Source organism: Cavia porcellus, unplaced genomic scaffold, assembly GCF_034190915.1.
Source record: "Cavia porcellus strain 051 isolate PalLab524CR breed Dunkin Hartley unplaced genomic scaffold, mCavPor4.1 scaffold_30, whole genome shotgun sequence".
In the NCBI taxonomy this organism is placed as follows: Eukaryota; Metazoa; Chordata; class Mammalia; order Rodentia; family Caviidae; genus Cavia; species Cavia porcellus.
The window spans coordinates 48,247,850-48,319,938 of NW_026947513.1; the positions used below are offsets into that span (position 1 = coordinate 48,247,850).

Below are 72,089 nucleotides of genomic sequence, written 5' to 3' on the forward strand. Positions count from 1 at the left end.
CTTCATTCAGTTGCCTGTACTGCTTGGTGAGCCTCCTCTGCTGCTGTCCCTGGAACCATGGTCACTTTTATCTCTCTCTAGAATATATTTTAGCACTCTCTGTAGGGTTGGTTTGGTAGTCATGAATTCCTTCAGTTGTTTTTTATCATGGAAGTATTGTATTTTTCCGTCAATTTTGAAAGATAGTTCTTCAGGATACATCAGTCTGGGTTGGAAGTTGTTTTCTTTCAGGATTTGAAACACTTCAAACTCTTCTTGACTTTGTGGTTTGTGCTGATAAGTCTGCTGTGATTCTGATTGGTTTTCCTTTATAAGTGATCTGTTTCTTTTCTCTAACAGCTTTTAATGTTTTGTTCTTGTGCTGAATTTCTGGGATCTTGATTATTATATGTAGATTTACTTTTGCTATAGCTAGTTGGAGTTTTACATACTTCATTTATCTGTATGCTACATTTATTTTGAATGTTTGGAACTTTTCTGCTATTCCTGCTGCAAACAGCCTTTTAATTTCATTTGTGTTGACCCCTGCTTTTTCACTGACACCTATCAATCTTAAATTGCTTTTTTGCATCATCTTGCAGTCTTTGAATTGTTATTTCTTGAGCCCTTGTTTAATTTGAGAGAAATTTCCTCTCACGATGGCTAGCTGCAAGTCTGTCTCGAAGGTTTAAAAGTCTATCTTCAGTCTCTTTGGGGCAGTTTTGTCAGCTTTCACTTGACCTCATAATTTCCTGGACATCTCTTTAATGTGTTTCATGCACTGTAATTTCTTTGGATATTGTTCATTCAAGATTTCAATCATTTTCCTATGCTCCTCTTTTTTTTTTTTATCTATGTCTTCTTTAGATATCCTGAGCAATTCTTTCATTATGTTTGTGATTTCTTCTTTTACCTGAGACATTATTTCTAGTTTGACTGCTTTTACAATCTCATGAAGTTGTTTCCTTACTTCAGTTGCTATCCTCTCAGAGATTTTTAGGTGTGTGACGTCTGTTTTCTTCCGGACTTGTTCTGTATGGGTTGGAGGTCTGAGATTGTCTTTTGCTCCTTGACCTTGACATTCTCCTTGGATTTCTCCCAACAAGCTGGTTGTGGGCTCCCCAGGAACTTCTGACTTTGGCATCCTCTCAGCAGTGTAGGAGAATGAGACAGGCACCTGGGTTCCTCTGACCCCAGATCTACAGGGAGGTGGAAGGGCATGGAGAAGGCTTTTTCATACCTGTGCAGCTACACTGGGGCATTGCTGATCACTAGGGGTGCATGAAAGTGTGGCTGCTTCTCTCAGTATGAGTGTTTACACCAGGACTCCCATAATGGTGGCAAGCACATAGGGATGTGTTTGCCTGATTCTCCCAGTGGGTGATGGCTGCCCAAAGGAACCAAGAGCTTCCCTACAGGTGCTTGGGGCTTACCTGGCTGTGTGTCTCTGCTCCTGCTGGCTGCCCGCAGGAAGGAGCCTTTTGGTAGTGATGGCTGGCAGGTGGATGTAGATATGCTGACTGTCTCTGCCCACACTGGCTGCCCACTGGAAGGAGTCTTTTGGTGGCTGCAGTCAACAGGTGGAGGCAGATCTGTCTGGCTCTCTGCCTGCGTTTGCTGCCACCAGGGTTTTCCTTTTTCACAGTCTCAGAATCTAATTACTGTGATATTGCAGAAAGTTAAATTATGAGAGCTAGGAAGACCATTTTAAGAGTCTACTCTGTATTATCTCATGTATTTTAAACTTTAAAAGGATATTTAGTATGAAAGGATTATTGTGATTAGGCCTAATGAATCAAGTCTCCTCTACTATTTCTATTCTGCCCAATTCTATAGTTATTTGACTGGTATACAGTCTCTTACCTATATTTTTCCAAGCTCTCTAACTACCACCTTATGTTTTAATTTGAGGCAAATTGAATTACATTCTGTTAAAACATGTCCAAAATTTGTTAGCTCTATAGTTTTTCTATTATAGTAGCAAGCTTATTGTGGCATAAACATATAATTTGGTACAATTTATGTTAAAATTACCTAAATTAAGACCTGACTGTCAGAATGCAATGTCCTATACATCTTTTTTGTTAAGTACAGGGCTTTCATAGCCTTTTATTTTTGATTTTGAAACAAATTATCACTATACCACTAAGTCTCTCAGGCTAGACTCAAAGTTGTAATCATCCTGCTTTAGTCTCCCAGAGTTCTGGGATTATAGGTTTATGTCACCACATCTGTCTTAATTATCTACCTATCTATTATCTATCTATCTATCATCTATCTAGCATCTATCTGTCTGTCTATTTTTTTTTTTGTGCTAGAGATTAAACCCAGGACTTTGTGCATTGTAGGAAAGCTATATTTTCAGCCCAAAGATCTATGTATTTCGTATATATTCAGAACTGATAGAATATGTGAGAAGACATATAATCTGTGAGGTGTTGAAATCAGTTGACTAATTCTAATAGCAATTGTTAAATTGCAATAATTTGTTATTTAAAGAAGCAAAACTTCTACTTTTTCTAGACTTTTCCGTAAAACAGCACATTAATTTTTTTCCTCAATTTTTTTAGTCTTTACTAATAAGTGAACTAAATCAGACTCATATGTGTATACATCATATTGTTTCCTTAGTGTAAGAAGCTGAAAGAGTAAATAAGATTGAAAATGTGCAATAGATACTGTGAAATGGGAAGAAACCATTCAGAAGGAAAGATAAAGTAGGATGGGGAAAGGAGAAAAGAAGGAAATAGATAAATATACATGCATAATATATATGCTGATATAGTACTAATTACTATTAGTTCATTGAAAAGAAAGGTTTATATTTATACTGTTTGATCAATTTTTCATTCCTATATCTTGTAACATGAGTGACCATTTTGAGGATAACAATGCACTGTACTAACCATTTTTATTCTCTTACAATCTGGTTTTGAAATTTTGTACTATTGCTTTTATTGTTTTTTTCTGCAAAACAAAAAATTATTAATGTATATTTGCAATCATTAATTTCTGCTCTGAGTTTTATAATGTCTTATTGTCTACTAGGTCCAATTTTGGATTAGTCTTGTCCTTCTAAGACCTTGAGATGTAGATTACTTCTCTGGGATCACTATTCTTTTTATGTGTGCATTTACAGTATAAACCTCCTACTTAGACCTGCTTTCATTGTGTTCCATAGTTTTTGTATGCTGTGTTTCTGTTGTCATTTGATTCTAGGAGCTTTAAAAATTTTTCCCTGAGTTCTTCCTTAATCAACTGATTATTCAATAAAATGTTATTTAATCTCTTTGAGTCTGCATAATTTCAGTTGTTTTCTAGTTTAATTCTGCTAGGATCTGATAACATGCAGAGGGTTATTTCAATTTGATTTAAGTATGCTTTGTGGTCCACTTTGGAAAAGTTATGCCTGCTGCTGAGAAAATATGTATGTTATTGTTGGATGAAACACTATGTAGATATCTTCTCAGCTGATGTGTTCAATGGTTTGGTTTAGTTCTGATGTTTCTGTATAGATTTTTTGTCTGGTTGATCTGTGTCATTGTAAGAGTGAGGTTTTATTTATAAAGCCTTTGCCTACACCAATGTCTTAAGAGTTTTACCTATTCCATCTAAATATGTTTTAATATTTAGAACTTTGATCCATTTTGAATTTAGTTCACTACATGATGAAAGATATGGATCCAATTTTAATCTTTGGCGTATGCAGAGCTAGTTTTTCCAGCACAATTTATTAAAGAAGCTATTTTTATTCCAGTTAATGTGTTTGGCTCCATTGTCAAAGATAACTTAATATGTCTGGAGTTGTTTCTGCATCTTCTAGTGAGTTCCATTGATCTACAGGTCTGTCCCCCCCACCCCATACCATGCTGTTTTTATCACAGTAGCTGTATAGCACAATTTCAGTTCAGGAATTATAATGCCCGTGCCTTGCCTTTATTGACCAGAACTGACTTTGCTATTCTAGATTTCTTCTGGTTCCAGATGAATTTTGGGATTATTTTGTTCAATTCTGTGAGATATACCATTGGGATTTTGATTGAAATTGCATTAGATCTGCATAACAGTTTTGAAAGTATGGCCATTTCCACTATCCTGGTTCTTCCTACCCAGGAATAAGGAGTATCTTTCCATTTTCTGATATCTTCTTCAATTTCCTTTTTCAGAGTACCATCATTTTCAATGTAAAGGTCTTTTACATCCTTCATTAGATTCACTCCAAGGTATTTTATTTTTTTGGGTGCTGTTTTGACAGGTGTTGTTTCTCTAATTTCTCTCTCAGGGAGTTTGTTATTCTGGTACAGGAATGCTATTGATTTTTGAGAGCTGACTTTGTTTCCAGCTACACTACTAAATTTGCTTATTAAATCTTTGTTATAATTATTTTAGTGAATAATTTTTTGTACTATTTGAATTGTGTTGTAATTTTTCTTTCATTCCTATAGTTCTGAAATTAGTTTTTTGAGCCATCAGGCAGGATGTTTGATTGAGCTTGTGATGTGTCTTGTCATTGTTATATTATTATCAAGGTTTTTTTTTTTCTTTTAAAGACAATAGAACGGAACAATAAAATGAAAGAAAATAAAACAGAACACAGATTTTGGATTTCAAAAATAAAACAGTATGGAATCCACTACATTTACTATATTGCCTGTCATTATCCTCTAAATAGTTGCTCATACTACCAGATTGAGACTTGCAAAATCAAACAATGCAAGCATTAGGTTGTTTCTTTACTTTAGTTGTTACCATCTCAGCCTGTTTTCCTCTAAATCAGCAGGTTGTTTACCAAAGAGAAGGGAAACTCTCTTCCTCACCAAGCTCCAGCTGGCTCATGGGGGCCAAGGCACCGGGGCTTTCTTCTTGGTTCTCCCCTAGCTGGTGAGGTTTTGATCTGCTATATCCACTTTGCCTTTTTTATTTTGGTCTTTTTGAGACGAAATTTCACTGTGCATTTCAGGCTGACTCTGAGCTCATTTTGTAGCCCTGGCTGGTCTTATATCCCAGCAATTCTGTCACAGCTTCCAGAGTGCTTGGCCCACTTTGTCTTTTATTTCTGACATTCCATCTTCACATTGGTCATGTCAGCTACACATGGTTTCCACTGAATTTTTCATACAGTGTATCTCTGCTTTCTTTTTGTAGTTTTTAATTCTTTTCCAAAGTAGTTATTAATGTCTTGTATTTTCTTGCATAACTCAGTTAGTTTGTTGTTTGTTACTTTAAGTTTGTGGTAGATTTACTGGTAAAAATTTTTTCTCTTTAATTAAATTCTCTTTGAGTCTATTAAATAGCATATGCATTTGTTTATATTTTTAAAAGTATTTCTTTAAACATTTTGCCTTTTAGTTTTTAAGTTCATTGTCTAAAACTTGTATTTCAGTGTCTATGAAAATAGCTTTGGGGGAGTTGAAGATTCAGATGGTATTTTTTTTGCCTTGCTTTTGTTCTTTACTGTGTATGAATATCTGGTTTGTATTGCAGTTTGTTTTTTCCTCTCTGAGTAGTACTGGAAATTGCATCCAGTAGAAGGTGGGGCTCTGAAAAGATCCTCAAATACTACACTGTATAAGCTAAAGAGGTGTGTAAACACCAAACATAAATAAACCTAAGGACACATCAAAGGGAGACAGAATCTAACTAAAGAGAGCTTCATAGTAGTGAGTTTCTCTACCCTAACTGATCTGCATTGCAGAGCAAGAAAAACAAATGCAAAAGATAAGAAAAAGGAAACAAAACAACTTCTCTCCCAAAGACAAAGGAAAAGAGAAATGAGTATCAAAACAAATTCCTTAAAGTGTTTCTTTTCAGGGCCTTTTATGTTGGAATCACTAGCTATACATTGGGGATAGAGAGCCATAACTAGGGCCTGTTTTGGTTTCTTTCTTTGCGGGGGAGCTGTTTGGTTTCAATGGCCACATTTTGTTGTTTGGGATGAGTTCTGCTCTGTTTTTCTCACTTGGCTTGATCAGTCTGTGGTAGAGTGCTTGTTTTAGGATTGTATTCATTCCCATAGTTCTTAATATCTGTGACCTTCTGTGCACCCCAAGTCACTGCTAGCTCTGACTAGCTTTATAGCTTTTGGCTTGTAATATGCCTGCTTTGCTCCAGATTGCTCTCTGTCCAAAAACTCCAGGGTGTGGCAACTTTCCAAACTGAGGTATATCTCTGATTTATGGGCAGCTGGAAGAAACGAACAAATCACTGAGCTCTTTGTTATGAGTAAACAATGAGGGGGCCAAACAATCTGCTGGATTTAATGTCTGCACTTTCAAAATCAACCACCTCAGAAAACCATATGACCAGCTTATATTCTTACCACGAGGTGAAACCACCATACACTTTATAATTTGAGCACACTGTTGCTTAAGTTTCTCAGTGGATCTGAGACTATCCTGACTCTTCTCTGTGACTGTCCCTGTGGGCATAACCCACTCAGTCACTGTGATGGGGTGATCTCAGAGACCCTGAAATGTAGTTGTTCTATGACTTCTGATCTCTGGAGTAATTCAGTCTTAAACAATAAACCCTTTCCCCAGATGATTTCTTACATTACTGCCAACTATGGCACATGCATGAATCTTTTCTCTAAACTGTAGCCTCTCATACAGAAGGATTTCTTTCCAGAGTATACCTCATGTTATATTTGCAGCTTGCAAGAACTATGGGCATTTTGGAGGCTAGTGCAGCTGGTCTGTTGTTTCTCCTTCCTCTGGGCTTATCTTGTGTTTATGAGACAGGACCTCCTTCCCAGGAGCCATGATTAGCCTTTCAAATTCTTCATTTTTTCCTCTGCATTTTCTTTAATTTCTTGATTGTTTCTAGTTTTTCTGTCATTTATTTCTTTTCCTTTATTTTTTTTAGTGCCGGGGATCAAAATCATAACCTAGTGTTTGCCAGGCAGGTGTTTATGCCACTGAGCTAAATCCCTGGCCCCTGTCATTTATTTCTTGGTTCTTGGACATATACTTCTTTTTCTGTCTCCTGAGTTGCTGTTTGTTAAGGTGCCTTCATTCCAGGTCCTGGAGCACATGTATTTTGCTGGTAGCCTTTACCCCACCATTTCTAATCTTTTAACTACTACTAATGATGACAACCATTTAGATTTACATTGCTTTCACTCAAGTTATAGCAGAAATAATCCATTAGGATGGAAGTAAAAACTGATTTTAAAATGTGATGCTTAAAATGTTCCCTAGGGACTATAGTTCCCTAATCTAATACTCATATATAGTTTATCATTGTAACAATCAGGAATCTTTTGCAATAGATGTTTTTGATGTTACCCTTTTTGTCCTCCTTATATTTATTAAATTGATGCTATATGTACAACTGATGGTATATTAAGATTGAAGAATAATGTAAGCCTAGTGTACTATGAGATGGTCCATTTTCAATTTCATGAAAGATGTTTAATTAAAAGAACCAACTGAATTACAGCTATGGCCCCTGTACAGGAAGAGCTCTGCTCCACGGGTACATAAAGCAACCTGTAGAAACATGACTTTTTCATACACACTGATGCCTTTGCCTGTGAAATAGGGGAATGATAATTTCGAGTAAAAAAAAATATAAACCAAATTCATTTCTGTGTTGAACCTGCTAAAGAGGAGAGATTTTCATTTTTTTATGTTCCTGGTATTTTTTAGGGACTTTAGTTATATTAAATCTCTCCACCCTCAAAATGAACTCATGGCTCTCAATTTATAGTTGAGGAAATTGAAGCAAAAAAGTTAACTTGTCCAATGGCTAAAACTAGTAAGTGGTGGGGGGATGATCACCCCCAGGCAGACTGCACGCTTGACCACCTCTCTATCTGAATACAGAAGTGGCTAAGGAAGGGCATTGCACATCGTGGTAGTCTAACAGGAGACTGGCCAGGAAACCAATTCTCTGAACTAAACCAAATGTATCTGAAGTCTTTTTAAATTTTATGAGTAATATACTACTTACTGCAAAGTTTTAGGGTTTGTTCTATTGCAAGAAGTGTTACTGAAAACTGACAGTGTACGCTCTGGGTTTACTTTCCCATGTCGTCCTTTACAAATATCTCTCCACTGATGTGTTAAAAATGAACTTAGTAAAACACATAGGATAAAACCATAAAATATGTATTTTTGGTGTTTTCCCCAGTTGTATCATTGTCGTACTTGAGTGGCCAATTGTTTTATCATGTTTGTCACCGGAGCTTTCCAGAGCTGCCGGCTATCACCCACACTGTATAGTGATGGGACTTGTTTGTTGACCCTGTACCTGTGACATCTCTCAATTGACAGACAAATGCCAGACTCAGCAATTCTCTTTCTCCCAGAGCTAAGCTAGTTCCTGGGAGGCACTTTTCAGTGTGTGGACTTTCTGTAATTCATTTGCCCAGAGTATACTTTTCACTGGACATAGTTCACTCTTTGTTGATTAGGTTTATAGATTGTTTGCTATCTACCTAGACTTTGCAAATTATCTGAGGAAAAGGATTATAGGGTAAATACTGGGCTAGTGGCCTTCATGGGAAGATGAACCAATATTATAGTTTTAAAACGTTTAAATGAATCTAATCTTTATTGTGTTGAAATATTTCTTTAGAAATATTTTGTGTACAAAAGTATTAAGTATGGTCATGGACTATTTTGAAATTTAAGGTGTTCATTATTTTTAATGTACAAAAATTTTAAAGAACTAGAGATGAATGAAAGTGCATACTGCATATGACTCTGGCACTCATGACCCCTTTTTTGTATTACAGATTTTTGGGGACTATCTTTGCTTTTAATTTATAAAATCTCTCCAAGGAATTAATATGTACACATTGTTTTTAGTGTGTTTTATAAAAATAGTAAATGGTTTCTAATACCAGGCCAGCTCCCTGGAAAGATTATTGAACTTTCTCTTTGTCCATATCGGCTATAAATATATCTCATTCTTTACTCACTATTATTTAAACTTTGGGTCTAAATGTATAGGCATGCTCACCATGATAGATATTATGTCATTAATTATGTAATTATGTCATTGGTTAGTGTGACATGATAAATCATGATAAATCATGAGGCTAATCAAGTGATATTATACAGAACTCAAGAGGACTACAAATAAGCAAAACCAAAAGCTTATTGACTTTCTTAACAACACAAATTTATATGTCATTGTGCTGCATATATATATATATATATATATATAAATCAATCAATAACATTCCTACTATACATTTCACTGTATTCTGTTAAATAGTGATGGTGATGCAGAGATAATATAACTAAGAATTTAAGGCTTCTGCTGTCTCAAGGTGCACATAAATTACGTATAAGTTTACAATATACTTTCTAACTCTACTACTAGCCAGCAGAATCACAATGCATGTGTGTGAGTTTTCTTCCCCAAACTTTTACATCCTGCATGCTGCTGGCTAGCTGCTTACTTCACAGAGGTTCCTATCATTGGCATTCTCTGGCTCCTCCCCTACCTTCAGATTTCTAAATATTATAGGGTCAAGAATTCTACTGTTACTATCCAGTTTTTTCCATCTATACTCTTTCTGGTGTAAGATCCAATGATTTTATGAAATAAATTTATGGCTTTAACATACCTATGTAAGTAAAAATTTTTCAAATTTTTACTCACAGACAGAAATATTTCTGAATTCTATATCGCTGACTGTCCTCTTCCCATCTGCCACAACCATCTGCATTTGCTCAGTAATTTCATTCAAAACCTAACAGTCATCACTGAGTGTATTTTTCACCTCGTGCTTCAGTTGTCAGTGACCGCTGACAGTTCTAGTCTCCAAACACAGTCAGAATCTGACACTGCTCACCACTTCCCTTGTTACAGTCCTGAGCTGGACTTCAGCATCTCTCGCCTGGGCTATAACCAGAGCCTGCTAACTTCCTGACCTCTCCCCTGCCCACATGGCCCATCGCATCCTGACAGTCTTTCTAACCTAAATAGACCTGCCATGCTGTTTCTTCAGAAAGAGGCTGTAATGTTGCAGAACTTTGCCTCCTTATGGAGCCTGAAGAACCCAACTTCTGCCTGGCTCTGGATCGCAAACCCTAATGCTCCCACATTCACTCATGTGAGCCACTCTGGTCTTCTCATGGGCTAGTGGAGTCCTTCCCCTTCCACCGGCCCAGTCCCAGTTTCATCATGGCCCTCTCCTGGGCATCACTGGGCTCGAAGTGTCACCTCCTGAGGCAGCCCTTCTCTGCCACAGTCTTTCAGGGACTACACTTGTAGCACTTGATTTTATTAATCTAATCTAACTACAATGAACTTTTTATTTTCTATTTTCCCAATGGATTGTAAGTTCCTTCAGGTCAAGGAATGCACAAGTTTTTACCTGGAATGGAGGCTGACACATAAAAGGTCACCAAAAAATTGATTTTTGGCGGTTTATCTAATTAGTCTTAATATTCTTATCTGTAAAACAAAGGGCACGGGACCAACTGTCTTTAAGGACTTTTCCAGAACACAGGCTCCATTCTCTTAAAACTGAATTGATCTGAATAATGAGAATAGTAAAATGTCCAGGTGGTATTCATTTTATAAGACCTAGATTAAGTCACGTATCCCACAGAGACTTTTGTCACCTGAGGGGACAACGCAGGGCGCAATAGGGCAGTATGTGGCCAGGCACATGCTGCTTTGCTCCGCTGCCTAGGTGCTCTGGGCATGAACATCTGCAACTGAAGTTCTGTTAGAATTCTTCTGAAGTGATACTCTATGCTGGCCACAGCCTGCTTTTGTTCCCAGTAATGATGATTGGTAAAATTCATCAATACGTGCTAGAAGCTATAACTGACCTGCGTGAACTAATTTAATCCCTACAATCACTGTGTGACTTAACATCACTGTATCAGGAAAGGAAATAAAGGCGCAGAGTGCTGGAGAGCTTTGTTCATTGTCCCCAAGCTGGCAGGAAGGGGAGCTGGCATTTGACTTGGGAAATCTATCCTCACATTTGCGCTGTCAACTAGTACAGGACAATATCACAGAGTATCGGGAGCAGACTCTTGAAATACAAGACACTAGATAGCCATTAACTGAACTCAGAGAATAAATGTAAAATATAAAAGTGTGCAGCAGTAGCTCTGTACAGTGGCTGTATATCTTACTAAGAAAATGTCTAAATAAATAATTTTTACTAAAAGAATACTCAGTCCCATGAGTACTTGTGTTTTTCTGGCACAGAATAGGTCGTCAAAAAATATTTATCATTCAGTCCGCTGTGCTTCTGCTTAATCCAGCAGTTTTGTATCTGAATAGCCATCTGTCTTCAAACAAATCCCACAGATGTCTCACCTAAACTACTTAGCTTGAAAAGTAATCATCAGTAAAACTAAAGCGAAAATAAATTAAAATGTAATCTTCTGGGGGCGAAAGCAAGATAGTGTAGGTTAGAAAGATTTGTTTTTAGTATTCTTTTGATATGTCTTTTAGCATTGACAAAGTATTAACTAAAAAAAATATAAAATAAACCTTTGCATGATAATTCTTAAAATAGCTGAGAAATGTGAAATAGTATTTTCCAACTGGGGTCTAGAGTGAAATTGTCTGAAACTTTAAACAGTTATGGATACTTTTATAAATTTAAATTTGTTTTTAACTGATATACTAAAGCATAAAAATTACATACATTAATCGAGTACCTTGTGCTCTTTAATACACATGTATACATTGTGTAATGTTTAAGTCAGGTTAAACATTATCTCCTCAAACATTTACATTTCTGTGTGGCAAAAACTTATATAATCTTTGTTCCCGCCTTAAAAGATGTGAATGTGTTTTTGTTATCTGCAGTCTCTTTGTTGGGCAATAGCACACCACAGTCTAACTCAGTGCTCTCTGGTCACCATTTGCCCACACTTCCTTTCTACCTACCCTCCTTGTCTTCTGGTAACAACCACTTAACTCTCAGTTTTTGTGATTGACTGTTTGGGGTCCACACAGGAGTGAAACCTTGAGGTACTTACCTGTGCCTGCTTTATTTCACTTAACAAAGTGGTCTCCAGTTCTACCCAAGTTGTCTCAAAAGATAGATTTTGTTCTTTCCTTAGTGGCTGAGCGATATTCCCCTGAGTCACAGACACTTTACAGCTTCTTTCCACATGGTCACCTGTGTCTCCTGTTCTTTGGCTATGTTACCCCTCTACACACTGTCTGGGATTTTTACAGAAAGAGTAACCAAGCCCCCCGCCCCGGCCCTCAGAGAACCTATTTGAGAACACAGAATAAAGGACAAGACAGAAAGGATGCGCCTTCACGCCAGCTTCTGAAGAACAGACACACTCTGTTGTGCGTTTGTGTGCGTTGTGTGATTTTCTGTGACCAAATCACAGGGTAGGGGCTTTGCTGGTGGTGTAATTTTAAAGGACTATCAGAGAGAGAGAGAGAGAGAGAGAGAGAGAGAGAGAGAGAACTATTTTTTTTTTTTTTTACTTTGTTGTGCAAGGGAACTTAATCCAGGCCAATCCTCTGACTCAAGACCACCTGAGTTTATAATTTCTCCTTTGTGGTCTTAATGTTTAACCTTTGGCAAGCTTCTTAATCTCAGTCATTTTAATTTAACCTTATTTTAAATAGTGAAATGAGATACAATGAGTTGCTCTGAAATAAGGTTTTCAGAGCAATAAAGATGCTAATGCAAGAGTCAGGGGCTGACGTGTTGCAGGTGTTTTAGAAATGTTCACTAAGTGAACAGGTATCTTCTCTTGTCCTTCTCCTCCATACTCACTCAGTGTCTCAGAGCAGTTAGTGTATTTCTAACCAAATGTAAATGTATTTGAGGTTTTATTGTTTGCAACCTTATCCTAAATAAATATTATATTTCTATTATTATTATTTGCAATTATCATGGATAACAAGCTCATGGACTTTTTCTAGACTTTCATGGATATCAAGAAGTTAATAGCCACGCATGGTGGCACATGCTTGTAATTCCATCACTTAGCAAGCTGAGGCAGGAGGATCAGTGTGAGGTCAAAGCCAGCCTGGGCTACATAGTGAACTCAAGCCCAGCCTGAATCATATAGTGAGATCCTGTCTCAAAAAACAAAACAAAACAAAACAAAACAAATATTGATGGGCACTTTGCTGGATGGAAATTGTTTATGCAGTCATTCATTCAAACACATTTATTGAGAATCTCTACATGTAAAGAATTCATATGCTCGTGTGAATGTAAAATCTGAAGTTGTAGCCATCTTTCTTCCTTCAAGATACAATCAGTTTGGAAAATTTTACTTATTTCATTTAATTCACAGGTTAAATGTCTATTTACTATGCATATAACATTGAACTGATACCGAGTGAAAAATACAATGAATAAGACAAATAGTCTTATCAAATATTGACAGTGTAGTAAAACCATATAAATTCAAGATATATGGGGCTAAGAATGAAAACAAAGAGAGATCATCAGAATAAAGAACACTGCAAAGATGAAGGAGAGGAAAACCAAGATGCGCTGAGAAGCGGAGAGGATTGGGAGTGACAAAGAGCAGGGGAGCATGGCCCAAAGAGCAGACACCTTGGGTCAGAAATGAGCTTGCCACGCTGGGAAGAAGGGAACGAACACATAGTGCCCCATACATCTCGTCACATGATTTATTTTATACTTTGTTGATTTGCAGAGAATGTTACAACTACTTTAGCTGAGACGAATGGGAGGAATTTATGTGTGAAAGAGAAACAACAGATAACACAAATGATTCTTTCATTTTTTCACTCATCTGCTTATCTATACAATAAGTATTATTGAACACATTCTGTGCCAGTCTTGTGTCAGGCAGTAGGAATATTGCAATGATGGAAACAGACAGAGCGCAGACCACTTGAATGCCAGTGCAAGAAACCTGGCATTTATTTAAAATGTAATGGGGAACATTAAAGTAAAGGATAGCAAAGTTTTAGGATTAATCAGAGTACAGACACTAGAAGTATGAACATTAATTAGAAGTTCACTGTAATTATTCAGGTATAATTTTTTGAGAACTTGAGTCCAAGTGGTGTCAGTGTACTGGAAAGTATGGATAAACTTTATGATGGATTAAAACTTCTCAACTGAACTAAACTAGATGCCTGGTCAAAACTCTTTAGGGACAGATTGGATACTGGAGGCTAAGAGAAGGAGAGAAAAAAGTTACTCCAAAGTTATCAAAATGGGTGACATAGAGAATCATAGCATCACAAGTCAAATGAGTAAATCTGAAGACGATGAGGTGACAGGCATGGGGAGGATGGCCCTGGGGAGGTTTGCACATACGATACACTGAGCTGATGTCAAATGAGCCTCTCAAGAAGGAAGGGAGCTCCAAAAATTTTTAACAGTGATTTTAGTAAGAAACAGATTTTACATGTTGTAAATAGAGACACTTAGAGCATGGATTTCACAGAATGGCATTTATCATTCTATACATATTTTCATCAATTTTATTTTACTAACAACTGCTGCTTACGGCATATTAAATTTACTGAATTACTCTGTTTGAAAACTGTTCTTAAGATAGTCAGAAATCAGGATCTTATTGTAATAGTGTTTGAGAGATTTTGGCATTCAGGATCTTGTTATAGAAGAAAAGGCAAGGTTAATAGAGATTTTGGAGTTGTGCCACATGGCATCAGAAAATAAGTTTCAATTCACAGGGAAGAGAAGAGCAGCTTCCAACATATGAATCAGTTAGAGCTACCCAAGTGTATAGTAACAAAGAACATTAAAAATGGAATGAAATCCAATCACTTACCCTATTACTGCATTTTTAAAATTTATAATGAAGGGTGTCATTGTTTTGCTCTTGTCCGCTTTGTTCTGCTCTGTTTTTAAAAAATTCTCCTTAAAAAATAAATAAATGAATAAAATGAAGGGTGTCTGTGCTAATGTCTTACTAGACCTGAACTTTCCTACCAAGTAAAGGAATTTTGCCGATATCTTCTCCTTTCTGTTCTTACAGACACATTTCATACTTGCTGTTTCCTAGACTTATTCACAAATTTAAAACATAATGAGAACAAGTCAAAGAATTGCCTCTGGAGAGTGCATAGAGGATACTTCAGCTCATTGTCTAATTTGGCTCATTAAGAAGCAACTGTATGTGTCTGGGGAGTGGCTGTGAGGGATTTACTGTACAATAAATGAGTTGCTTCATAGGGAGGCTGAGTCAGGGAAAGAGTTTCATATTTAAAGTTCTCCAGAATCCCTTCTGCTTACTAAATTAAATGGGACAAAAAACAATAAGTGAGAATTAATATTAGGTTGAGAATTTGGGTGGGAAGGCAAAGAAAAGCCTGCCCTGGGCACACTGCTGAAGTATTGGCCAATGTGTGGGCCAATGGCTGTGGCTGCTGGGCCAGGGGGACACGTCACAGGAGGGAGACTGCCAACTATGCCTAATCTCCAGAGTGCCCTTAGTCTCTTCCACAGTTGTGCTAGGAGTGAGATAGCTTCTGCTGACCTGCTCACTGCCAGTATTAACTACACTAACACATTATCACATCATGATGAGAAATCCAAAATGTGAGGAGACACGGTCTCAATGTTCCAAGTTGCTCAGGCCCAGTAACCACATGGGTGCAGTTCTCTCTTCATCAATCAAATTAAACTGATGATCAATGAAAGTTCTGAGTGGCACCTCGATTGAAGATGTGTGCTAGATCAGTTACATGTAATAAGTGTGTGACAAGGTGCATGCTTTCAAGAACTTACTATGTTGGGATGTAGTACACAAACTATGGCATTTCAAAAGTAAGAAAATATTAATCTAGCAGCCAAAAAAGAAAAAGAAGTTTTTGAACAGCTAGATATACCTTCCAAAGTTCAAATGCCAAAGTTCAGGCCCAGCAGCTGTTTACAAGGCACAGTTAACCTTCTTCTCCAGGGGTGGGACCTGTGGGGTGAGACTGGAGAGTCAGGTTATTCTCCCCAGTTTTTCACCTGACTGTGGTTCTATCCATAAGGAACCCTGACACAGCCCTCTGAACGGCCTCTGTTTCTAGGAAGGTCAAGGGTAGTTTGGGGAGGACGGCTGATGAGGAGGGTAGGAAAAAAGAGAGCAGGGTTAATCATAAGGTCTCCTGAGGGCTGGGAGGGTAATACAAATGCCATAGGTAGAGGCATCTTGCAGTTCAATTGAGTCCAAGGAGATTGATCTTCACTTTTTACCACTTTAACCTTCTCTATTTCCTTCAGATCTTCAACTCCAAACTCTTCTCTTATCCGCTCCTAATTTACAAGGAAACACTGTAGAGACTTCTGGTGGACACCTCTGTCTTCCTGACTTTAATTGAACCACCATAACTGTACCTCCACCCACCTGATTATCTTTCCTGTCAGCTTTGCTATTTGGGCTCCTTTTGTTTTCTGCCTCTGTGCTTTTGACTTCACCCCCTCAGCTTTCTTGAGAATTCAACTTCCCCTTCTGTATGTTTAATACCTGCCTCCAGTGCAGTCCTGCTCACTGACTTGTAGCTGCTCACGAGCAAAATGTCTCATTGGCCTCCAACCCCTTCACAGTCACACTTATGGGGAGAGTTGTCTATGGCAGTTTCATTAGTCACTTCTGCATTTGGTATAGTCTGGTTTTTGGTCTCATCATTTTACCAAAAGCAGTTTTATTAAGAATATCAGTAACACTCATGCAACAGATGGCTTTTCAATTCTTTTTTTGTTTTTCTTTTTTTGAGGCAAGGGCTCACCATGTAGTTTAGGCTAGCCTCGAACTCACGAGCCCAGTGATCCTCGTGCCTCAGCTTTTCCAAGTGCTGGGATCACAGGCATGCACCACCATGCCTGGCTTGGACTTGTTAAAATCAGTATAAATCACCATTTGTACCTTGTGCCCTGTCAGCAGGAACATTGTTCTTGAATAAATATTGCACTTGTTGCTGCCAGAGCAATGTTTGTTTTTAGATACCACCATTCCTGATGCACATTTTTTGGTTAATTTTTCCAATAACTTAAAAAAATTTAGAATGATCAATATAGATATTTGCCTCTCACTTTAAGACATTAAATGTGGAAAAGTTAATTAATGTCATTTTAATACATGAAAGAATAAATATTGTAAATGTAAAATTAAAATTGTATTGAGATAGTAGTGATATGGATTTTGGTTGCTTGCTTAAGCTGTTGGCATTAAATATACTGAATATTACCCAACTATGAATCCGAGGCAGTTTGGAAGTAGAGTCAACATAAGTCAACATCTTAAGATAATTCTTCACTCTATTTGAATTCATACTTTTATCACAACAAATTATTATTAAGTTAACTATCTTTTCAAACAAAACCCTTAAATTCATATAAATTATTCTAATAAGAAGATTTTACTTCTTTGAAGTCTATATAATGAAAAACTAATTTTAAACAATTCCATGTTTACATACACAAATGTTTTGCTATCATGCACACTATATTGTTTAAACTAGAGATAAAAGAGGCAGATAGGCCAATTATTATTTGATATATTTCTTTAAAAATACAAGACTTTTCAGATCAAGTCATCAGTTTCTCAAGGTGGGCCCATCTAAAGTGGTTATAAAATTCATGAGAATTCCACTCTTAAATGGTTTTACATTGTTTTGATATATTTGATGCTACAGTGTACGAAGTTATACTCGAAGATTTCAAGGAAAGAGACAATATGGTAACTACTGTTATGTCGGGATTATCTTGTGGTGAAACACTATTTTGCTTAAATGGTTATGTTTTGATCAGCGCTGTTTTGCTGTTATGCTCTCATTTATCTCAATCTCCATTTTATTATTTACTTTTTTATTTTATTTTTTTTATCCTTTTAATTAAGGGAAAATAAATTTAAAAATAGCAGGATATATTATAGTAACCCACTTTGACTTTCCATTATCTTGATTTAAAGCCCTGTATTGCTCTCACCATCGTGTTTTGACTGATGTTCCTCTATTCTGTTTTGCTTGATAGTACCAGGTTTGAAAGTTTAGGCAACAGCTGTGAAGATAGTGGGATTCATTATGACGCCTATTCTGGTTGACTATTATCTACTTTTGAAGACCTATAATGTCTCCAATGTTTTGGTTTTGTCGGTTTTGTTCTTTACTGTTTTGTCCAATTTTATTATAACTGATGATATAGGCAACTCTATTAGAGATAGCAGGAGGCATTATTGTAACCATTGTTGATTACCTTGTATTATTCTTCTACATTATCTATTATGTCCACCCTTTTGATTTGACTGACTCTGTTCTATTATGTCACATTTGGTTCTACTGTCTTCCAAAAAAGGAACAAGAACTGAGGGAGCAACAAAACCCAAAATGTGTAATAGTCATTGTACAAAAGAGAGGAAAAGAAAGTGCTCTAAATGATATAACTGCATGTATATTTAAGTGTATAAGATAGATAATGATATTACTGAGTTTTGTTGGATCATTGAACAGAACTGTTTGCAGTCTCACTGTTGGAATGTCCACTTTATAAGCTTTAATTTTGTAACTTGAGCAATTATTTCTAAGATAACAATATGTAATCCACTAACTAGTGATTTCCTACTGTTTATTTTTTTCTGTAAATCTGTATAACTTGTACCCTTTCTCTGCTTTTTTCTTTTTCTCCTTAAATAAAATTTAAAAAAAAGAAAAAAAATTCATGAGAATTCCAGAATGTAAATTCCAAGTTTTATCTGGATGGCAGGTTAGTGAAGTTTTCAAAGATATTAATGAGAAAAAACATTACCCTAGTTTCCATGACTTATGCTGATCTTACAGAAATACAGAAATTACAGAATTTCTATAATTATAGAATATACATTAAAGTGCAATATAAAACAGAAACAGATTGTCTTTTAAACACACCAACTGTCAATTTTCCTAAAAATTTATTTTCTAATTCAGCTGAGTAAAAATAGTTTACATTCTGGGTTCTCATTGTGTAGTGAAGAATCTTAGTTGTGATATACAAACTGGAGCTTGTAGGTACTTCAACATTCTCTGTAGTACCACATGAGCAGTATGAGTGGAGAATAGTACAAAAAGGGCCTTATGGTGAGTTCTTTGCATGGTAATTTAAAAATGACCAACAGCCATGCGTGGGTTGCCTAGGGAAGAGCCAGACGCCAGCCAGCCCCTTCTGAAGTGCAGCCAGGGAGACGTAAGAACCAGGAACCTCCCTGCCCCCCACCTCCCTGACCAGCTGATCTGGAGAAACACAGTCTGTAATGATAGCTGCTGAGGGCAAATACAGCTTAATGCTTGCAGTGTTTAGTGTTTCACTGACTTTACAAGCTTAAAGCAGGGTAGTCTGATCATCTATTCAGAGGATAACAAGACACAGTGTAGCACATGGGGATCTCCTGAAGGTGGTGGCCATTGTTAAACCCTATTATCTTGTTTTAAAATCCTGCATCATTCTCACTGTTTTGCTTGGTTGGCTTTAATTTTGTTTGATTTTGTTGTATCTGATGGCACAGGAAGTTATTCAGTGACAAGAAAACATATTATGGTAGCTATTTTGGATTTACTATTATCTTGCTTTGAAATCTTGTACTGCATTCATTGTTTTGTTTTTATTGGTTCTATTCTGTTCTGTTTCATTTGATTTTACTATGTCTGAAGGTATGGGCAAGTATTTTGAAGACGAGAGGCATTATGGTAATCATTGTTGATTTCCTATTACCTTGTTTTGAAATCCCGTGTTACACTGCCTTGTTTTGATTGGCTTTATTCTGTTTCATTTTGTTTGGTTTTATTTTCTATAAAATAAAATAAAAGTGACCTACAATTAGAATCCAAAGATTTCCTAAAATTTGCTATTTTTAGAACTACATTGAAATTCCTTCTCACCCTAGTCAAAATGCCTCTTATCACAAAACAAAAAATAAAAATTTGGGGTAAAAAAAGTCTTATATACTGTTGGTGGGAATGTAAATTAGTATGGCCATTATAGAGATCAATAAGAAGAATGGAACCTAAGAGAAGAACTACCATGTGGTGCAGCTGTACCATTCCAGGCTATGTTTCCAGAGCAGTGGCCATCAGTATACGGCAGAGAGACCTGCATACTTTGTTTATGGGAGGACCATTCTAAGAATCAGCTTAGATGATCATCATTTGCTAACAAATGTGTACATGTTGTTATTATAGTTCATGATACTGAACTATAATAACAAAACCGGTCTTATGTGTTGTATACAAACATGAAATCGAGGACGTTAAGAGTCTTTACTGCTACTTGATAAGTAAATATCTTCACATAAAATTAGCAGAGATTTATATATTACTAGGTATACAATAGTTTAGAAATTTATCCTTAAAACTCTACCATACAGAAACATGTTGAATAAGTCTGAACGCTCTAGATGTAAATCAAGAGTGTTGAACAATGTAATGATTAGTAAGTTAAACCAATTAATTCAAAGAAATTCAATAACTATTCATGCTGGTTGATTCTTGGAAATCACTTTTAATCTAATGGTTTTCTAAGGAAAAAGAAAATGAAAGTTTATCATACAAAATATAAAGTATAAAATTGAAATGAAATGCAAATATACTTTATACAAAGAACTCCAACACATCAAAAGTTAAGAAAAATAAATTCTCAGGCATAGTTGGTGATCTCACAAAAACATACAGCTGTGGTACTATGGTACTCGTGATGCTTTGATTCCCAGATCAAGGTGCGGAGAACTGTCTGAGCCTGTATCTTCTGTACCTGCACCTACATCCTTCTCATCCTTCTCTTGAGGCAGTGGAGTTCAGCTTCTTTTTTACTAGAAAAGAAGCTGAACTTCACTATCTGGAGTTTCTATCTGGTCCTTTCTCATGCGGTCGGTCATTCTGCACTCAGTTCCCTGCTTTTCTGAACTTCCTAGACTAGCTCTCATAGTGGAGGTCTGGCTCAAATCCTGGGAATCCTGTGTGTAGGTGATGTGCATCGTTCTCAGACCCAGAAAGTTGTGTTCATGTGCACAGCACCCCACAAGTAGAGGCAGCCCCTGCCCTTCTTTCCTTCGGGTTCGATCAGCTGATAAGATCCCATCTCAGACAGCAGGCTCTGGCCTTGAGAAATCTAAACTTCTCTCTGCAGTTCTCACTTGATCCTGATTCTGCATCAGGTAAGTGGTGGATTTGGATGCTTTTTTCCCCTTTTTACTCAGAATCCTTTTCTTCAACTGTTTCTGTCCCTTCACAGTAAAAGTGCTGGTTTTCGCAGTGACACGTACATATTCACCTTATTGTGTGTCACATCAGCATCCCACATCTAAGGGCTTATTTACATCCATATCCAAAAGGTAGAGTGAAATAAAAAGCCACCATGCATCCAGTTTTCAATGAAGTGCTGTCTGTCCAAGCTACCTTTTACATGTGGGTTCCATTCATACTACTTCTCAAGGTAGGAAACAGCAGCTTTAAAGCAATTTCCATAATTGGTGATGTCACAATAGCAGTGTGCAGGTGTGTCGTATGGGGTAAAGTGCAGCCCAACTGGACATTTCTTTCAGTTTTCTCTGCAGCTCCAGGCACTACATTTTTTTCTGGGGAAAATCAGTTAGGAATAGGCTATTTATTTGGGTTAATTTTCCTAAACCTGACCACTATCATTGAGAACTCAAAACCCCTTTTCACAATTTTCTTTAAGTTGGATTGGGAAGATCTGCAAATTCAACATAGCTGGAACTTTCTGGATTTTTAAGCAGAATTGATTGTGGCTTAGATGTTATTCATGTCTGCCACGTCTTAGGCATCATCCTAGACCTGTTGCATGATTCCCTCTACCCACTAACCACCAGCCAGACAACAGGCACCCAACAAATGAACCCCAGATCTGCCTCTCCAGGGTGGTTTTTCTGATGTAAACTTTCTCTTCTTTGTCTCCAGTGAAATCTTCAGTAAACTTCTATTCAAGGGAATATTTTGGAGGGATAGTTTATGATGTAAGGAGGGGACAATAGATATTTGGATTGCATAATTTTACTTACATTGGAAACCCTATCTAAACTCATACATTTTGGATAATTTTCTTATTTTTATTGGAAATATATTTTCCTAAGTCAATAAAAAATGAAATTGCATGTTATGTCCCAATTCATTAATTTGATGCTTAATGTTCTTTCAAATGTTTTTTTTTTCTGTTTTGTAGAAGGTGGTCTAGGTGCTTCATGACAGGGAAGGTCTGCATACAGCCTTGTGTCATACAGGAATGCTAAGAGAAGATTCTTCTGTCCCCACAATCTCTCCAAATAAATCCACATTTCTTGTGTTTTGGAATGGCTGTGATGAAGTGGCAACTTTTAAAAATACTGAAGATATTATTAGACAATGTCGTATTTTGTTATTTATTTATTTAAGAAAAAAAAAGACAGGAAAAACAAAAAGCAAAAGAGACAAGCAAACACCAACAAACTTAAAATAATAACAGTATAGATTTTCAAAACCTGATGATAGGAATTTAACAATGGCTGTAATATTGTTTCCTTCAGAAAGGTTGCTTAGGTTACCAGATACAGACATGCAAAATTGTTCTAATCACATGAGTATTAACTGTTCGTTTCCAAGGACTAATAGTGTTAGTGGTATAGTCATCTTAACTATCTTATGTATATAAATACACATTTTAGACATTGTTGCATTTTTATGATACGTTTTACCTTATTGCCAAGAATAGACTCAGAAGTGGTGCTCTGGACCAGAGGCAATGACATAAAGCCCGGGCTGCAACATGGCCTGTGACAGGGCACCCCTGGTGTGAGCAGTCTGTGAGAAACTGCAGGTAAGGGATGGGGGTGGGGTGCGTTGGTGTCAGGTTGTAATCAGGATGGCAAATCAATGATAATTTCCACAGTTCAAAGCTTTGCCTTTTCCATCTTGTCAAAATGAAAAACAAAGGACAAGAATGATTAAGCCCTGGTTTAAGTGCTAGTTATATCTTCGTTTTCATGGGAATATTTTTTTCTAAATTAATATACTATTATTCTTTCCAAATAAAGTAATTGTATTAACTACTCTCTATTATGAAAATTTTACATAAACATTAGACAATGATTCAAAAATCACTGGAGCTATTTTTCTACTTACTTAGAACCTGGATTTTAGAACTATATTTAGAACTTTTTTTTTTCAAATTTTGAGAAAGCAGTCCAATTGGATCCTGATTCTGGTGGGCAGAAATTGGGTAACTGGCTGTGTTGCAACTCCCTGAGAAACAGGAGGAAAAGGCAACCTGTGGAAGGTCAGCAGGGCCAGCTTTCTTGTAACAGCAGGAGGCAGGACTTGGAGGATAAATATTTGATTTACCCTCATGCCAGAGTTCTTTGATGACTGATTATATGTAGAGTTTAAACATTTGGACAACAGGATATTTAGAAATACCTGGAATTGTGAACTTTATTCCTCTCAGTATAGAATATGTATGCTGAATTATTTGGAGAATTTGATTTAAAAGGGAACAAGCTCTAGACTTCACTAACTGGAGTTTTCTCTCCATTCGTGGCATATCAGTTTATATTTTTGTCAAAAAAGAAAACTTTGGATTAAAAAAAAAACAAACAAGAAAGTACATACAGAATTAATGATAGGGTTTTTAGAAAAAAATATAGGAATTCTTATTTAAGTATACATAAATACAAGGACTTCTTTTTATTTTAAAGAAAAAACCAAAAAGGTAAAAATAATACATAATTTCAAAAAAATAAACAGTAAGAAATCACTAGTTGATAAACTACATATTGTCCGCTTAGAAATAGTTGTTCAAGTTACAAAAGCATACAAGGTGGACATTTAAAAAGCGAGACTGCAAACAGTTCTGTTCAACTATCCAACAAAAACTTTCATATCTGTCTTTTTTTTAGTACAAGGACTTCTTATTAATTAAGATGAATTTTAAACTAGTGCTAGTAATTAACAATTTTAATTTTGTAAAATGGAATAACCAAGCACAGAAGAGGGGAAAATAGATGAGCAACGAAGATGGAGTGCTTGGTTATTCCATTAATCTGCTTTTCATTAATAAGGGTACATACATGCAAAAACACGATAATCATACTATTAAGGAAAGGTACTTCAGGTGTTATCAGTTTCATATTTTGAAGCAGTGTGATCCTCATTACCAATAGGAAAATTAGTCCAAAGTTTCTATCCTGTCATGATGAATTTGATTGGTAGGTTGTTTGGCTTTTACCATGGTAAGACAATATAATATTGTAGAGTATTTTCATTTGTTAAATGCAATATATGTGTAAAAGTTTATGTTTGAGTGATCAAGGTCTGAATTTGTGATTTAATAATGGAAACACAGTAAAAGATAAGAATGGCAGGCTTGCTTATGCCTCGGAAGAACATCAGGGAAAGCTTTAGGGTTAGCCCCGGAGTTTAAATAAATAGCGCCCACCCTTTTTTAAGAAATGAAAAGAAAAATTTATAATTTATCCGAGAAAGAATTATCTTCTGTATTTAAAAATTAGAACAGTTTCTCTGTCTTTTTTCCACTGTAAGTTTTTTGGCTTTTTAAAAAATGGTTTTCTCCAGTGGAAATAATTCTCCAAGAAGTTCTTTTACTTCTGTTCACCTTTGGCTTGAAAGAGAAGCCCGTGTTCCCTCCCAGGACTCCTCTGAGGCATTAATACTCCATCTTCGTTGCTCATCTATTTTCCCCTCTTCTGTGCTTGGATATTCCATTAGCATCCCTTCCCAAAGATGAACAAGAATGAGAATAGGATGTGTGTTTACTTTCTTTCAATATGAGACTGAAAAAAAAAAAATATGAGATGGCCAGCAACAGCAACGCTTCTCTTAAGCTCCCAGCGCTCTCTGTGGCTGGAGAGGCCATGGGGAAATGCGACTCAGTTCTGACTGAGTTACGTAGGGAAGTGAAATTGACTGGCTTGCCACTGATGATTGTTAATTGATTATAATTATAATAATTAATTATAGTGTCAAAGAAAGTCAGTTTCTCCCTGGTTGATAGCAGTGATTCTTTGCTTGCAGAGCAGAGGCAGGGCTCTTCTGAGGCACAGATGAGTATCTTGGGAAGGTTCTGTTGAGGGAGGGATAGTTTTTTAAACATTTAAGATAATTTGCTTTGCTTTGCTTTGTTTTTATGCATAATGCTAAGTCTATTTTGCAACTTAAAGTAGAGTTGATGAAGAACCTGTGATTTTTTTAATTAAAGGAGAATGGAAAAAGTATAATATGAGAATGAAAAGAATCAGATTTTGGTGCAGGTCTAGAATAGAACAATATCTATTTGTTTCATTCAGAAGAATGAAAGGCATGTATGTGTGTCTAAATTTTTAATTAGCTGGATAAAAGTATACTTTCAATTAGTAATGTAATTTGGATCTCAGCTCTTTTAGTATGTCTTGTTTTCAAGCAAAGTCAGTGGTTTGGTTGAAGTCTTACAAATACCAAAAATTTAAATGTTCAAATGGAAAGAAGCAGATAAACAACACGACAAAACTAGTAAGTACAAATCATTTAAACTCTTATGTAAAATTTGATAGGACATTTTACATAAGTTTAATGAGTGGACAAAATCTTGCAGAGAAAGCAGTTCCAAATGGTAAACATACGCAAGGGATTTAGTCAAACAATTTTTGGGGCCAAAATATTGTGATTTTGTAATAACTTGGGAACCAATGAAATACCAGAGGAGTCTAGTTAATAATCTACAATTATCGGTTAAAGATGTATATTAGGCCCGATTCGCTGCCATCCCTCTACTTTCCTATCAACCCCACAAGCATTGGGCACAATGAAGTGGGTCACCTTTATCTCCCTCCTCTTCCTCTTCAGCTCTGTTTATTCCAGGGGTGTGTTTCGTCGAGAAGCACGTAAGAATTTAACTTTTCCATTGTTTAAGTTTATTTTCCTAGGAAAGAAAGTTTCAGTGAATCTTATGTCTTTAAAATTTTTTTTAGCATGTATTTCTAGAATATGATGATATTTTGTATAGTGAACAAAATAAAGTATATGGTTATTGTGTGAACTTACTTTAGAAGTTTTTGGTGAAGCAGTGGTGACAATTGTTTGGTGACTGTAATTTTCTTCAGCACAAAAAGGAACATGACTTAAATTTTAAAATAGAACTGAAGACAGAATTAATGTCTGTCTCAGAGGCTTATCTGCTGCACCCTGTTTTATGAGAAAAAAATGTGTGCCATTAATATTATATTTAGAACTTACTCTTGTGTACACTTTTATTTTGGAATGTCTTCTCTGTACCTGTACACTGATACCAAAAAAACATTGTCTTATCCAAGTTTTATAAGATATTTATTATGATAAAGCTATAATACTTATAAATATTTGATGATTGTTAAAACAGCGTTCTTGGCATCTGAATAGTTCTTTAGGTGTAAAATATACAGTTAATCATCATCCTAAGATTCTGTGTAGGGATCATAGTGTAATACTTTGAAGCAAAGAAATAAGTTCAAAGGAAAGAAGTGTAAAAATTAGCATCATAAATGTTTTTCTCAGTAATTAAACACATGTTTTTTTTCTTCCTTCCCTCAGACAAGAGTGAGATTGCTCATCGATTTAACGATTTGGGAGAGGGACATTTCAAAGGCCTGTAAGTTAATGAACCAACGTTAATGGTCCTGACAGCATTGGTTACTACTCTGAAGTCCTCATACTCTAGATTCTTTTTTTTGATACTGGGGCTAGAACTCATGAGTTTGCACTTGGCAGGCAGGTGCTTGTACCACTGAGCTAAATTCCCAGCCCTATATTCTAGATTCTAGCACAGTGCGGTCCAACAGAATTTTCTTCATTGATGGAAATATTCTATATCAGTCTGCTCAGTATGGTAGTTATGGGCCATATGTGGCTATTACTTTATGGCTACTGAGGAACAAAACTTCAAATTGTGTTTAATTTTAATTAATTTAAATTTATAAAGTCACATGTGGTTACTATTACGGGACATTGAAACCATGAGACTCTTACAGAGCTGTGGGAAGTACTGTGATACATATTCCTTTCAGCCTCTTACTTACAAGGGAATCCCTTTTCCTAGCAAGTATTCCTGTGGTTTCTTGGAAACATTTTAATGATTTTTTTAAATTTAGAGATTCTAATATTTTTTAATCTAGTAAAAATGCTTATTTTTAAAAGATCAGTATCATCGTACAGCCCAATTAAATGAGATGTGTGTGCTTTGTGTGTTTTTAAAAAATAACTCAAAGAACTTACGTAATGGCTTATCTTAACTATGTAGTATATATCTACTGTCTCCCCTAAACATGTGTATCTACTGATATGCACACTTCAGGTAGATATGGTGGAAATACAGATGCTCTTTGCTGAAGAAGTTACATAGACTTGGTTAGGCCTCACCTAATACCTGATGTGAAGAAGTTTTCTAGAAAACTGTAAAAGAGACAAGTTAAAATATAGACCATATACACTGTTTGCTGTCTAGCACAGGAGCTGTTTTGTGCTAAAGTTTTGTTGGGTTACGTGTTGCTATGTCTTCTTTCAGGGTATTGATTACCTTATCTCAGCATCTCCAGAAGAGCCCCTTTGAAGAACATGTAAAGTTAGTCAACGAAGTGACTGATTTTGCGAAAGCATGCGTTGCTGATGAGTCAGCTCAAAATTGTGGCAAAGCAATTGTATGTACATTATAATTTCACGTATTCTTTATTCTCCTCTAAGTAACTCTTGAATGTTTCAAAGGAAATTTTTTAAAAGTATTATTAATTTGTAAGCTACACTCAAAAATTGTTTATGAACTGAAAAGCTATTATTTCTATTGGGACAGAGATGTCCTAGTTTTGCCCCCAATTTTAGAAACAATTCATTGTGGTTACACACCATAGTTGCAGTTTATTTAAATGACCATATGTCATTGTTATAACCTTGTTTCAAAATCTGAAGTTGACTTTCTTTCATATAGGTTAACAGTGAAAGCATTTTAATGTACTTATTAACTTTGTTTTATTGTGGTAAGAAAATGACATGAAATCTACCATCTTCAATGTGTTGATACATCAGCTCTTTAACCTTTATCTGGCTTAATTGAAATTTTATAGCAGTTGGTGATTAACTTCCGTATGTCACTCTTCCTATGCTCCTATCTCTATCATTTTATTCTTTGATTGTCAGAATTTGATTATGCATGGAATCATGCTCTGGGCACTGTTCTCACAGACGTTCCACACTGCCACCAGTTGCAGACTTCCCTGAGAGGCCAAGTGGTATCCCTTGTATGTACACTATGTGTATTCTTTGTTAATTCATCTGCCAATGGGCATTTAGGTTGTTGCCATGTTTTGACAATTGCGAATTGTGCTGCAGTGAACACAGGAGTGCTAATATCTCTGAGACAGTAGCATGATTTTCAGTTTAGAAAGCACGAAGTACTATCTCTGCTAATTTTATTAGCTGGGTGAAATAGTTACGCAGCTATTTTGTCTCACTGTAGGAGTATTAATATTTTGCATACACTAAAAAGCAGGGTACTCTATCATTTTTGAAGAATTTAAAAGTTTTTTATTTTCAGATAAGTTTTCAAGACAAAAGGCCTGCATTCCTCCCACTGCTTGGTTTATAAATGTCTTGGAGCCAGGGTGCTGTGTTACTTAGCCCTGGAATCTTGCTCTTCTCATTTTCTTTTGATGTTTTTGTTTCTCATTGTAGAATCAAGCATTTTAACTCTACAATATTATGGTTCTATTGGTAATTTTTTTAAAAAAAACCTCATTTTAAAAATTAATAAAGTAGGGTTTGTTTAATGAGTATTTTAAAATAAATATTTCTAGAATAAAAAAAATCTCTATTTCAGTAACAATATATGGTGGATTGTATTACTCTTCACTTTTAATGATATCTATAAAAATGTTGGACCTCTCAGAAAGGAAGAGAACAAAGGAGATGGTCTCTGAATACTGCCCCCCCCAGCACCTCAGTTACACCTAAGGCTAAATATCGGTCTCCCAGACTCTAGTGCCATGATCCTTAAAGTCATTAACTATCATTTGCCCTTCTTTTTGATTTTTTGTAAGCGATACTGTGGCAGTTAATTGTTAGGAAATTACACAGAGATAGTCAAATCGAAGGAAGCTAAACCTACAGTAGGGAGAGAGATTTTTGTAAGAGTTCCTTTTTCTGTATTTTAATATTTTTCATTTCATTAATTTTTGTGCATTAACATTATTTTTTAACTGGTGCATACAAGAATTATAATTATTGAGTGCCATGTGATTTTTCCATACCTGTGTACATTATATGCTTCAATGTGCTTGATGTCCTAGCACACTCCATCTGAATGTTAAATATTTTATATTGTTCTTTAACTATAGGAAAACAAAGCACCACCCACTAATTTGCAGGCTTCTCTCTCCCCTCCAGGCTACTCTATTTGGAGATAAAGTGTGTGCCATTCCATCTTTGCGTGAGACCTATGGAGAGCTAGCTGACTGCTGCGCCAAAGAGGATCCCGACAGGGTTGAGTGCTTCCTGCAGCACAAAGATGACAACCCCAACCTGCCTCCATTTGAGAGGCCAGAGCCCGAGGCTTTGTGCACTGCCTTCAAGGAAAACAATGACCGTTTCATTGGACAGTAAGTGATCCAATATCTGTATGTCAAAATTAAAAATTAAGGAGTAATAAATAGGTAAATACTCATTATCACAATTGCATATTAAACACTGAGTTGGGAGCTTTGTTTTTCTACTGGGTTTTGAAGAGGCAATATTGGATACCACAAAATTGTGTGCAACAAAAAGTATGAGCGGAACATGATCTATATGAAAAGTTTGATATTAATATGTTTTAAAATAGTCTAAAAAATATGCAGTGTGTGGATGTTCACAGGACTGATTTCATTTTTGATGGAGGCATTAGATCACCAGTATTTATCAATTATGCTATATGAGCACATGTACACACACATACACACACACACACATGCATACATACACACCACACCGTTTTCTTCTTCATTGTCTTAAGGAATGACAAAGACAAGGCCACTAGGTGCTAACAGAGTCTAACAGTAAATTACGTATTTGAGTTTGCGTGTGAATGCTGATTACCATTATTCCTCTCTTACTGTGTGCTGTGGGAAAATGACTGCTTGTTTTTTTTTTTTTTTAATTTAGTTATTTATATGAAGTTTCCAGAAGACATCCTTACTTTTATGCCCCAGAACTCCTGTATTATGCTGAAAAATACAAGAATGCTTTGACAGAATGCTGCGAAGCTGCTGATAAAGCTGCCTGCCTGACCCCAAAGGTATCTCCAAAACAGAATGGAAAAACCCACTCATTAAGCAGATTTAGACTTTGACTATCTTAGGGTTACATTTAGGAACCCTAAAATTTTGATATAATTCCTTACATGACCAAAAACGCCTTCCATATGCATGTCCTCAAAAGACTTATAATTCTTTCTGAAAGCTTGTCTCCTTGCTCCTTGTATTGGCCTGACAGGAATCACTGTGTCTGACGGCCACTTCTCTCTTTGTGGTAACTGCTGTAGTGACATATGTTTGTCTAATTAGACAGCATGAGTCACAGAATTTGCTTATCTTTTCATAAGATACACACACACACACATCCTTGGCCTTGAGCTCACTCTGTAGCCCAGGCTGGTCTTGGATGCACAGTAATCCTCCTGCCTCAGCCTTCCAAGTAGGGAGATTACAGGTGTGGGCCATCACACCTGGCTTTATAAGGTTTTTATATTGCGGAGAAAATTCCAAACTGATAATTTCACTGTAGTTAAAAACCAGAGTTCAATGTCTTTCTTTCATACATATTTTATTATGTGCTTCATCCTCTTTTCTAAGGAGTTTTACTGATGCTATAGAATTAAATGAGGGCTGAAAATAAACTATGGGCAAAATAACTAAGTTAGCAAATACATCTCCAGAGATATAATCACGCACTGATTTCAGATCCTTTTCCTTGGCAGTGTCCTTCCTACTTTTTAACTGCCTGGTGCCTCCACTATGACCAGACTTTTTCCTTTTGTTATTTAGCAAAATAATTTGATAAAGGGAATACTTGGAAATTTAGGTATAAATTTAATCTAGACTTACAAATGCAACTTGACAGTGTCTTGTCTGAGTTTGTGACGGAATCTTTAGTGCAGTTTTTATCTGTTTTAATTTTTTCATACTGATTTGTTTCTGCAGTTGGATGCCATCAAAGAAAAAGCACTGGTTTCCTCTGCTCAACAGAGACTCAAGTGTGCCAGTCTCCAAAAATTTGGGGAAAGAGCTTTCAAAGCATGGTAAATATTTTTGAATACAGTTTGCATCTCTGTAATGATGTAGATGATAATGGTTCAGCATTTACACAGTGTGTTCAAACAAATATTTTTTCCTAAAACATAGAAAGGTGATAGAATTAAAAAGCAGAACATCAATAACAATTTGACATTAGTTTTCACCTCATTTTTGTTTAACAGTTGAAGAATTTAGAAGTTTATAGTGATTACCCCCAAACAGAAAGATATTTAAATTCTACACTGTTTATAAAGTTGAGAATCTAATTTAATAGGTCATCATTCTTGTAGAGCTGTAATCATAATTTTTATTTTTACACACAGCAACCTGGAAGTATGCTTGCCATGTTATGCTCTAACAATTAAATTTAGCCATAAACGAAGTCAAAGTTACTCCTCTTTATTTTCTCTTCACTCCAAATCTGCCCTTAGTCTGATGTTTTTGTTGGGGATGCTGTTTCCACACTGTTTAGTTGACCATTCTTCAGTATCTGAGCCAAGAAGAATACAACCAGTCCTTCCAACTCCTCTTCCATTAGCCAACAATCAATTTTTATAGCAGGAGAAAGAAAATAATAGATATTATGCATGCTTTCAAGGAATTTCCCGCTGAACTATCTTTTCCCATCAAACCACTCTAAACAACTAAATTGATAAAATAAAAAACCTCCACATGAAACATTACAGTTACACAGTTATGGCCAGTTTGGGGAAAGAAGTCTCCTTATTCTAATTTCTAAAATGATTTTGGAGAAAACAAGGATATTAGACCTTTACATTTTATAATAGTGAGAGGCTGTGCTGGACCAATTTCTTGGTGAACATGTGCTTATTAAGTAGACTCTAATTCTATAGAAGCTATGAAGTTTCTTTTTGCAGAGATCTTTAAAAGTTAGAAAGAATATGTTTGAGTTAAGAAAAAAATTAATGAGTCTATGCGATACTTTCTAGTTATAAAATACTTTCATCGGAATTATCTAGGAATCCTCAAAGTCATTCTTCAGCTCTTGAAATCTAATGAAATTTTTTCCTCCCCAAGATAAATCACAATGGGCAAGCCAAAAAAAAATATTTGAAGATAGTGCAATTAAATTACCTTTTCTGGCAGCATGATTTTTGCATCTTTAAAATGATAGTTCTTTAGCACACTGCAAAGGTTAAAGCCCAGAGAGGCTAAGTAACATTTGCAGGGTCACACTACCAAGAAGTGAGGAAGCCAGACCAGAAGTCAGATGTGGGCTGCAAACCTGATTGTGTTGTCTTTTTCAGAGTTCCTCTTTGATTTCTGATTTTATGAATCACCAGGTTCCTATCTACCACATATACAAGGGATAATTCTGCCTATGGAAAAAGATAACTCAGATCTAGCTTTAAAACAACTAATGAATTTTAAAATTTCTTTCTGTATCTAAATCTGTATTTAATTTCCTTGTTATAAATAGTATTCTCCTAGTACTTTGACATAAGGTATGCAAAAAAAGTTTTGACTGGGGGAAATTATTTTATTTTTTAGGTCAGTAGCTCGTCTGAGTCAGAAATTTCCCAAAGCTGAGTTTGCAGAAATTTCCACCATAGTAACATCTCTCACCAAAGTCACGAAGGAGTGCTGCCATGGAGACCTGCTGGAATGTGCAGATGACAGGGTAAAGATTCATTTATTTTTGGTAGCTTGCATGCTTGAGTGGGTTGAAGCAAATGTTTGGTGGTCAGGGACAGTGACTGCTATGGTCATCTATGTTCTCATTTGTTCTGTATCCAAGTTTTCTCTTCTTGGGGGTCTTTGTTTCTTTATTTCTTGTTTTTTTTTTAATTTTTAAAAAATCCTTTCAAAAACCTAATCACTGAATGACCTGAAAAATTCATTCACTAATTTGTAATCACTTCTTGTAACTTTAGGAATAAAAGCCTAATCTGAAGCAGGACAGCTACACATATAGATTTTTAAAGGTATTTTGGGGATATAGGTAGGGTTGGAGAGGGGTCAGTCATTACCTGAAGAAGACTTTAGAAAGACGTATTTTCCGCCTTCTGTTTTCTTTCTGTGTGTTAAATGTTTAACATGATCTCCCTTTCCCAAAACTTGTAATAGCCTCCCTTTCTGCAAAATTAAAAAGAGGGGGCTGGGGATTTAGCTCAGCGGTATAAGCACCTGCCTTGCAAGCAGGCGGTCGTGAGTTTGATCCCCAGTACCGATTAAAAAAAAAATTAAAAAGAGATGGAATAGAGTGAAAAGGAAAAGAGCCTCCAAGAGAAATTAAGGCATTTAATGTACACGTACTAATGCCATATGAGAGATGTAAACATTAGTAATGCAAACATGCAGACATAAATAAAATGTATGACCAAATAATAGAATCCTAGTTTAATATGACACTTCCTGGAAAATTGAAGGCAGATATTTTAGATATTTTAAACAAGGCTTCTGACTGTGATGTTGACTCATTTTTCAAAAATCTTTTATATTTTATTTAGTTACTTCATTTCAAAATGCCTGAACTTAATTTAGAGGGGAACCATTGGAAAAGTGGCACTGAGTTTAAATTTAAAAAGGGTAAATGCCTCAACAGTAGAAGCATAAAATTAATAAATTCATTAAAATAAATAAGTTAGCATAATAAGTTGTTTCTGGTTAGTCTTTTTATTAAATGGAAAGTTTTAGTCAGTCACTGTTTCTGAATCCTCACACTTAGGAGCTCCGACTGAGAATTTGTTCATGGATGCATCACGGTTGCATCTGTCTTTGAATACAGTGACTGTTTTTCTAACTAAACAGCAATTTAGTTTAGTTAGAAAAGAAAGTGCAGCAATATCAATTTATGTTGAACAATTTTCAACTTGCTTTCAGCAAGAACTGGCCAAATACATGTGTGAACATCAAGACAGCATCTCCAGTAAACTGAAGGAGTGCTGTGTAAAGCCCACGCTGCAGAAAGCCCACTGCATCCTGGAGATCCAAAGAGACGAGCTGCCTACTGAGTTGCCTGACTTAGCTGTCGACTTCGTTGAAGATAAAGAGGTTTGCAAAAACTTTGCTGAAGCAAAAGATGTCTTCCTGGGCACGTGAGTAGATAAATTACCTTTTCATCGCCTCCAAATGGCTTCACGATCTAGAATGTATGGCGGACTTTCCTCTGGAGTTAATACAGTTTTCAAGTTGCACATCCTTCTTCATCCTTCCCTCTTCCAATCTTTAAAGTTAGTTTGAAAAAAATAAGTGGAAACACTGTCATGATTTAGCACTTCCATCCGTATGGACAAAGCTCAATATTCCCTACTCCTGGGGATACTTTTGGAAATGTCTCTAGGAAATGGTCTCTGTGTATATAAATTGTGTAACTAAAAAATTTTGTATATATGTAATCTTTTATGTAATAATTCCTTCATCTAAAGATATTTCTTAAACATCTAAACTAGGTGTGAATATATATTGCCTAGCAACTATTTATATACATCCATATATCATCTATTTATCATCTACCTATCAATATCAATGCATCTATATGATGGCTGCAAATACATATAAAAAGTATGGAGTCTTTACATTTGATTGCAAAGACAAGAAGTTTGGCTTGTAATTAAATGGCAAATTATTATATGTTTCCAGTAACTGTAATGATTAACTTTACATTTCATTGTTGGATCATGATATTATCCCATTCACTAAATATTATTTAGTAAAATTAAGTATCCTAAATGATTTCACTATATGGAGAGGAAAAAGAAAAAGTTAACAGATATCTCTACATCTATTGGAAACTTTTTGAGATGTAGTCCAAATCAAACTAACTATATGTATAAGTGGCAGGTACAATTTAATGTGCACCAAGCTGTGTGTGTTTTGCATAAAATATGCTATGTATTTCTCACAGCCCACATTGTGAGACAGATACTGTTATTATCCTCATTCTACAGAAGAGGAAACTTAGGTCATGATAGTTCTAGTCAGCTGCCTAAAATAATATGTAAGATAAATGGCAGGTCCAGAAATTAAGTGGAGGAAGCTTTTACTCTAGACCCACATCCTTCATCACCAAGTGTTACCACGTAGGGTTTAGTTCCATCCAGACCTTTGGAACAGGAGTTACTCTTTGAGTTAATTATGTGACTTTTCAGGTTCTTTGTCTGACTAAATCTGTGTTCATTTTAATTAGGTTTTTATATGAATATTCAAGAAGGCACCCTGAATACTCTATTGGCATGCTGCTGAGAATCGCCAAGGGCTACGAAGCCAAGTTGGAGAAGTGCTGTGCTGAAGCTGATCCTCATGCGTGCTATGCAAAAGTGGTAGGTCTCTGCAGGAAAAGAAAATGCAGTTTTTCAACTGATAACTCTAATACTCAGAAAGAAAAAAATTAATGTAACTGTGTGAAATAATACATAGTTAAATTTGAATATTTTCTTGAGATGGATTGGATTCTGCATTCTTAAACTTCATACGAAAAATAACCTTACGTAGAATGGTTAATAAATCCTAGAATAGTCGATCTAGAAAAAGAATCCAATGGAAAAGACAATCTTTAACAAAATCTTGACCATAGTTTTTTCTTTTGATACTCCTGTGAACAAAATAAAATAAATTTAAATGACAATTAAGAGAGGTTTAACTTGGATATCAAGAAAATTAACCTGATCCCAAAATTTACTCAATACTAGAAATATCTTAAAGAAAATTTTGAAATCTGTATATATAATTGAAGTACACAATAGTGATGGTTATCTGGAGAACTGATACATGCATTTAACATATCTTGATCATTTTCAATTCCTTTTTTCTCTCTTCTCAATCTTTTCCATTTTCAAGAATCTGTTATCTAGTTTGCATTATCTTTCTTTTACTTCATTTACTTATTTATATTTAGGTTTCTCCTTAATAAGAAAACACACCTTATTTAATGTTCTGAGTCTAGCTTATTTCAGTTGGTATGATGGTCTCAAGTTCTATTCATTATCCTGAATATGACAGGATGGCTTTATGGCTGAATACTATGACATTGTATATATACACCACATTTTCTTTGTCCGTTCGTCTCTGGAAAATCCTCTTGTCTGTGTCCAGAGCTTAAATGTCATGAATTGCATTGCTATATATAAACATGGGTATGCATATATCACTGTAAAATGGTGCCTTTTCTTTTGGGACTATACCCAAGAGAGATATATCTGAATCAAATTGTATTTGTACAAAGTCCACCAAAAAAGGTATGCATCAGAAAAGAAAAACTCATTTCAATATATACTGCTAAATTTATTGAGATATAATGAGATTAATGCAAGTTAACATAGGTCTCTACAATGATAAGAGGAGCTCACAGTGGTGGTCATTAGCTTCCTAACATCTATTAGTACAGTGAATTCCTGATGTGTGTATACATTTTTTGACAGACCCTATAGTTTTGGTTTATTGAAGACTCTCCATAGGATTTCCACAGTGGTTGTATTAGTTTTCATGCCATAGGAGAATTCCCTTTACCCTACATCTTTGCCAGCGCTGTTTTTTGAAACACAGTTCTTTTATCTTCCAGTTTGATGAGCTTCAGCCTCTTATAGATGAGCCTAAGAAATTAGTCCAACAGAACTGTGAACTTTTTGATAAGCTGGGAGAGTATGGATTCCAAAATGCGTAAGTGGTTTTTTTTTTCTTTAGTAGAAATTCTCTAGATTTATTGGCAATTATTTCAGACAATGTGTAGGTCATCTGGCATATGACTTTTAATAATGAAAATGCATTATGTATGTTTAATCCCTCCTTATCAAGAAAGTATGGAGAGGCAACATAAAACATTTGGTGAGATGAGAGGCCTGTATCTGTTTACAGTCTAAAAAACTGGTCTTCAGATTGGGAGTGTAAAGGCTGGAAGGGTAATACCAAGTCTTCATGTAGTACAACAGGGGGCCTCCCTGGAAGGGTAAGGAATGGTTTATGATGTTTTAAATGTTACTTATTTATTTATTTTTAGACAAGATCTTTCTCTGTAGTATAGGCTGGCTTTGAACTCACTCTGTAGCCCGGGCTGGCCTTGAACTTGTGGCAGTCTTCTTGCCTCAGCCTCCTGAGTGCTGGCATTACAGGTGTGAACCACTGTGGCCTGCTAAGGGATAGCTTCTGAGCAAATAAATCATAGTTGTATTTTACAGAGCAGAAAGCAGTAGGCCTTAGATAACTGTAGATCAAGAAGTAATATAACAGCTGAACACAAAAATATAATAAAACATATTTAGATATATATGTGAATATTACCTTTATGATGCTCCATTTTGGAAAACACCAGATAGTTATAATTCTCCATTTATAATGCTCTATTTTGGAAAACAACAGATATTTAGCATTCTTCATGTATGTTAGTAATAACAGTGAACAAGACATAATTTCTCCCCTTGAGTAGATTACAGTCATATGTTGGTTTCAAGTAATGATTGGCATTCTTTATTGATTATTATTACATGCTATATAATATGCTAATTATACTGCACATACTACTTCTTGTAGTTTAGTCTTTATCTTATCTTTATTGAGGCAGGTATATTCCCTTTTGTTTTTTCCCATATCTTTCAAATTTATCACAATACTGATACAGATCTCTATAGAATTTATTGTGAGAAATTCTCTATAGAATTCTCTATAGAATTTATTGTGAGAAAGAAGCATAATAAGTATATTAATGCCACTGAATTGATATAAAGTAACTTTGTATTCAAAACCATCTTTAACTAGTTGCTTAGAACAGGACCCACCTCCAATGTTACACTACTGTTCTGGGGATGAAGACAACATGGTGAATGGAAAAAAACACTGGAATTGACTATGGTCAAATTTTCTCTGCTTGATCTACTGGAAAAGAACAGTTTAGTTCCTAGCTGTAAACAGAAGCACTCTTTTCTTTTAAAGCCTCGCGGTCCGTTACACCCAGAAAGCACCTCAGGTGTCAACTCCAACTCTTGTGGAGTACGCAAGAAAATTAGGCAGCGTGGGAACAAAGTGCTGCAGCCTCCCTGAGACAGAGAGGCTGTCCTGTACGGAAAATTATGTGAGTCTTTTAAAAATTAACAATGATGAGTTTTAAAATGCAGTGACAAAGCTAACTTTCAGAGCTAGGGTGTGTGTGTGTATGTATAGCAGTGCTAACCAGAAATTGTTTCTTGTATTATTCTATTAAAATTAGGCCTTACGTAAGATCTCAAAGATGATATTTTGTTTCTAAAAATCCATGAATTTTTAGTGTTCTATCCTGGCATTTTCTCCATTTTCACTTTCCTTAGAGTTTCTGTTTAATGTGTTATTTTGACCATTTTTTCACCATTGCAAAACATTTCAAGGATGTATCATCTTGAATTATTTTCATCAATCAGTTTTTTTTGGGTACTGGGGATTGACCCAGTACCATGGGGATTGACTCATGACCTTGTGCCTTCCAGGCAGATGCTGATACTGCTGCTGAGCTAAATCCCCTGCCAAGTAGGTTATTCTTAGACAGAGATATACTTAATTAAAAGAAGAGGAATTTGTATAAAGTGTCTTTACATTTAGTGCCAAAGCTAAATCACTGTCTCCACCAACTTTGTGGTCAGTGTTGCTCGTTGCATGTGGCACTTCTTTTGGTGCACTAAAGGAGGGATCCATGGATCTCTGCCTTTGCTGATATCCAATTTCTGCTCTCTTCCCTGGTCCTCAGCTGGCCCTGATCCTGAATCGGCTGTGCATACTGCACGAAAAGACGCCAGTGAGTGAAAGAGTCACCAAGTGCTGCACTGAGTCCTTGGTGAACCGAAGACCATGCTTCTCTGCACTGCACGTCGATGAAACATACGTGCCCAAACCATTTCATGCTGACTCCTTCACCTTCCACGCAGACATATGCACGCTTCCAGAGAAGGAGAAACAAGTCAAGAAGCAAATGTGAGGAATGTTATGTCACTCCCTGTGGCTGTAGTCTCCATAGTGAGCTACATCAACTGAAATAGGAAACTTTTAGGAAGTATTGACTACATTAAATTATTTAACTATTGAGTTTATAAAACTTATAAAAGTTTTAAGATTAAATTAGTTTTTTTCTTAGCAAAAAAAAAAAGGTCACAATCTTATCCACAAATTATCAGAATAGCATTGTTCCAAAATCCACAGTAGAATGAGATCCTGGGCCACATCCAATAGAAAAAATAAAAAATTAACTATCAATTTATGAAGGATAGCAAATTAATTGTAGAAATTCTAGGCAAGAATAGCTACTTTAAGTTCACTCTGTGGTGACCGCATAAGTGAGACCAACCTCTGAAATGTGACTTTTGAGAGTGAAACTTGGATAAAACCATTTAGAAATGCAAAGTTTGAGACTTGCTTCTCTTCTGCTGTCACAGGGGGTTATAATAGCGTGAACTTTAGCAACGGAAGATTGCCATTATTTCTGGTGGCTTGCAGTCATGGTCCAGACTCTAACGTGACAGCACTGCAAAGCCTGTCATGTCTCTACAGCTCTTGCCGTCTCCCCCTTGGCACGTCCGGTTTATAGATGCGATGAATGAGACGTGCCCACTCCCACTTGTCTATCTGGTCATGTTTCTTGCTGCAGTTCACTATTAACTTTGAATGAGGCAAATTTCAAAGAGCGAAAGGGAAGATTCTTGATTAAAAAGCTCTATAAATAAAGCCAAGATAATCAAACTTTTAAAAAAATCATTTAAAATTCTTAAGTATACAATTTAATAAGACTTCACTTCTAAAATCTATAAGAATTCACTTCTAAAATAATGTCTAAATGCAGCCACAATCTTTTCCATCGATTACGACTACATAAAACACTGAGTGACTGCAACTGATTACCGTATTCGATCCGCACATTGGCTGAAGTAAATGCATTTCATTATTCTCACCCACACATAGGAATATTAAGGTGTGTGGTACTAGGGCGTAGTCAGAGTTGCTTGGCTCCAAGGACTTAACCCTAAATGATATCATACAGTATTTGCTGCCTCCTTTTTTCTTTATCGAAATAAACTTTACTTGTTGTTTCTTTCTTTTCGTTCAAATACAGGGCACTTGTTGAGCTGGTGAAACACAAGCCCAAGGCATCAGAGGAGCAAATGAAAACGGTTATGGGAGATTTCGCAGCTTTCTTAAAAAAGTGCTGCGACGCTGACAACAAGGAGGCCTGCTTTACAGAAGATGTACTGAATTTTGTTCATTTCTATGTGTCTAAATTTCTGCATTAGTACTTTTGGTCAGAGTTGGGCTAGAGACTTGTATATTAAAGGACCTCTGGACCAGTAATCTTATTTTACATACAGTTTTCTTTTAGAAGGACTTAAGTAGTTCTTAGTTTTTGTATCCTGCATCACTGTGAAAAAGTATTAAATATTTATTATGCCTTTCCATTTTCAAATTTATGATGTTTATGGATATAGATAAAAATATTTGTAAAGCTCGAAGTCTTTTGAGCAGTAGAGCAATTTTAAAAATATTTTCCTGAAAAGTATTAGTTGTACTTCAGTTGATATTTACAGGTTTAGTGGGGGGATATTTACATTTAGATATTCAAATCATTTGATTTTCCTCCTGTGACCTGAAATAATTTTTAAAAATTCTTTTGGGGTCAGCCGATGCCGTTGAGCTTCCTTCTAGAGATTCTGGAAGTAAATTGAAAATAAAGGGTAGGATAGATGTGAGATTACTTTGTAAGCGCCAGTAACTATTTAAATGCTATCTTTATTCCAATAATAATGCTAATATTTTTCTAACATCTGTCATTTCTTTGCATTCAGGGTCCAAAACTTGTTGCTAAGTGTCAAGCTACCTTAGCCTGAAACCGTCATAAACACAAATATCTCAGGTAACTATACTTTAGATTTTAGATAGTACTTATAATTGTTATTATTATAATAGCAAATAGTGATCATTTGCCAAAAGCCAAACTATCCAGCACCAGCCACCATTCTTGCTTTGACACATATATATTAACCTACTTAATTTTCAAATTAGTGGCTGAATTGAGTATTGATGGGACCTGTGAGGCAGAAAGTATGTTCCCTGTACTTGTCTGAAAGGGGGAATCCAGATAAATTGTTTTCAGTGGTAAAAATTGCCAAAAGACAATATAAGCAATTAGCATACATGTTAATAGATTTAAAAATACATGACACTTTCCAAACAGCATTTATATTTCTCCTTTTGTTTTGCAGCCTACCCTGAGAAAAAGAGCGATGAAGAGTTGAAACTTACTCATCTGTTTTTCTTTTCTGTTGGTATAAAACCAACCCTCTGTCCAAGGAACACAAATTTCTTTACCACTTGATCTCTTTTCTCTGTATTGCAATTAATAAAAATTAAAAGAATTTAGTGTGGTGGTCCAGGACTATTATTTGCCAAAGGTGTGTTGCCACCCTGAAAATTTTGTAGATTCTATGAAAATTTCAATTTTCACTTTTGTTTCATTTCAGTAAAGTACTTTTAGTTACTTATGGGTTAATGCAAATAAACATAAGTTTTCTGAGTTATGCATTATAAACATTTAATACAACATTTTAGCATTATAATAATTCTGAATGAAAGAATGAGAATCTACATAAAGATAATGCATATGAGGCATGGATCTTCTGTACTGGTGGGACTCTATAATAAATAAGGGCAAAATAAATAGAGATGACTTTATAGGTGGTTAACTGAATTGGAAATGATAGTGATTCTAGGAGAAATGTAAGGTGCCTTAGGTTGACTACACATGAAAAGTGCAAGAGATTGGGGAAGGCATTCTTAGAGGAGGAGTCAAAGGGGTCTGCATGAATGAATCAGGAAAGACCAAGGCATACTGAGTTGAAGAGTGACAGTCAGAGGTAAATGTTTCTTGTAAAAGAATGCACCCAATGTGTGCCCATTTACCCTGTTCCCAGAGGTAACTCTTCATGTCATGGACAGATACATATGTATTGTATACTTTAAGCTATAATTCAAGGCTACAAATTTATAGACTTCCCAGAGCTTTGTCTATGAAATTATTTAGTCGCTAGTTTATTTTTTATTTGTTTTGACTTGGATTTGTACTGTATGTACTACTCCATAATTTGTCAGTAGTAATAATGCTTTATAATTTTTGTTTTTAGCATGATACTTGCAAAAACTATGGTACCCAGCTTAAAAAAGCTCCTTCCCATTCCTTTTGTATTCCACACTCAGACCATCAACTCCTCAGGTCCTCTCAATCCTTGCTTTGGCCTTGCTTCAGACAGATCAAATATTTGATCATGTTTGTTGCAATCTTTCCAAAAGCAGAAGTGAGATCACAGGGGAAGAGGGAATATTGGGGTCCCTGGCTGGTTGAAGAGGCAGATACAGGCAATTCTGACTAAGGCACTGCCACGGGACTGGATTGATATGGGACCAAATCTATGTGTCTTTTCTGGATGGCACTGCCATCACAGTCAGTCCAGGCAGTGAGAGGGACTATGAGCTTTTGGAAAAAGATGCTCCAAGGTGTCATGTTCTCTGAGCCTAGCTTTCCCTGATTCCTATGGAGCCGACCAAGTCCTCAGATAAGCTCTAAGTAACTCTTGTAACACCAATACGACTTTTCACTGGGAATAGTACACTGATCATGTGGTTAAGGTAGTAGTATTTGCCAGGTTTCTACACTGCGAAGCTCTTATTTCTCTCCTCTATAATCCATAGCTTGGTGACAAGTAACAAAATACAGCTCACATGTGAAATGAGAGATGGAGGAGGATTAAGCTCATAGAAGGGAGCTTAATATTTCTATTTAGAGTTCTGTAAGAAAGATTTGCTACTTATGCAATTATTCATATCATTATGGACAGATACATATGTATTGTATACTTTAAGCTATAATTCAAGGCTACACTACATATTCCAGCTGAATTATTCCAGCTCTGACTAATGGCTCCCGTATTGCTGGATATGACCCTGTACTAGTTGGCTTTTTTGGGGGACCAAGTGCTTGACCCCCAGGGCTTAAAAGAGGATAGGTTTTATTTGGCTTAGGGCTGCAACCCGTGGTAAACTCCAAGGCAGGGACACGGCAGGAGGACATGGCAGAGCCATCTGCCTTATGAAAGCAGGACGCAGAATGGGGAGCGTCAGCTAAGAGGAAGGAGCCAGTACAGACACAGACCCACGTGATGCCTCCTCGGACCCTCCAGACACAGCCAAAAATTTTTTTCTAACCTGCTAGGTATGTCTTAATCCAGCCAGATTGACAATTATGATGATTGGTTATCTGCCTGGACTTGGAGTTTTGACTACTCTTTGCTTCTTGGCATTATAAGAAATTGCATGTTCATGTTGTAATTTTCATTGCCTAGCCCTTCAAATAGTCACTTATTCAAGGAGCCCTGGCTGTTTTCATCAGAGAACGGTATTAACAAAGATCTGAGTACCAGGGTGCTCATTGCTAGTGGCTTATCACTGCTTTTGGGTCTTTTCAGGAAAATAGTTGAGAAATGTAGATATGAACACTAACATCACCCCATGTGCATATCTAATGACTTCTGTGTGCTTGTATCTATCCGTTTCTATAGGCAAATATGAGTTCAGACTGAGGTCTCTGATTCTACTCCACAAACACAAGGTTCATTCTAGCCTCCCCACTCAGTACTTTGTAACTTCCCTCTTTGACAGTAAGAACTTATTTCCAACTATCTATAACCTCCATTTACTTATTTGTTCAACCCCATGATGATCAGGATCTTTTCTAGATCTCTGATCTCCCAAACAAGTGTATGGCAGAGGTTAAATAAAAAGAGACAAATTGTATGATTTGTAGGGCTCCATAAGGTCAAAACCCTTTAATTAAGCTTGAGACTTCGAGGGTAAAGACAAAGGATTCTCTGGGTCAGTCCACTTATTTTTTTATTTAGTTAAAGAGAAAAACAAAACAAGACAAAGCAAGACAGTAAAAGGCTACAAGTAATACAGAATTTCAAGAGAAAAAATATACAGTAAGAATTCACTAGTAAATACATTACATATTGTCATCTCAGAAACAGCTGTCCAGGTTACAAAATGAAAGCATACAAAGTGGACATGAATACAGTGAGATTGCAGTCAGTTCTGTTTAATGATCCAACAAAAACTCAGTAATATGGTTTTCTATCCTATACTCTTAAATACTCTTGCAGTTGTACCTTTTAGATCACTTTCTTTCCTCCCTATTTTATGCTAACAATCACACATTTTGGGTTCCACTACTCCCACAGTTCTTAAAACTTTTTATTTAAAGAGGAAAAGAAAAAAAAAATATAAAACAAGAAACAAGACAAAACAAAACATAACAACAACAACAAAAAAAAAACACCATAATGTGACAAAGCAAAACAGAATCAGGAGGATGGACACAGTATATAATGCTAAAAGAGATTACTAGGTGATCAACAATGGTTACCATTATGCCTCTTGTTATCCTACAAAAAGGTGCTTATATCAGCTGTATAAAAGAATTGAACAAAACAATACAGAATAAGACCAGTAAAACCCACATGCAGACCTTGCAGGACTTCCAAACAAGATAATAGTCAAACCATAATGGGCATCATAGAGTATCTGGTTGCCTTCAAAGTGGTTGCCTATACCCTCAAATTTGATACTATTAAATAAAACAGAATATAATAAAATCAGTCAGAACAAGATGTGGAGAACAATACAAGGGTTCAAATCATGTTAATAGGAAAACAAAAAAGTTACTATAATATATCCCGCTATTTTTAATTCAGTTTTCCCTTAATTAAAAGATACTAAGGAATAAATTGATTTTTAAAAAAAGAGTGGGGGGGGGAGATTGAGATAAAAAAAAAGAGCATATCAATAGCACAACACAGGTCAGAACTGAACAATTTAAGTATCATTGTGTTTTACCACCAGATACTCTGACATTACTAGTAGTTACCATAGTGTCTCTTTCCTTGAAATATTTGAGTCTAACTTCGTATAATATAGCATCAGACTTATCAAGACAGTGTGAAACCATTCAAGAGAATGAAAGTATTGCAGGGTATTTAGAACCTGAACTTTGGTTTCTATGTGATCTCTTTGCCTATAACAAATTTTGCTTATACTATTGCATACATTAAAATATAATAAGATACAACATCTTAAAACTAATGGAAACAGACAAACAACAACTTCATGGGGCTGCAAAACAGGATGATATTAAATCAGCACTAGCTATTACACTGTCTTATTTTCTTCAAAATAGCTATTCGTAGTATTGCAGACAATAATATAAAACAACCCAGATTAAAGCCATTCCAATTATTGAGTGAAAACATTATATGGCTTCAAACCAGTGTGTCTGGGGACCCTGATTACCACATACTTTTATGTATTGTTATCATTACTTACACTAGAGAAACAATTCGGTATTTATACATGTGAGTTTGATTTATTTCACTTATGAGTATGTCTCAATGTGATCATTCTTTATAGCTGAGTAGCACTCCATTGTATAAAAACACCACAACTTTTATCCATTCCTCAGTTGATGGACACTTGGGTTGTTTCCAAGATCTGGCTATTACAAATTGTGCTGCTATAGACATGGGTGCACATATATCACTGTGGTATGATGCTTTCAGCTCTTCTGGGAATATGCCTAAAAGTGGAATAGCTGGGTCAAATGGGGCTTCCAGTCCCAGTTTTCTGAGAAATCTCCAGACTGAGCTCCACAATGGTTGCACTAGTCTGCACTCCCACCAACAGTGGAGGAGAGTTCCTTTTTCCCCACAGCCTCTCCAGCATTTGTTGTTGGTTTTCTTGCTAGCCCAAATCAGTTCCCTGGGCCTGGTGGTGCACCCTAGCAGGGTGCACTAGGTGCACTAGGAAGCCTGTTGATCTGGAGAGACAGGCCCAGCAGAGGCCACCCAGGTCTGTGTCTCCCTAGTACACTGCAGTAGGCGGGAACACCTAGCTGGCAGATTCAAACAAACTGTAACAGACAAAGAGAAAAAAAAATGGGCCTCCTATATATGCTTGTAGGGAAGGAACAAAAAATATGGGAAGAGGGAGCAACAAGAAAGTGTCCTCAGTCCCCAATCCTGAGAACACTGATCCAGGAAAGGGAAATGCAAAGGAAGACAGAAAACATGCAATATCAAACACAGCACCAATAGACATAAAGCAGTATCTCCGGAGCCTCATAGACGAGTTCAAAAATGAACTATTTAATGAAATAAAGCAAGAAATAAGTAGAATAGTTAGAGAAATGCTAAGCACCATCCAAGAAAATACAGATGGTGGAATGGAAGAACAGAAAAAAAAATGGAGAATTGTTTGATGGAGAAAATAGAGAAAACATAGAATATGTGAAGCAGTTTCAAAGAGATTACCAGGAAACTAAAAACTCTATTGAAAGCTGGCATAACATCTTGAAAGAAACTAAGGATAGATTATCAGAACTGGAGGACAGATTTGTAACGTGGGAGCATGAAATGAAAAACTTCTTAAAATAACAAGAAAATAAACAGCAATAATACAAAGCTAGAAGATGATAAGAGGATCTATAACTTAAGAATTAAGAACATAAAAGAAGTAGGGACACAAACAAATGAACTACAAAAGCTATTCACAGAAATAATCCAGGAGAATTTCCCTAATTTATCAAAAGGTAAAGTTACTCAGATGTGTGAGGCATACAGAACCCCAGCCACCTAAAACCCAAACAGAGCTACACCCAGGCATATAATAATCAAAATTCCAGAAATCCAGTGTAAGAACAGAATATTAAAAGCTGTCAGAGACAAGAAACAGATCACTTTCAAGGGAACACCCATCAAAATTACAGCAGACTTCTCAGCACAAACCATCAAATCACAAAGAGTGTGGGGGGAAATAATTCAAGCTTTTGAAAGATAATAACCTCCAGCCAAGATTGAGATATCCCGCACAACTGTCCTTAGAAAAACAAGGTGCTTCCAGGATAAAGAGGAACTAGGGGAATTTGCAACCACCAGTTCAAATTTATGGAGATTACTGTAGGATATTCTAAAAATGATAAATACCAAGATTCCAGAAACAGTGGCAGAGAGGCCACAATGAATGGAGCAGAAAGCGAAATGAAGAAGACAAACTGACAACTAATGACAGAAAAAGAGCTCAATAGAAATGAGGCAGAGAAAGTTAGATGATGGGAACAGCTATTTTGGAGAAAACAAGATATCATAATAGGTAGTGCTAATTTAATATTCTCTAGTATTGAAGTCCCATCAAGCTTTTGTTCTTCTGTCTCCATTGGTTTTAACCTGTTATATCTTATTGGATTTTATTATATGTGATAATATAAACAAAAACTTTTATAGACAAGGAGATTATACAGAAACCATTGTTCACTTTCTGTTAGTTGATTCTAAATACCCTGTAATACTGTCATTCTCTTGAATGGTTTTACATTGTCTTGATATGTTTGCTTCTACAGTATACGAAGTTATACTCAAAGATTTCAAGGAAAAAGACACTATGGTAACTACTTTTATGTCAAGATATCTTGTGGTGAAACACTATTTTGCTTAAATGGTTATGTTTTGACCTGTGTTGTTTTGTAGTTATATCCTCTTTTATCTCAATCTCTTTTTTCTATTATTTACTTTTTTATTTTTATCTTTTTAATTAAGGGAAAAATAAAAAAGCAGGATATATTATAGTAACCCACTTTGGTTTCCTATTAACTTGATTTGAAACCCTGTATTGCTGTCACCATCTTGTTTTGACTGATGTTCCTCTATTCTGTTTTGCTTGATAGTACCATGTCCGAAAGTTTAGGCAACAGCTGTGAAGATAGTGAGATTCATTATGACGCCCATTCTGGTTGACTATTATCTACTTTTGAAGACCTATAATGTCTCCAATGTTTTGGTTTTGTTGATTTCATTCTTTACTGTTTTGTTCAATTTTATTATAACTGATGATATAGGCAATTCTTTTAGAGATAGTGGGAGGCATTATGGTAACCATTGTTGATCACCTTGTATTATGTTTTTACATTATCTATTATGTCCACCCTTTTGATTTGACTGACTCTGTTCTGTTGTGTCACATTTGGTTTTACTCTCTTCCAAAAAAGTAATAAGAACTGTGGGAGTAATAAAACCCAAAATGTGTAATAGTCATTGTACAAAAGAGAGGAAAAGAAAGTGCTCTAAATGATATAACTGCATGTATATTTACGTGTATAAGATGGATAATGATATTACTGAGTTTTGTTGAATCATTGAACAGAACTGTTTGCAGTCTCACTGTTTGAGCGTCCCCTCTATATGCTTTAATTTTGTAACTTGAACAACTATTTCTAAGATGACAATATATAATTAACTAGTGATTTACTACTGTTTATTTTTTCTGAAATTCTGTATAACTTGTACCCTTTTTCTATTTTTTGTTCTTTTTTCTCCTTAAATAAAATTAAAAAAAAGAAATCACCTGTTATAATTGTATTACTGCTAATTTGGTTTTTCATTTCTGATATTGCTTATTTTATATAACTGGGTCCTCTGGAATTTGATGCATATATATTTAAGATAGTTATCTCTTCCTCTTGAAGTTTTCCCTTATCCAGTATGTAGTGACCTTCTTTATCTCTTCTGATCATTATTGGTTTGAAGTTCACATTGTCTGCAAACAGAATAGCTACCACTGGTTTTTTTTGGATTCTTGTTGCATGGAGCATTGTTTTCTATCCTTTGACTTTCAGTCTGTGAGTATCCTTTTGGGTTAGATAGGTTTCTTGTGGATAGTATTTGGTTGGATTTAGTTTCTTGATCCATTCTGCCAGTCTATTTCTTTTAATTGGTGCATTGAGACCATTTATGTTAATGGTTATAACTGTTATATATTGGTTTATTGCTGACATGTTATCTTTCTGCCGTTGCATCTTTATCTTTCTGTTCTGCTTAATTGTCTGCTTTGTTTAGTCGTTTTTTCCTAAGAGTATCTAAGCTGTCTTTCAGTATTCTTTGCAGGATTGGCTTGGTGATCATGAAGTTCTTCAGCTGTTCTTTGTCGTGGAAGTATCTTTTTTCTCCATCAATTTTGAAGGACAGTTTTTCAGGGCACATCAGTCTAGGTTGGAAATCATTTCCCTTTAGGATCTGAAATACTTGATTCCATGCTCTTCTTGCCTTTATTGTTTGTGTTGTGATTCAGAGAGGTTCACTTACTATGAATCAGCTCCCATCGCCAGGCAAGGGGCCTAGGCCTAGGACAGACTCATAGACAAACATAGAAGCCCAATTAGTAAAATTTAAATCCTGCTCAGAGCTGCTTCATAGTGGTCTCCAACACATGATAAATGTGAAGTTTCAAAATTATTGACCCATGCTTCCATGAAAACCAAATTTATCATCTGTATTATAGTACTTATTTACAGTTCATGTCTCTTTAGTATTACAATTTTTAGGAAAAAATATTTTTTGTCTTAAAGGGAATAGAAAAAAGCAAATAAATGGAAAAAATGAAAAAGTAAGACAAGATTGGATTTCAAAAACAAGACAGAAGGAAATCCCCCAGAGTTGCTATGTTGCATATTGTTATTGTCTAATTAGATGCTCAGACTACCAGCTTTAGGCCTGTGGAGTCAGTCAAGAAATACAAGCATTAAACTGTTTTTTTTTAAAAAAAAATTCAGTTGCTGTCATGGCAGCCTGTGTTCCTTTCCATCAGCTGGTTTTTGGGGAATAGGGTTCTTGTTCTTTTTATCTCCCAACCCATGTTCCAGTTGGCTCATGGGAGGGTGTGGCTGGATTCTTGGTTCTCTTTCTGGCCCATGACTGCCACTGACTCATGGGAGGGAGGGAAAATATAATTTTACAAAGTTTCTTAGATCAAGTCCATTTCCCCTGCTCTCTTCAGTGAGATTTTGATGTATTTGGGGAGACTCATGTTGTACACAAGATGAATTTAGAACCCTATCTTTTGACAGACTCGTGGGTTTAAACTGATATGTGGTGCATTCAGCTCCTCCATCCTATGTTTGAATACAGTGTCCTGTACCAACGTAGGACATAAAGATGTCAGGCGGTGGTAGATAGTCTTTGACAGTGCACTGTGTGCTGCCCACTGTCTGTGGTCACACCAGTCTCCACAAACTCTCTATCAAATATGCTCCCATTTTCAGGGGGTGGCCTTGTTCATCTTCCATAGGCTGCAGAGACCATTCATCTTCATGCCAGTGGACACTGCTAGTTTAGGTCCTCTCTTGCTTTCACTGATGTGGTTATATTGTGTTTCTCTGGCTTGCTCTTAAGCCCCGTCATCTACCCCTTCAGGAATGTGATCACTTTTCTTGCTTTGCCAGAGACCCATCACCTTTTCCTTGGGTAGCAATGTAAGACAAAGGTACAACAAACCCAAATAGAGATCACATTATAGAGCTGCAGTGATAATGGACAAAGACTTTTGAAGAAAATAAGTTTGGAAGATGTATCATTCTATGTTTATGCTAAGCAAATCTGAGAGATAAATTTAACAAAACCAGATATTTGGCATCATTTGTAGTTGTCATCAAAGAATGCAACATATAAGAGTCATTGGAAGCTAGAACTAATGGTGCCATAATCAGTGATACAGTGTTATAAATAGTGATGTAACCAGAATTAAATTAAATAAATGGTAAGAAACAAGAAAATTTATTTGTATCAATATGAATAGACTCCAAAGAGCCACAAAATCATGAATAATAACACACTTGCTACCTTTTTCTTGGATGAGAAACACAAAACTAACTAAGAGCAAGATACTTTTGATATTGAAAAAAGTATTACAACAATATGTTGCACAGTGGTACCTCAAGTCAAAAACAAATTGAGCCTACAGTGATGATCCCATGAGATTATCAGAGCACTGAAAAATTCCTCCCATCTAGTGAAGTTGTAGATGAAATAGCATCATAGTACAATCACAAAACTGAAAGTCACAGAGTCCTGACTTAATTTAATTGCAAAATAGCAAATATAGTAAAGTGAATTTTATACAAATTGGAATCATGGAACGCTGTGCTATAAGGTAGTCATAATTATTCATTTTAATTAACAATGTGAAATAATGAAAATTTCCTTCAAATTAAAACACATCAAGAGCTACATGTTTAAAAATTAAGTCTGGTGGTATTACTTTTGCATCACCGTAATTAATCTAAGGCCATTCAAATTGTATCTCTCTCTCTTAACTGATGATTAATAAATCAATACTTGCATAACACCAAAGAAAAGTGCTTTAAGCATTTTATGGTATCCCTTGGAAAGGAAGAATTTTCTGAACTATGAGAGATCTGCAACATTTAGTAAAATGTTAGACATAATGGTTGATGGATAGATAGAGTAATAGCTAGTTTATCTATTTTATTTTTTATTTAAAGAAAAAACAAAACAGAAAAAGGGTAGAAACAATAAATAATTTCAAAAAAATAACCAGTGAGAAATCACTAGTTGATAAATTACATATTGTCCTCTTAGAAATAGTTGTTCAAGTTACAAAAGTAAAGCATACAAAGGACTTTCAAACAGTGAGACTGCAAAACAGTTCTGTTCAACTATCCAACAAAAACTTAGTAATATGGTTATCAATCCTATACACTTAAACATACATGCACTTATATCCTTTACAGTACTTTCTTTTCTTCTCTTTCTTACAATAGCAATTATACATTTTGGGTTTTGTTGCTCCTACATTTCTTATTACTTTTTACACTAGTGACACAATGTGATATTTATAAATATGATTCTTATTTATTTCACTAATGAAGATAGCCTCAAGTTGTCTCCATTTGCCTATGAAGGTCTCAAGATCATCCTTATTATAGCGGAGCAATATTTCATGGTATAAAAATACCACATCTTCTTCATCCACTCTGCAGTTGATTGGCATCTTGTTTCCAAGATTTAACTATTACAAATTTTGTTGCTATGAACATGGGTGCACATATATCACTGTGATATGACCTTTTTAGGTTTTCTGGGAAAATACCAAGGAGGGGAATCTTTGGGTTGAATGGAACTTCCAATCCCAGTCTTCTGAGAATTCTCCATATTGATTTCCATATTGGTTGCACCATTCTACACTCCCACCAACAGTGGAACAGTGGAACAGTGGAGGCCCCGCAGCCTCGCCAACATTTATTATCAGTTGATTTCTTGATGGCAGCTATTCTTTCCGGTGCAAGATGAAATCTCAATGCTGTTTTAATTTGCATTTCTCAAATGACCAGTGATGGTGAACATTTCTTCATGTATTTACTTGCCATTTGTATATCTTCATCTGAGAACTGTGAGTTCATCTCAGATGCCCATTTTTGGAGAGGGTCTTTGAATTTTGGGGCTTGATGTTTTTCAATTCTTTATATGTTCTGGATATAAGTCCTTTACCTGAGGGGTTTCTGGCTATAATTCTTTCCCATTCTGTGGGTTTTCTTTTCACTCTGTTGGTGATTTCTTTTGAAGTGCAGATACTTTTCAATGTATGAGATTCCAGTTGATTCTTCAAAGTGTTTCCCGTGCAGTTTGCATTTTGTTCATGAATTCTCTGCCTACCCCTATTTCTCCAGGAATTCTACCTACTATGTCTTTCAGTAGATTTAGTGCTTCTGTTTTAATATTTAGTCTGATTCATTAAGACTTTAGTTTTGTGTATGTTGATAGGCATGCATCTAGTTTCAGTCTTTGGCATGTGGCACACCAATTCTTCCAACACCATTTATTAAAGAGACTATCCTTCCAGGAACATGTTTAGCCCCTTTGTCAAATATCAGGTTGTTGAGTGTCTTTGTAGTTGTGCTTGAATCTTCTAATCTGTTCCATTGATCCTCAGGTCTATTTCTTTGCCAGTACCATGCTGATCTTATCCTTGTGGCTTTGTAGTATAGTTTCAAGTCAGGAATTGAGATGCCTTCTGCCTTGCCTTTGTTGTCCATAATTGCTTTTGCTATTCTAGTTTCCTTCTGTTTCCAAATGAATTTTAGGAATATTTTCTCTAGATCTGTGAGGTATGTTAATGGAATTTGGATTGTGTTAAATCTGTATAACAGTTTTGGGAGCACGGCCATTTTCACAATATTGGTTCTTCCTAGCCAAGAGCAAGGAATAACCTTTCATGTTCTAATATCCTCTTCCATCTCATTTTTTAGTGTAGTATAATTTTCAGCATACAGGTCTTTCACATTCTTAGGTTGATTCCTAAGTATTTCATTTTGTTAAGGGTGATATTTCCATAATTTTTCTCTCATTGAATTTTTTGTTTGTGTACAGAAATGATATTGATTTTTGAGTGCTGACTTTGTATTCAGCTACACTGCTGAATTTATTGCTTCTAGTAGTCTTTTAATGGAATTTTTTGGATCTTCTATATAGAGTATCATGTCATTTGCAAATAGAGTTAGTTTAACTTCTTCCTTTCCTATCTTTATTCCTTTTATTTCTCTCTCTGATTGCTCTAACTAGTGTTTCCAGAACTATATTGAATAGGAGTGGTGATAGCGGACATTCTTGTCTTCTTCCTGATTTTAAAGTGAAAGTTTTCAGTTTTAGTCCATTTAGTATTAGTTGGCTGTTGGTTTGTCATAGATGGCCTTTATAAGATTGAGGTAGACACCAGGTATTCTGAGTTTCTGAAGGGTTTTTATCATGAACATGTGTTGGACTTTATTGAAAGCTTTTCTGCATCTATTGAGATGACCATGTGGTTTTTGTTTTTTGCTCCGTTGATGTGGTGTATTACATTTATTGATTTACATATGTTAAACCATCCCTGCATTCCTGGGATGAATCCTACTTGGTCATGATGTATAATCTTCTTGATGATTTGCTGCATTCTATTTGCCACTATTTTGTTGAGAGTCTTTACATTAATGTTCATTAGTGAGATTTTTCTATAGTTCTTTTTGGTTGGGTGTTTCTCTGGTTTTGGTATCAGTGTAATATTACCTCCAGGAATGATTTACAGAGGATTGTTTCCTTTTCAATTTCATTGAAGAGTTTAAGGAATATTGGCATCAAATCTTCTCTAAATTTCTTGTACAATTCAGCTGTGAATCCATCAGGAATTGGGCTTTTATTTGTTGGTATGTTTTTAATTATGTTTTCAATTTCAATAGCTTATATTATTAAAAATTGCTATATCTTCTTGGTTGAGCTTAGTTCATTTGATTCTTGAAATCTGTTGATTTCCTCTGTTTTCTACTCTATGTGAGTAGGTACTTATGATTTTCTGAATTTCTATGAGATCTGTAGTAATCTCCCCCTTTTCAGTTCTTATTGTGTGAATTCGGTTTTTTATTTCTTTTTCTTTATAAGGTTAGCTAGAAGTTTGTCAATTTTGTTTATTCTCTCAAAAAACCAGCTTTTTGATTCATTCTTTCTTTATTTTTTAGTTTCAGTTGCATTGATTTTTGCTTTACAATTCCTCTCTTCTATGAGCTTTGGGTTTAACTTGCTCTTTTTTTTCTAGAAGCTTGAGATGAAGCATTAGATTGTTCATTTGTGCTCATTCTGTTTTCTTGATATGACAATTTATTGTTATATATTTCTCTCTTAAGACCGCTTTCATTGCATCCCACAGATTGCAGTATGTTGTTTCTGCATTTTCACTGAATTGTAGGTATTGCTTTATTTCTTCTTTAATTTCATCTGTAGCCCACTGGTTGCTCAAAAGGTTATTATTTAATTACCATGTATTTATGCAGGTTTTGCAATTTCTTTTGTCATTTGTCTTAGTTACTTTTTACTCATCACTGAGACAAAATACCTGATGCACCAAGTTGGGAAAGGAAAGGTTTATTTCTTACAGTTTTTGGAGGTTTCAGTCCATACTCAGTTGGCTCCAAGGCAGGGTGGCATGGTGGGGCCACAGTTCATGGCAGTTGCAAACAGCAAGGCAGAAACCATCAAAAGAGCAAGACATGCCTTCTTCCTGCCATTATATCACATCCTGGCTCCACCCCTATGTGGGTGTAGCAATGACACCATCAATCCGAGCACTATACAATGAACCAATCACAAATGCATAATGCAAACACTTGAGGCCTGGGGTCCACCCAGATAAACTGTGACACCATTAATTTCCAATTTCTGTGTACTATGTTCAGATATTATGCATGGGGTAATTTCAATACCTTTGCAGTTACTTAAGAATGTTTTATGGGATAATATATGATCTATTTTAGAGAAAGTTCCCTACACAGCTGAGAAGAATGTGTATTCTGATGTGGTTGGGTGAAATACTCTGTAAATATATACTAGGTCAAATTGCTCATAGATACGATTCAGTTCTAATATTTTTTTGCTGACTTTTTGTCTAGTTGATCTATCTCTTTGTGACAATGGGGTGTTAAGGTCCCCTGTTAAAATTGTGTCCTTGTCTACTTTGTTTTTCATGTCCATTAGTATCTACTTTATATAGTTTTGTATTCCTGTATTTGGTGCATATATATTTATGATTGTTAGTTGTTCTTGAATTTTTCCACTAATGATTTATGTATGACTTTCTTTATCTCTTTTAATCATTTTAGGTTTGAAATTCCCTGCTTTTTTCTGGGTTTCTGTTGCATGGAATATTGTTTTCCATCCTTTGACTTTTAATCTGTGAGCTTCCTTTTGGGTCAGATGTGTTTCTTGTATACAGCATATTGTGGGATCATTTTTCTTGATCCATTCTGTCAACCTATATCTTTTGCTAGTTGAATTGAGACCATTTACATTTGTGGATATCATTGATATGTACTGGCTCAACTTTGCCATGTTACGTTCTAGTTGCTTGCTTTCTGGTTTTCCCCATTGTTTAATTGCTTGTACTATCTGGTGGTTTCTTTCTGTTGTTCTTCTGGGGATTGTGGTCATTTTTATCTCTATCTAGTATGTCTTTCAATTCTCTTTCTAGGGTTGGTTTGGTGAACATGAATTTCTTCAGTTTTTTGTCATGGAGGCATTTTGTTTCTCCATTAAATTTGAATAAAAGTTTTTCTGGGTACATCAGTCTGGGTTGAAAGTTGTTTTCTTTTAGGGCTTAAAATACCTCACTCCAAGCTTGTCTTGATTTGAGGATTTGTGCTGAAAAGTCTAGTGTGATTCCAATGGGCTTTTCTTGATAGGTGAGTTGTGTCTTTTCTCCAACAGCTTTTAGTATTCTGTTTTTATGCTGTATGTCTGAGATCTTAATTATTATATGTCTGGGTGTAGATTTATGTTGGTTGTGACTGTTTGGCATTCTATATGCCTCTTATCTGCATATTAGATTTTTTTCCCCATGTTTGGGAAATTTTCTGCTATTACTTAATATTTTAGTTAATGTCATTTGCATTGATTCCTGCATCTTCACTAATACCTATTAATCTTATATTGTTGCTCTTGGCATCATCTTGAAGCTGATGGATTGTTATTTCATGCTGCTTTGTTATTTTTTAAAGTTCTTTCCTTTCATGATTGCCAACTGCGATCCTGTCCTCAAGGTCCAAGATCCTATCCTCAGCTTCATTTAAACAGTTTTGGCAGCTTTCAATAGAATTTTTTGTTTCTTGGATATCTCTTTGAGTTTGTTTCATGAATTCTGCTTGTTTTCTATATTGTTCATTCAAAGTTTCAATTAATTTCCCATGTTCCTGTACTTTTTTCTCTATTCCTTCTTTAGCTGTGCTCAGCAATTCCTTTACTAAGGTTGTTATTTCTATCTTTACATGGGAGAGTACATCTAATTTGATTTCCTCTATAGCCTCATGGAGTTGTCCTTTTAATTTCACTTGCTCTCTTTTCAGAGATTTCTGGTGTATTACTTTTGAAATCCTCTATTTCAATGTCTCCTGTCCTTGCTCCTGGTGGAGTAGATGTTTGAGATTGCATTTTGCTTTTTTTGTTTTGCCATTTTCCCCTTTCGAGTTAATATTTGGTCCTTCAATCCCACTAGTGTCAACTGTTGGTAGTATCTTGGCCCTACTGTAAGGTTGATGTTTGTCCATTTTCTGGGTCCCTCAGTGAAGAAGTGGGCCAATCACCTGACTTCCCACTGCAGGGCCTGTTGGGTGAGTCCTATATTCTTCCTGGGCTGACAAGTCTAGTAGTATTGATGTAGGTCAACTTTTAGGTCCTGTTATTACTTTATCTTTAGGTTATTTCAAGTCACTAAATCTCCCTGCCTATATTATTTGTGGTGGCTGAGGCCCTATTGTGTCCCTATTGTGTGCCTGGGTGTCTCATAAGCCCTTTTGATTTTCTCCAAGTTGGGGGAGTCCTTATTGGCACACTCCTCACAGTGCCTGATGTTTTCTGTGTGCAGGAAAGAGTCACCCACACTATTGCCAGACTCACCAAGGTCTTACTGTTAGCTGAAGGGAGCTTTACTACTGGTCCTATTTACCCACTGTATACCTCTATTTTAGTGGCATAGTCACCACACTGATTAGAACCTGCTGAGATTTTCTGTTTGGGTGAGGCAGTTACTGAATCTCCTTTCAAACTAGCACAGTTAATCCTCCATAGTCCAAGGTTCTGGAAGAAAGGGTGGGAGCTGAAGATCAACAGTGGTATTAGATCCAGGAGGTAGGGAGTGTCCCCAAGGGGCCAGCAGATGTCCTGGGTCCAGGTGGCCACCAGGCGTGGGCCAAGGTCCCAGGGCATCACGGCATTCCTCAGTGCTGACTGGAGTTGCACAGGAGGTGGGTGGCTGTGCAGGCCAAGGTCCCAGGGCTGCATGGTGATCCTCACTGCTGATTGGAGTTGTGCCTTTTTCCAGGCTTTGTGCAATGTTTCAAAGCTTCCTCAGTGCACTGGGGATCACCTGGCCCACTTTTGGCTCCTTGGGTAGACTGCTGGCAACTGCTTGCCACTTGTAGCTCGCTGGGTTTGGGCCAGTTGGGCCCTCAGGGACTCTGTGTGTCCTCCGGTGATTTCTGATGCAGAGCATGGCTGGGAATGAAGTTCTAAGGCTTCCCTGTACACTGCAATTTAATTCTTGTGCAGTCAGGGCCTGGGACTGGATTCTAGGCTCTGCTTGATGCCTGGAGTTGGCTGAGTGTGGCCTGGTTCATCTATTTTTGAATTCGTGTAAACGTTGCAATTTCTTCAACTCTGGATGATGAGGAACTATTGCTTAGCCAATCACCTAAAAATATTGCATACAAATGAAATATTATCTTTCCATATTTACTTTATCTCCACCCAAGTTATGTAGTTGTGATTGTCCTAATTTCTTTCTTCACTTACCTAGTCAATTGGTATTTAGACACTAGAAACTTAGATTTTTGAAGTGATGGCTTTTTTTCAATGTTGCTTGGTGCTGTGTATGTGGATTTCCAGAATTCAAATGCTGGGCTCTAATGACCAATGTGATGGTAAGAAACAGGGCACTTGTGGAATAAGTCACGAGGACTTCATAATGGATTTTTGCCTTCATAAATGGATTTTTGCTCTTGTAAAAGAGACTAAAAAATTGTTCCAGACCCTTGGCCTTTCCATCCTTTCTTCCCTACGGGGACACGTAAATGGCACTATCTATGAAGAATGTAACATAGAACAGGCACATAATCTGCACATGCTTTGATCTTGGACTTCCCAGACTACAGGATGGAGATATACATTTTTATTGTTTATAAATTACCTATTTGCAGATATTTTGTTAGCAACACACACATACTAAGAAAAGGGAGTATCCAGCAACTATGTTGATGATAGCATAAGGCCTTCTGACTTCTTTCATTATTTCTTACACACACACACACACACACACACACACACACACACACACACACACACCCCATCACTGTTATATAAGCTGGGACAAGAAGAGGGACTCCAAATTAAGTCATCACAAGACAGGTGTGTAGGAAGGGCTGTTATCTATGCAAGTTATATTCCACAGCTTTTAGGAAATGCTTGCAACATGCAGTGTCTCCTTTGAGTAGTTCATACTTTATTTGAGTATGTGGCCTAGTTCTGTGTCTTAAGGACCCAGGACCAGCCTATAACAAGCAGCCAAGTCAGATAAAGACAAGGGCTGTTGATGGAGCAACACTGTGTGTGAAATTTATTTTGAGTTGACTCTTTGCTGCTCTCTCTGTCTTTGCTTGATCCACACTGATGTCTTCACTCACCTATTGACCCTGAGGTCCTTCTGTCTTTTAAGTTTGATGGGCAGATCAGTTGCCTAATTTGACTCTGACCCCTCTCCGTTTGCTCCTGCTGTGGAGGTAGAAAATATGTTTGCTTTTCTTTTTTTCTCCTGAAAACCAAAGTAAAGTCCTTTTGATTGAGGAAATGGTCTTTTTTTTTTTTTTTTTTGAGCAAATGTGAAAGGTGAAATCTTCCAGTGCAGCACATGATCTAAATGAAGCCTAATTATATAAAGGGAGGATTATGTGCTCTATTTAAAATTAGCAAGAGGGCATTGAAAGCCAGGGCTAGATGAGAAGTGATCATGTCAGAAGGGACCAAGCAGAAAGGAGACTGGTTAGGCCTGAAAAGGAAGAGCCTCCTTGTGTTTGTATTAGTTAAAAAGGACTTTTTATATTTATTACTAGTTATATGCTATAAAATTGCTTGGGCTTCTTTGAAAAGATGATTGTGGAAAGGAAATATGGAGTTTGAATGGGGAAGAGGTAACATATAAAGGTAAAACAGAGTCTAACAGCAGCAGAGAATAGGAACTAAAGAGGTAAGCACAGGGCAGAAGTCTTTGGGTCTGGGACCGCTTAGTCCTATGGAGACTGCATGGGTGGCAATTCTGCTTTCTCCTCATAAACAGTATTAGCAAATCTGAAGGAACATAATGACCTTACTGGAGTGGAGGACTTTGGGGACATCCATCCTGCTGACATCTGGATGGCATCAACTCTAGGGGATTCATTTTAAACTCTGAATCTAGAAACAAAAATTACTGGTTTCCTCTCAAGACCTTAGCTACTGCTTCCCTCACAGATCTATCCCGAGACTTCCGGACATGAATGAATATTAGAGAAACTATAAATACAAACATGCCAGTAATGTTTGAAGCAGGAACAATATAAGAGCTGTGCCATTTATTTTGTCAATAAGTGAAGACAGTTGGTGCATAAGTACACATTTTGATTTGGTGCCGTTCAATTTCCAGTTACCAAGATTGTTCTAAGTGGCACACATTGTGCTAAGCACCACAGGAATCACAAAGATGAGTCCCTGAATCCAAGAAGTTAACTATCTAAGAAGGATTGCATAGTTCAAAATGACTGATATAAAGTCAAATAAGAAAACAGTGTTATAAATTTTCAAAAGTAACAAGACTTTCTCTGGTTAGAGAGCAATCAGAATACACATATGGAAAAACATTTAAGCTAAGTACTAAAGTGTGGTACTGTTTTTACAAACATTGATGGAAAATGGCATAGACATTTAAAATACACATTTTCAAATCAGTTCCCCCACCCACGCTAACATAGAAAGAAATGGGATGGTGTTCTCAAACAGCGAGGGAGAGATGGCAGCTTTCTAACAACCAGCATGTACAGCTTTGAGAAAGAATATATCTAACATTTTACACTAAACCAGTGCTAATAATGATAATAATCAGTGTTATCTTTTTTAAAATGTAAAATATTATTTCATCTATGCATGAAAATAATCTTTAGAGGAAATATTATTTTTATATTTATGAGGAAATTAAGAGCAAGGCAGATTAAATTCTTTGTCTGATGTCATACAGCTAATTATTGTCACAGCCAAGGCTAGAATCTTTTTTCTGACTCCGAAGTCCAGCTTACTGTGCCATGCTGCCTCTGGGTAGCTTCAATGATTTATGACAAAGCAAACAGACTCAGAATCAGAAAAATGGAACCATATCTGATGGGAACTCTGTACTTCGGACTAAACTTTGAGCAACAGCACACAGGTGGAAGACTGTTTGCAGACAGCATACATACCATACCACAAAGCTCCTCTCTATCTCCTCTCACCTTTATAGGCCTGGTCTTTCTTGGAGTCCTTTTTTTTTTTAACCTGTAATCTCTCTTTCACCTGCTCACATGTCTACAACAACCTTCTAGAAGCTCTGATCTCTAATCTCTTTCTCCTCAATTTTTCTCCAGAGATGAGAAATACTATTCCAATGCTAATAAGCCTCTGCATTTGTAGTTTAAAAATGCTTTTACACGTACATATGTTGGTGTGCCTAGAATGCTTTGAGAGGGGAGCTTGGTTATTAATTACACTGAGTCAACAGGCACAGATCCAGACTGTTTGGATAAACTGATCACTCTGTCTTAAGCTGCTACACCCCAGATTGGGTATTTTTCAGTTACCAAATCCTTTTAACCTTGTGTCATTCATACTACTTAACTTTATTCATGTGTCTTACTTCCTGTCAGCACTTCTGTCCACCAGGTCACTTACTGGAACATATTCTTTTAGCAGCTTCCTTTTGCTCTCTTCAAATGAAGCCCTGTTCTTTTTGTTACATTAGAGGCAGTTTCAAAATGCACAATTATTATTAGCTTCTTTTGTGGTGTCCTATTACTTCAGGTGAGGTGTACACTTGACAGTCTTTGAGATGTGGGTCCTACCAATTGGCCAGAAATTTCCTCTGTAGAGTGAGTTTTCTTGTCTTTAAACCTTGTGTTTGATGGAAACGCTTTCTCCACTTTCCTTGAATGTATTGTTTTCTCCCTAACTGGGGGCCCTTTCATTGCCATCTATATAGAGACCTTCTCTCTCTTTTATCTGCTCTATACCCAGTCTTTTTCTGATCTCCTATGGTGTGAGCTCCTCTTGCAAGCCTTACCTGACTCCTCCCAAGATGCCAGGGGCTCATCTCAACTCTTGTGTCACAGCTGCCTCATTCCATGTATCACTGGTGGAGCTGTTCACCTCTCCTGTCCGATGGTAGGCTCAGCAGGACAGGTAGTGCTGCTTTTGGATTATTTCTGGCAAAGAACAGTTTTTGGTTTACAGACTTAACATTTTTATTGAATGAATAAATAAGCCCTTATCTGGAGTTGTACTTTGAATCAGGCCCTGTTATGGGCTATTTATGCATATTAATTTATTCTATATGCACTTAATCATAAGGAGATATTGTTAGCATCATTTTGTGGATGATAAAATAAAGCCCAGGAAAAATTAAATAACTCGCTCAAAGTCAGGTAGCGGATAAGTGACATGGTAAAAATTCTAAACTAGCTCCCAAATCCCTAAGTGTAGCCATGACATGGAATAGCTGCTCTTACCATGGTCTGGGATAGCAGAACTCTGCTTGGCTAAATGTAGGGAATTAAAGGCTGACACAAAGTCAGTGGAATATCAGAGAAAAGATCCAAGTAAGACCTGGGCTGACAAGCTCCGCGTCAGAATTGGTGGCTGACATCACACACCTCTAGCCTGATGTATGTGTATTACTTGAAGTAGTACATCTGTTTATATGTGTATTTATAATACTGAAAGATTTCGTATGGGCCTGGTACTTACCAAGCTTGCACTTTTACATGTTCTTTGTAATAGGCAGTTAGTATTATTATTCATGTATTCTGCTGTTGGGGACCACACTTGGGGCTTTAAGATTGTCAGACAAATGATCTACCACAAAACTAAACCCTCACTCCCACTTCTAAGCTTTTGGCAGGTGAGGACACTGAATTATCTGGACTTGCCGATTATGCATGTATTAGCATAAAACCTGAAATGCGACTCATAAAATTACAAAGATCTCAAAGAAGACTTCCGGAAACACAGCAGAGCCATAAACAGGAACAAATCAAGCTCTTTAGGATTCAGCATCCAGACACTGGGATATAACAAGCTGAGGAAGAAAAGGAGGTAAGAGGTGGGTTCCTAGGACCCAGGAAGGCTATGAAGGGACCTTAGCACTCATGGAGCCTGGGATTTGCCAAACGAAACCTCTGCCTCTGCCTTAAATTTTTGTCTTTGAACAAATGTACTCATTATTCACTCAGCAGATATTGCTGAGTGTTCACTATGGACCAGTTTGAGGAAAGACTTTGGATTATGTTTGCCTGTACTTAGCCACACTATACATAGTTTCCTGCATAGAACTATATTGCAGTGACTTATCAGTCATTTCTTTGTAACTAATGGTGTTGTTTTCATGTACTGAGTACAGTCCCCATTCAGGAACAGGCGTACTGCTCTGGAAATCAAGTGTGTAGGAAGACAAGTCTGACCGGTGAGTGCATGAGCAAGGCCTATTTCTGTTAGGGTACAGAGTGATCACATAGAGCAGAAAATGAGCAAAAACAAAAGTGCATTGCTTAATGAGGAGTCTGACTTGGTCAAATAATGTATTTAGTGCTTGGCATATGATAAGCACTCGATATTTTAAAAGAATTGCTATTTTTAATTGATTTGAATATTAAATCTGGAGTCTTTTAAAATTACATTAACTTTAACTTGAAAGAAATTAATTATTCTGCAATTAAGGGAAAATCATCTATTTGAATAGTTTGTAATTTGAGTGAATATCTGTTACATTTGTAAAATAAAATGAATTTGTAGGATTTCTCTCTTTTTCCACTAAGCAGAGGTCTCTGTCCTTGAACATAAAACACAAATAACCCTTGTGCTGTTAATTATTGGCAAATCATGCCATTCTCACCCTCAGGAAATAATGCAATGGATATACCAACAAAGGGTTACTAGTTAACAGGCATTGGTTATGAAGAGTATAAGAGACTCTCAGCCTGATGGTTACTATCTTGCTTCCACTGCAGCCAACAGTGAGATACCTGGCAACCATGAAGCTGGTGGCATCAGTTATTTTAGTTTTCCTACTATGTTTCACGGACTCCAAAACACTGCATAAAAATGCATATGGAATAGGTGAGATACTTCGTGTTTTTCTCCTTTTCTCTATATAAAAATTCTTGTTTGTACTTATCGTTTGTCTTAATTTATATATCACATTTATTGCTCCACAGAAGAAAAATATTCAGTTGGTGGTTGTACTTAAATGACTTGTATATTCCATGTTGAATTAATTTTTGTATTTAATTGGTAAGTATACCAACATCACACACACACACACACACACACACACACACACACACACACACACACACACTCATTAGACTCCTAAAATTAATGGCACCTTTATTTTCCCTTGGGAAAATTTGCCAGTACTGGGGACTTAACTCAGTGCCTTACACTAAGTGACTTCTCGACAGTTTTTGAGACAGGATTCCTAAGTTTCCCAGGCTGGCCTTCAACTTATGATACTCCTGTCTCAGTCTCCCAGAGGACAGGCATTAAATGTGCTGTACCACTCTGTTGGATATATCTTTATTAATTCAGGAAAATTGACTGAAACAGTAATATTGTGACTGGTATCTTTAAGAGCCAGCTGTAATGTAACTGTGTTTAAAAAGGTGCCTGAAACATTTTTAACCACTTTATTTCCAAGCCTATCAGAACATTAAAATACAGCAGGAAACAAAACAACTGAAAACCATAAAGTATAGAATTCAGCATTAGTTCTACTGTAAATAATGCTTATAATTTTATTATTTAATTTTCTCAAGTATACAATTAAGATGTTCGGGTGGGTTATCCCTACTGTCTTCCCAGTTCTGCAGTCTACAGTTCTAACTTGAGTAGAAACATCCTTGCAGTTGCGAACAGGGCTTTCATAAGTTTGTTTTGTTTCCAGCCTCCATGTTGGATTCCTCCCAGTGCTCTTCGGAGATGAATCTGGCTAATGTGTAAGTTTTTCAGGGATCAATGCACTTTTTGTATGCAAAGCAAGATAATTTTAGTTAAGTAATTAAATGAGATTGGCTAGTTCTGAGTTTCTAAATGACAAAGGCAAATAAGACAATTTAAAAATATCTAATATCAAATTGTTAATGAAGAAGCTGAAGTTTCTTTGGCTCCTTGATATTAACCTCTAGATTACTTGGCATTCCACGTAGTAAACTAAGATTTTATCAGCGACAACTATTTATAAATTTAGGAGTTTTATCATCAATACCAATAGAATTATAATACAGTCCTTTTTATTCTACATACTATTTAAATCTTAATAGCAAACTACAGAAGGTAAAATATTGTTTTGTTTTTTATTGGAAAGCAAATTGTGCTCTTGAGTGCTGTTGTTCCATTCCACATTTCTGAGGTTTCTAACAGGAAACCTAAAGGCATGTATTACTGCTCCTGATTGCATAGAGAAACCCGTGCAAACACTGCTTTAAGTCATGCATGAATACCATAGTCCCAGAGCAGAACTGCATACTACTGGGAATTAGACAGAGGCAGAGGTTTAATGACCAAGACTTTGATTAAATTTAAAAAATAAAACTGTGATAAGTATAATTATAAGCACATTGTAAGAATGGGTAATTGAAAAAGAGAAATAATTCTTTTGGAAAATTAACTTATTTTTACTTTTAATAGCTACATGTATATTTATAGGGGAAGATGACCACAAAAAGGACTAACATTTTTTTCTGGATGGCTAGAATCTAACTTTTAGCACAGGTCAGAACATAAACAGAAAATGAAACAGGCAGAACTATACTTCAGAAAGATAAGCTTGATATGAATCTGTCCCTTAAGAATTCATGTTTTTATTTTAGAGCTACCATATTGTTCTCCCAATTTGTCCAAGACGCCACTTATGAGGAAGTGAGAAAAATGGTGACAGATGTATTGACTGTAATCAAGAAACCCACTGGCAGTGAACAACTTGCAGAATGTTTAGAAAATCAGGTGAGCGAATAAAAGGTAAAATGATACTTGACCAAAATTTAGTGCATGGAAGACAAGACCCAGAAAAGGCAGGTATTTGAGTATTTAAAAAGCTGTTGTAGGATAGCAGCATCTAAATAATTTGGAATTACTAGACAATGCAGATGAAAACAATGAGTGGCTATTATCATCAGACAGTGACTAAGACCCAAGTTTTTGGAATGAGATTATCTGACTGTGATGGGCGTGTTACTACTTTAAGTTTCAGTGTTCTTTTTCTGTGACATCATGGCTAATCTTAAATCCAATTCAGACTCGCAGTGGACACTGGTATAATTATAGGAGCACAGTATGGTTGGCATTCTGCTAGGGACTGTGACAAATGCATTGATAATCAAGTTATTTTATGGTAGGGAGATAGCACTATGGATTCGGAATGGTTGTCCAGTGTGTCAAGAGACTTTGGCTAGTTTTCACTAGCAAAATTCAGCTTTGTTTACAAATATTAACTTATTAAATCTTTATAATAATCTTAGGAGTTTGATGCTAATATTCCAGTTGAGGAAACTGACAGAGTGGTAACCTTCTTTAAGAGAATAACAAAATGACACAACTGGGGTGTAAACCAGGCCACCTGGTCCCAGGGCTAATGTCCCCAGTAGCTTCACTCTACTACAGCAAACGAGGCACACAGTGACAATTAAGCTTGCCAGATTAAGCAAAGTGGAATTAACATCAAAACTAATGCTCCGCTAAATCTAAAATTTCTTTTCTTTTCTTTTAGCAGTGCTGTGAATTGAAAGGTCTTCATACATGCTAGGCAAACATTCTGTCACCCAGGCCACAGCCCTTTTTAAAATCTTCTATTTTTGAGACAGAGCTTCAAATGTATCATCCTCCTGCCTCTGCCACCCAAGTAGCTTTAATTACAGGCATGGATCACTATACCTAACAAATCTGAATTTCAGATAAACAATGAATACTTTTTGTTTGTATGAAGCTGTCCCAGTATAGATGCTCAATAAATAGTAGTTGCTGTTTATTTTATCTCAATATAGAAATGAACCTTATATTGACTGAAGATACCCACTTATGGAACAGAATGTTTAGAGAATCCACATGGTTGAAATGTGTCTGGGACATTCTATAAGACACACCTTTTAAGATATAAAGTGCTTTCCAACTCTGAAATTTCTAAATTAACAATCTATGTTTATGACTTTTTCTGATAATCTTTTAAAACTGTATACATAAACTATGCAGAATATTTTCGCAATTGCAGCTTTATGTCCAATTAGAGGGGCAAAGTAAGGCTACAAATTGGTGATTTTTCATTGTAAAGTTACAGGTTTTTTTTTAAATGATTGCGAGTTAGAATTCTTAATTAAGGTTTTAGTTTTCTGACATCAATGGAACACATGTATCAGGGGCTTTCTTTCAAATAGTGGTATCCTTCTCTGATACTGATAAAATTAGGCATCAAAGAAGGAAACGTACATTTTAAATCATTTTAACTAAATGTGTAACTGTGATCAATGAAACGTTTTTCCATTTTATCCCATCTTGAAATTGTTTTTATTTTTAATCAAAAATAATGTTCAAGTCTGGGTCAATGTTTTGTCATAAGAAAGCCACCTGGGATGAATATCTATTTCTCAAACATGGTTTATATAAAAAGAGAAAACTTATATATCCTGGGGCTAAAGTGCTGGAAACATAAAAGGAAAAAATAAAATAAAATTGAGGGAGAGAAACAAAGTATTTCATGACCTTTTCTATTTAAAATAAAACACATTTGTCTAATACTCATGCTTACTACTCAAGTTTAGAAGTTAAAATTCTAGTTTCCAAAAGGGAAGCAAGAAAGCTGTGTTACCAGATTAACACTGAATGTACTGGAATTACATGGAAATCTTTTTTTTTCTCTCTGATTTTGGGTAGTAGAAAACTCTTTACATGTTTTACAGAAATTTAAAGATCAGTTGATGGTCCTTCACTAAAAGTACGAGCTTTCTTACAGCTATCCACCTTTCTGGAAGAAATCTGTCATGAGAGGGCAACCCATGAGAAGTATGGACTTGCAGACTGCTGCAGCCGCAGCGGAGAGGAAAGGCACAAGTGTCTACTTACACGCAAAAGGGCTGCTCCAGCATCCATTCCACCCTTGCAAGTTCCAGACATGGTCACGAGTTGCAAAGCATATGAAGAAAACAGGGAGACGGTCCTAAACAAGTAAGGACAACCGTGGGATGGGAACAACACAAGCAGTTCACAGTGCACTATGAGATGTGAGGTAGGAACTTGGGGTAATAGCTATAAAGGCCTGCTCAAGGCATTCAGGAGAGCAAGTCTGAATGCAATGCCTACGCACACGTGCTAGATGTAGCCAGGACTCGCAACTGACCCTGAATCTCTGCCAGTAGTCTCAGGAGACACAGCTTTAACCTCTCAATTTGTACCTTGTCCAAGAACATATTAATTTTCCACAAATCAACTCTATTCAGAGCCAAATATTGATGGATCTTGTTCACCAAACTGCCTGTAAATAAAAAAATTGAAAGAGAGTTATAATTTAGATGGATAAACAAGGGTAAGGTATTGAGCATCTACGGTGTTACATGAACAACTGTGGATAGCACCATGAGTTGGACTATTGATCACCAACAACTTTTGATACCGCTTCTTCTTTCTTGTCATTGTTTATCCTTTTCTTATTTTAATGACGAATCTGCAATCTGTAAGGAGAAGTCAACCTGATGAGCACACACGGCCTATACGTTTGAATCCATGTTTTCTGTTGGGGAATCTGCACCAGGAGACAAAGTCAGGATAGATAATTCCATTCTGCATTTGAATAGAAAAAAAAAAAAAAGAGTCCAAGATTTTGCTTTGTTTAGCAGAAGTCTGGCCTTGAGCCCTCAACAAATCTGAGGAGACTTAGTGGAATAATCACTTTAAGAAAAATCACAGCATTCCCGACTATTTTCTCATAATAAAATCTGGGATCATGTGTTAGTTGTTTTGTCCTTTGAGGAGCTTTAGTCAGTATTTTTTTTCTTGATAGCATCTGGAAAAATAGGACAGTGTTCCCCTAAAGAATACAGTATAGAACATGCTCACCTTGTAAACTCTGTGGCTTCTTCACTTCACAGATACATCTACGAGGTGTCCAGGAGACACCCCTTCCTCTACACACCCACTGCTCTCTCTTTGGCTGCCCGCTATGACAAAATATTTCCATCGTGTTGCAAAGCTGAAAACGCAGCTGAATGCTTCCAAACGGAGGTATGACATTTGCATGAATGTCTCAACCAATGTGCCCTCTGACTGTGACTCAGTAAAACCAAATTTAAAAGTAGAAATACACTTTATGTGAAGGATGTCATTTTCAGAACAGAATATACTTTAGAGATCTGATATTCTTTGTGTAAAAATCTGAATTTGCTGTTTTTTATTCATTCATTCAGCCAACAATTACTATTAAGTTGGGTGGGGTAAAGAGGAAAGCAGCCTGTGAATGGAAGTGAACAGAAAGGGGCGAAGAGGAGACAGAAGCAGACAAACTCTTTACACTGTGCTCATGAGAACCGTGCTGAATGCTTTATATTCATTAACATTTTAGCCCTTAGAATAAAGTTTAGTGTATTTGAACAAATAAAGAAACTTAGGTTTAGAGAAGAAAATAGTTTTCTTAGATTCGGATAACTAGTATAACAACCACAATGAACTATTTGCCACCGAAGTTTTCACAAAAATTTCCTAAGCATTGTGTCTTTTCTCAAGGTCAGGTTGTGATGCAATCTTGTTTTTTGTAGCTGAGAAGAAATCAGCAGGCTTTCATGTATCTTAAAAGTATGTAAAAGTGCAGCTGCTTATTCATGATACCAACATCAAAATGTTACGCTTTGAGTATTTTTAATAAATCTGTCTTGCATGGATACATTTAAACTGAACTAAAAGGATGAATGAGAAAACAATGTTCTGCAAATGTGTGACATGATTTTTAACTAAAAACATTTTATAGAGCTTTGTTTTACTTATGATTACTGTTTTTCCTCATTACAGTTCATAAAATACAAGCTTTTTTAAACACCTTATTTGCTCTACGTCTAGGTAGCACCAATTACAAAAGATCTACAAGAAAGCAGTTTATTAAACCAACATGCATGTGCAGTGATGAGGAATTTTGGGCCCCGCACCTTTCAAGCCATGTAAGTCTGAGAGCTGTAAAATGCTCTGGTGACTCAGGTTCTCTCACTGTGACCGCTGTCATGGAGACCGAAGCCTTTGGTGAAGGCTATTGTGATTACCTATGAGGGACTAGAAAACAGCTTACTGACCATTCTGCTAGAAAACCTTCCTAAAGCCTCACTCAGCTAGCACATGGCAGAGAATTTAAAGGTTTATAGTAGTTGCCTATTATTTGGAAAACTCATGAATTTCTCCCACAATCAAATTATATACTGCCTTATAAGAGCAGGTTTTGGTAGCTCCTCTGCAAAGTAGATCAACCTTTGTTGAGAATCACTTAAAATGTGATTTAACAAGCAATTCTTTGCCTTAATTGTGCTCCCTCCCCTGCTGTAAGGTTCACTGTGTCAACTGTTAGATTCTGTTTTAAAACATTCCTTTGAGACGGTACTAATGGCATTTACTGTCTGGTGAGGAGTAAAATTTAAAGTACATAACTGGTTTAAAGTACTATTTAACTCTTTTGTGATAAAATGTTTCAATGTAGAAAAACATCCAGGCTCCCAGTTAACAAAGAATGGACTTGCAGGCTGCTGCAATTAGACTGCATTAGTTTGCTAGTTAAATAACGGTATTAAAATATTGTACACCGTGGACACGGGGAAGAAAGTTTTGAGTCCCAGAGTTAGTTCCAAATACTGAGTAAACTTTCTTTTTGGAAGAGGTCAGATGTATCCTTTTGCAACCTTCCAGAGCTACTAGAAATTTAAAGACTGATTTATGAACTATTTAAGTTTATCTTAGTAACAAAGTAGAAATTAACATTTGACTCGAGCAACTTTAATATTTACCTGTAAGTAAAGTTGAATGTTCTAAGTTTATAAGCAGAATCCATATTCATCTGTAGCAGAAACACCATGAGTTAGTTGCTCAAGTGAACAGCAGCTTCACACAGACATCTCATAAAATTTAATGAAGGAGCCAGAATTTTTATTTTTCACTTTGCTTCTGGCACACGCGTATCTCGGCATGATGACATGTCAGAAGGGCGAAGTCCCCTCCTTTCTATTCTACAGTTCATGGACTTGCACATGCACACCCACCGGCCCTGGGTTCCCAGAAGTTTTGCTCCTAAGTGAAAAACGATCATCATTCTCACGAAATTCTCTGTTTCTTAACGGTTTACTCTTTTTAGTATCTTGTAGTCACAGTGACCCAAATGCTCAGTAAGCAGCAAGGATGAACAACGCAAAAATAGGATTCATCTCAGTTCCCAAGATAGTTTAAGAAATAAGTTACTTGCAAATCATGCTTGGGCCCGGGTGATAGTGCACGGAGCTCTTGAGCTTAACAGCGCGCTCAAGTGAGGAGACTGGTTCACATCCCCTCGGGCTGCTAAGCCCCGGCTCACCGCGGTGCTGTCCCTGCGCTCTGGCGGTGACCCTGAACTTTCTCCTTCAGAACCATCACGAAGCTGAGCCAGAAATTTCCGAAAGCGAATTTTTCTGAAATGCAGAAACTGGTCCTGGACGTGGCCCACGTGCATGAGGAGTGCTGCCAGGGAAACGCGCTGGAGTGCCTGCAGGACGGGGTGAGCTGCTCCCGCCCCCTGACCTGACCCGCCCCGCCCCGCCCCGCCCCCGAGCAGCGCCCCGCCTGGCCGCGGGGGAGGGAGGAGGCCGCCGCACCGCCGTTTCAGTTTTCTTTCTTGGCCGTTTTCTCGGCGTCAGACGAGTCTGACTAACTTTTGTGCTCATCTTGATAACTAGGCTTTCCGCTTCCGGAGCTCAGAGCCGCGCCCGGCTGGACGCGGGATTCCGGCCCCGCCTTAGCAGGGCTTCGGCCCGAGTGGGGGCGCCAGGGTGCGCGGGAGGGCGGCGCCCCCTGCAGGACGCGCGGGGCACTGTGGAGCGGCCGGGCGCTGCGGGCGGCTCGGCGCGTGCGCACTGCGCTGCGGGGCGGACGGGAGGTGACTGCGGGGTCGCGGTTGCTGGAAGGCTGCAGCTGAGCTGAAGCCTGCAGAAGGGGCTTTGCGCGGCGTCGCTCAGAATGCAGAGGACAGGCCTCAGCGAGCAGAGCGTGGTTTGGCACAGCTTCGCCT

The 72,089-nt window shown here is 36.5% G+C and overlaps 2 protein-coding genes and 1 long non-coding RNA gene across 5 annotated transcripts in view; 2 read left to right on the forward strand and 1 right to left on the reverse strand.

Annotated features, from left to right (window-relative positions):
• Positions 1 to 25,602: 25,602 nt before the first annotated feature.
• Alb (albumin) lies at positions 25,603 to 41,501 on the forward strand. Of its 2 annotated transcripts, XM_005002671.3 has the most exons (15): positions 25,603 to 25,766; positions 26,452 to 26,509; positions 27,422 to 27,554; positions 29,293 to 29,504; positions 30,046 to 30,178; positions 31,083 to 31,180; positions 32,688 to 32,817; positions 34,020 to 34,234; positions 35,326 to 35,458; positions 36,697 to 36,794; positions 38,061 to 38,199; positions 38,845 to 39,068; positions 40,201 to 40,333; positions 40,928 to 40,995; positions 41,345 to 41,501. In XM_005002671.3, exons 1-14 carry the CDS (start codon positions 25,688 to 25,690, stop codon positions 40,967 to 40,969), a joined length of 1,827 nt encoding a protein of 608 aa, XP_005002728.1. In that variant the 5' UTR covers positions 25,603 to 25,687; the 3' UTR covers positions 40,970 to 40,995; positions 41,345 to 41,501.
• A 22,304-nt stretch (positions 41,502 to 63,805) lies between these two features.
• Afp (alpha fetoprotein) overlaps positions 63,806 to 72,089 on the forward strand; it is a 15,648-nt gene continuing 7,364 nt past the window's right edge. Inside the window, exons 1-7 of the mRNA XM_023564134.2 lie at positions 63,806 to 63,934; positions 64,761 to 64,812; positions 65,686 to 65,818; positions 67,818 to 68,029; positions 68,950 to 69,082; positions 69,911 to 70,008; positions 71,450 to 71,579. Coding sequence (XP_023419902.2) covers positions 63,850 to 63,934; positions 64,761 to 64,812; positions 65,686 to 65,818; positions 67,818 to 68,029; positions 68,950 to 69,082; positions 69,911 to 70,008; positions 71,450 to 71,579 — 843 coding nt within the window. The 5' untranslated portion in view covers positions 63,806 to 63,849. The remainder of the gene's footprint in view (positions 63,935 to 64,760; positions 64,813 to 65,685; positions 65,819 to 67,817; positions 68,030 to 68,949; positions 69,083 to 69,910; positions 70,009 to 71,449; positions 71,580 to 72,089) is intronic.
• LOC134474117 (uncharacterized) lies at positions 64,490 to 68,989 on the reverse strand. Of its 2 annotated transcripts, XR_010044736.1 has the most exons (3): positions 68,918 to 68,989; positions 68,437 to 68,532; positions 64,490 to 68,336 (listed from the first exon to the last, which is right to left on the reverse strand). It is a non-coding gene; the product is annotated as an uncharacterized LOC134474117 (long non-coding RNA). The 2 variants fall into 2 exon arrangements; XR_010044735.1 differs by having other exon boundaries at positions 64,490 to 68,532.

Bases quoted from the DNA above. Each gene is read 5' to 3' on its own strand.
- Alb (XM_005002671.3), top strand. From the start codon at position 25,688: ATGAAGTGGGTCACCTTTATCTCCCTCCTCTTCCTCTTCAGCTCTGTT. The intron at 25,767-26,451 runs GTAAGAATTTAA...TCCTTCCCTCAG, and splicing joins TGTGTTTCGTCGAGAAGCAC to ACAAGAGTGAGATTGCTCAT. The intron at 40,334-40,927 runs GTACTGAATTTT...CTTTGCATTCAG, and splicing joins AGGCCTGCTTTACAGAAGAT to GGTCCAAAACTTGTTGCTAA.